This window comes from Cydia strobilella, chromosome Z (assembly GCF_947568885.1).
Source record: "Cydia strobilella chromosome Z, ilCydStro3.1, whole genome shotgun sequence".
Lineage (NCBI taxonomy): Eukaryota > Metazoa > Arthropoda > Insecta > Lepidoptera > Tortricidae > Cydia > Cydia strobilella.
In genome coordinates this window covers 19,799,919-19,860,275 of record NC_086068.1, presented here as the reverse complement: position 1 = coordinate 19,860,275, position 60,357 = coordinate 19,799,919, and the positions used below count along the sequence as shown (strand labels likewise).

At 37.3% G+C, this 60,357-nt stretch overlaps 3 protein-coding genes across 3 annotated transcripts; 2 read left to right on the top strand and 1 right to left on the bottom strand.

Moving 5' to 3' along the window:
- Positions 1–5,935: 5,935 nt before the first annotated feature.
- LOC134755135 (uncharacterized) lies at positions 5,936–7,140 on the top strand. Its single transcript, XM_063691613.1, has 2 exons — positions 5,936–5,971; positions 6,316–7,140. The coding sequence occupies exons 1-2, from the start codon at positions 5,936–5,938 to the stop codon at positions 7,138–7,140; spliced, it is 861 nt and encodes a 286-aa protein (XP_063547683.1).
- Positions 7,141–16,159: 9,019 nt separating this feature from the next.
- Positions 16,160–43,876, bottom strand: LOC134754221 (autophagy-related protein 9A). The gene is made up of 15 exons (XM_063690392.1): positions 43,375–43,876; positions 42,992–43,262; positions 42,460–42,580; positions 42,253–42,377; positions 41,849–41,976; positions 41,114–41,298; positions 39,338–39,516; positions 38,107–38,238; positions 37,122–37,296; positions 34,492–34,638; positions 29,318–29,384; positions 27,883–28,046; positions 23,157–23,264; positions 22,623–22,844; positions 16,160–21,842 (listed from the first exon to the last, which is right to left on the bottom strand). The coding sequence occupies exons 1-15, from the start codon at positions 43,544–43,546 to the stop codon at positions 21,744–21,746; spliced, it is 2,295 nt and encodes a 764-aa protein (XP_063546462.1). The 5' UTR covers positions 43,547–43,876; the 3' UTR covers positions 16,160–21,743.
- Positions 43,877–44,327: 451 nt separating this feature from the next.
- Positions 44,328–46,422, top strand: LOC134754086 (dephospho-CoA kinase domain-containing protein). The gene is made up of 4 exons (XM_063690160.1): positions 44,328–44,494; positions 44,567–44,858; positions 45,617–45,820; positions 46,263–46,422. The coding sequence occupies exons 1-4, from the start codon at positions 44,383–44,385 to the stop codon at positions 46,348–46,350; spliced, it is 696 nt and encodes a 231-aa protein (XP_063546230.1). The 5' UTR covers positions 44,328–44,382; the 3' UTR covers positions 46,351–46,422.
- The last annotated feature ends 13,935 nt before the right edge of the window (positions 46,423–60,357 follow it).

Here is a 60,357-nt window from a genome sequence, read left to right as displayed (position 1 = left end):
GTTATACCTGGCCACTACAGCAAAACCGGCATAGAACTTCATTACCTAGCTATATTTATGTTAGCATAGCATTAATGGATGGATCCATTTATATATATTTGGTCAAGCAAATTCTGTCAGTAGAAAAAGCAAATCCTGTCAGTTAAAAAATGTAGACGTGAAGGGATATCGTCCCATTGAAAATGTAGGCGCGAAGGGATATCGTCCCATTGAAAATTTGAATTTCGCGCCTTTTTCTACTGACTAGATTTGCTTGACCAACTATACATATATACATTTTTTCTCAAAAATGGACGGCAAAGTCGCCGTTGCCGGTTAAAAAGTAGGTCGAGAAGTGCGTAGTTTATGGTCAGTCAAAAAATTAAAAAGTTAAAAACATTGCAGTCTCGATTTCGGGACTGCAATGTTGCATACAAATTCCATTATTATAATGAGACTGATGATCAGTACTTATTATTATAATGAGATGGAGATTATGGACGATAATGGCTGTTTCAACGGGTGATAGGTACCTAAATTTATTGCCGAATATTAGTTTCGCCTGACAATTAGGGGCAATTAGAATTTTAAAAGACAATGCCTTAAATAAATGCGGGATACGGATAACAGCGGCTTTACAGAATTCAAAGTAATATTGCACAAAAAATAACAATGAACCGGGAAAAAATAACAATTAAACGGGAACCGATTCCAATACGTTAAAAAAATATTCAAGCTCCGTAGACGATGACAATTTGTTCGGCCAACCGAAGCTGTACCATGACCTATCGAACCGCGCTGTATGCGGGCTCGTGTCCTACGTGGGTCTGCTAGTTCCTTTCCGAAGCAAACGTTCGGCCAACCGACGCTATCGAACCACGCAGTATGCGGGCTCGTCTCCTCCGTGGGTCTGATACCTGACCGCTGCACGTCGGCGGCTGCGCCCTGTCGTTGATACGGCCACCACGCACCACCCGAGCACTGCTCCACGGTGGCCTTAAAAAAGTTCCTGTTGCAGGCAACTGCGGCCAACAAGGCCGCGGAACGACGGGAAGTAAAGCGCACTCGAAGTTGTTATTAGCAACCTCAGAAGATAACGTTCCTCTTCAAGCTTAAAGGGTTAACTTTGACGAAAAAAAACAGGAAAAAATCTAATATATAACAAACAGATCTTTACACGTCAATCCCAAAATCCATCTGAAGTATCACGAAGAAAACAAATTTCTCTTTCCGAATCAGAATTGAAATTCAAAATTCAACGCAATTGTAACCTGCCAATCTCGAAAATATCATCGTCCAAAAAAGGTTCTATGTGTTTCTGTAAACCGCCATCTAACTGTAATTGCGTGAATCAATTCACACTATATGACACGACTAAACAAACAAGCAAACTAGACATGACTGACAAGCAAGTAGTTTCCAAAACAGAACGTCAGATGTAGCGTCACGCTACAGCATCTCCCTACCAAACAAAGAAACAAACAAACAATAAAACAAGCAACAACAACAACACCAACAAGAGAACCCTAAACGAATTCCAAAATAATAAAAAAACAAAACCAACCAATCATTATTAACATTACCCCTAAAGACTAACCTAATAGATTACAAGATGACACGAGGCCTACCAACGCGTCACGCGGTCCAAGACGTGACGGCTGGGATAGGACAGAAACTGCAACTAGCCCCAGGCCTTGATCCCTCACATCGAGTCATCAAAATACATAGCCAGGCTAACATAGACCGGGAAAGATAAACGAGGTCTTAAACACCAACGATAAAAAAAGGTCAAATCTGGACAAAAAGAAGCAAGGAAATGCTCAAACGAAAACAGAAAATAAAAGATAATAAACGAATCAAGTAAGGATTACCGATAAGGGAAGGGCGGACTAAAGCACATTTTAGAATTTTGAGAAAAGCTGAACGGGCCGAAAGAAGAAATTATTTCAAAATATCTTTAATATGATAGGTACCGATGTGCTCGGAATCGGTATGGAGACACCCGACCCGTCTAACCACACGCCACCGAATGAAACGTGGAGCGAATTTACCGCCCCGCAAAGGGTCAGCGGAACCACGCTGGAAATTCCTGCGCCAAACGATCTGGTCACCAACGATTCTAGGCGCAGAATGGTTCGTGTTGAACTTGGCAGCGTTGCGATGAAAGGCCAAAGTCATCGAATCAGAAACTTTATCGTAAACCTCACGAAGCGTCTGAAGATTCGAAGCGCGTTATATCCGGCTGAGTCCCACATCTTGGTCCACAACCTGATTCTCAACACGCTCACGAATCATTGACAACTCGCGGTCGTACATTAAAAAATTCGGTGTGTAAGCAGTAGCCAAATTTATACAAGAATTCAAATAAAGAGCGACCCGACGCAAATGACATGACCAACTGCGTTGGTCATTTTCAACTAAAATGCTCAAAGTAGTAATCACAACCTGGTTATATCTCTCTACAACATTCGCTTGTGGCGAATAATATGGGGTATAACACGGTCCCGGAATATTATAGGTCGTAAGGAAATCCAGAAATTGACGACTATGAAAAACTGTAGCGTTGTCACAAAGAATGTTAGAAGGAACACCGTACCGCAAAATAACCTCCGATTCTAACGCCATCGATATTGATCTCGCATTCACCAACTTTAACGGAGCCAACCAAACGAATTTGGTAAAAACGTCAACCATAGTCAAAATATAACAAAAACCACTACGGCTACAGGTAATGGACCAATTAAGTCAATAGAAAGAAGATCCATTGGAGCAGCAACAGGACGAGGGAACAAACGAAGACCACGAGGTTGTGAATTTACAATTTTAAAAGACTTGCAAATCTGACAATCGGAAAGGAACCTGGTAACATCACGGTACATATTTGGCCAATAATATAGATCACGAGCTTTTCAATATGTCTTCATAACACCAGGATGAACATTAGGAAACCCATTATGAATTTCCGCAATCGCCTCTCTAGTCCTTGAAGCAGGAAGAACTATACGCCACGGATTAGGTGCTAAAGGGTTTTCAATAGATACCCTGCGCATTAAGACACCATCCCGAAGAGCAAATGCCGTAAACATTTGAAGATTGTCTAAAACCCCCTGGTAAATACGTTCATACCAAGGATCACCAGAAGGATCCACGCCACGCGCGAATGAGATAAGCGCAACTTGAGCGCGGGACAAGGCGTCAGGAACAACATTAAGAACACCCTTCTTATGCTCAACTTTAAAGTTATATTGGGAAATCAAAGTTGCCCAACGAGCCAAACGTCCAGTAGGATTATCAAGGGTGATCAACCATTTAAGAGCAATGTGATCAGTAACGATCTTAAACTTCATTCCATCGAGATATCCACGGAAATGCTTGATGGAATCAATAACGGCGAGAAGCTCATGTTCGGTTGTACCATACCCACGGTCAGCCTTAGTAAATAAACGGGAATAATAAGCAATTGGGTGCTCAACGCCATCAATCTCTTGAGCTAAGACCGAGCCTAAGCCCGCACCCCGCTCACTGCGATCGTACGTGAATTTCGTCCGCTGCACCAGAACGAGGTTCAAAGAATACTCGTAAGCTAAAGCCCAGAGGCGCGCAGTTGGCGCCTATACTCGTATTTGTGTATCTTTTGCAGATATTTTGCCGTTTGAGTATGAGTAGATCATGCGTTTAGTGGAGGTCGTAAATTATAATAAAAATATATTCCCTTATGCATTATACTTTACAAGCCTCAATTAACAAAACTTCCGTGAGACACAGACATATTAAATATATTAATATCCACCAGATTGTCCGAGCACATACGTAGTATGAAGAACAGGGATAGCCGGGGTTCTGCGGTGACGGAACACGTATTGGATTCGGATTCGACTCACTATATACGTTTCGATAAGGTAACCGTGCTGGCGGAAGAAAAGTTTGTGATTCAGCGAAAAGTACGGGAGGCTATCGAAATTGGTCGTCATCCGAATTTTAACCCTTTACCTACGGGTGTCAACCAGAGTTGCCAGTAAGGCAACACCGCTGCAGTACGGGTGTCAACTATAGTTGATCGAAGATAGGTTCATGTTCAATATTTATTTTAATCGAAACGAGACCTTGTGTCTTGGTAATAGCGGTCACATTATGCATTGGGATTAATATAGGTGCAAAGAAAAAAATATCATAATATTTCGGTAGATGGCTTTGACATAAACATATTTTAAAATTACCGCTTTTTTGCTGTCAACTGGGGTTGACACCCGTACTGCAGAAGCGCAAATAATTGAACTCAATATGGCGGACCTAGTGTTGTTTTATATTTCATCGACTTGTTGTAGGAATGAGACGTATGGGTGATTTGAATGTTATGTTATAGTTTTTACACTTTTCTTTGTCCAAATAGTTACAAAATTGGAATGTCATATTTTTTTTATTAAAAACATAACTTGCTAAGCTTATATCCCGTACTTACACAAATATCGTCAATTGTGTCGATATGCGCACATCACTAATGTTCATCAGTAGCAGAAATCTGTTTCTGTGCAACATTTTAAGTGATTGATTTTTTGCAATATTTCAATAATCATCATCATTTAAGTGTTTAGTTGTGTTACATATATAATAAACTAATACTTTAAACCTTAATCTTGAGAAATTCGCTAACAGTAACTTAAAATTCTTCAATTTCTTAGTGATTAATATTAAGCGTGTAATAAGAATTATTAGTGAATATAAATACACCAAGTGATTAGTTATTAATAAAACATATTATACTTAATGTGTGTATGAAATTTCAAGAACGTAGCTGTAGTACTTCAAAAGTTACAAGTAAGTGAAGTTATGTCAAACCGCTGACTCGCCAATACATGCCCGTATTGAGCGGTGACTGGGTTTTCAAAGTCCCCGTAGGTAAAGGGTTAACCGTGATTGTGGTTGGTCAGTGCCTCCGAGCTGGAAAACTGTTTTGGGTACTACGTCGGTGGACAGTGTGGACGAACCATTAGCGAATGACGTAGTGAGTGTTGTGTGCAACCCATCATTTGACAATAATGCCGTAAACGAGGGTAGTTTCTCGCCCCCCCTGCCGCCACCGGCGCCCGCGCCGAGTCATCGGGCGCGGAGGGCTGCGGCCCGCAGTCTGCGCCGGTCCGTCACCGTCGACGCAAGCTCCTGATGACGGTTTTCGGTACGGAGTGAAACATGTCGAGCGTTTTCGACTTAAAACACGTGAGTGACCCGTTATTAATATATTTAATATGTCTGTGTCTCGCGGAAGTTTTGTTAATTGAGGCTTGTAAAGTATAATGCATAAGGGAATATATTTTTATTATAATCTACGACCTGGACTAAACGCATGATCTACTCATACTCAAACGGCAAAATATCTGCAAAAGATACACAAATACGAGTATAGGCGCCAACTGCGCGCCTCTGGGCTTTAGCTTACGAGTATTCTTTAAACCTCGTTCTGGTGCAGCGGACGAAATTCACGTACGATCGCTGAGATGCTCAAGGACACATCAGCGACTATCATCTTAACAACTTAGAAAACAATCAAGTTACAAAACAATCTCACATACACTCGTGGACAAATTTCGATGATCACAAAAAAAAGTTTATTACTAATTTTAGATGCTGTAATCCAGTAATTAAACCTTTTTGTTGCGTTCCTCTAAATTCGTCCATGAGTACATTTAAAACTTGTTATTTTAAGATTGTGTCATGCCGTGTGGTTGCCGGCTTAAGAATAGTCCACTCCGTGCTTATCCATGGATGTCGTAAAAGGCGACTAAAGGAGTAAAAGGACAGTCACCTAAGTCAACTAGGGATTCCCAAGGAGGGTTGATGTCAGGCAGGCGGCCGATCGTAAAAAGATATGCCAAATCGTATACAACATGAGTGCGACAGATAATGTAATATGCGATAGTGCTAGGCGACGCACAGGCGCAGCACCCGGCGGCTGTGAGAAATGGACGAGGGTTGCTGCACCAGGGACGGGGGCAGCGTAAGAAGCTAGTCCGGGGAATAAGACTGAGGATTGCAAGTTGGAATATAGGTACGATGACTGGAAGAGGAAGAGAGTTAGCGGATGTTTTGGAAAGGAGACGAATAAACGTGGCATGTCTGCAGGAGACGAAGTGAAAGGGACGGAAAGCAAGAGAAATTGAGGCGGGTTATAAGTTTTACTATTGCGGCAGTGATGGGAAAAGAAATGGGGTGGGGGTAGTGTTAGATAAGGAGCTTAAGAACAAGGTGATGGATGTAAAGAGAGTGAATGATAGAGTAATTATCGTGAAATTGTTGATAGAAAACTTGATTTTAAATGTAATTAGTGTATATGCACCGCAGACTGGATGTGATGATAGTTTGAAAGAGAAATTCTGGGAGGATTTGGATGTGGAAATTATGGGAATACCAGAATGTGAGGCGATATACATTGGAGAAGATTTTAATGGACATGTGGGAAGAATGAATGACGGATATGAAGGAGTGCATGGGGGCCGTGGTTACGGAGTCAGAAATCAAGAGGGTGAAGCTCTACTGGAAGCAGCCTTTGACTTAGCCATAGTGAACACCTACTATCAAAAGAAAGAACAACACCTTATCACATACCGTAGTGGTCAATACTCTACCCAAATTGATTACTTTTTCCTAAGAAGGAGTAAAATACATTTGGCTAAGGACTGCAAAATAGTAACCAGTGAGAGCCTAGTTTCCCAGCATAGGTTACTGATTCTAGACTTAAATCTTAAAGTACAACGTTTGCAAAAGAACTCGAAGCCCCCACCTAGAACGAAATGGTATAGATTGAGTGACAGGGAGTTAGCTGAAGAATTTAGAAAAAGAATAGTCGATAAGATGGTAGGAATGGGTGATATGGCAGAGATGAGAGTGAATGATTGCTGGAATAAAATGGCAGTATGTGTAAGAAGTGTGGCGAGGGATGTTTTTGGGGAAACAACAGGGAAAGGCAAGATTGATAGGGATACATGGTGGTGGAATGAAGATGTGCGAATGATTCTGAAAGAAAGGAAGAATGCTTTTAAAGAATGGAAAAGTGTGGAAGAGGGTAACGATAGAGAGAAAGAAATCAAGAGGTCAGCTGATCTAACAAGTAAGAAGGCTAAAAAAACAGTTGCAATAGCAAGGGCCAAGGTACAAGATAAATTGTAAGATTTCCTTGAGAGCCCACAAGGCCAAAAAGACCTTTACAGAATAGCAAGAGAGAGAGAGAGAGGAATGCAAGAGATATAAATCATATGAAATGTATGAGAGACGAAGCAGGAAAGATTTTGACGGATAACAAGAGCATACAAGAACGCTGGAAGAACTACTTTAGTAAACTTATGAACGAAGAGAATGATTGGAGTAGAGTGCTAGAAAAAACATTGGTATGGTGAAAGAGATCACTATAGAAGAAGTGAAAATGGCAGTGCAAGGTATGAAGAATGGGAAAGCGGTTGGGCCAGATGGTATACCTGTGGAAGTATGGAAGTTTCTGAAAGCGGATGGATGGAAGTGGCTGACTTTATTCTTTAATAAGTTGTTGCAAGATAATTTTTAAGAAAAAAAAAACCGACTTCAATGGGGGATGCCGCTGAAAGTTTACTTATTGTTGATGGTGCACTCTTAGATTCCAGACAATGAAATGAAATAGACAGCATATTTTGCGTAATTATCCTAATCCATCTTTTGACTAATTTTGCCTAATTGCCTAATTATTATAATATTACCTAATAATGTAGAAAAGGAGGTAAAACCACCCACTTTTCTAGTAGCATTTCGTTTTGGTAAGGGTCGCAGTTCTAACCTACTTTTCTGATAGCATTTCGTTTCTGTAAGGGTCACAGTTCTAACCTAACCTAACCCACTTTTCTAGTAGCATTTCCGGGTCCGGGTCTGGGTCCGGATCCGAGTCCGGGTCCGTGTCCGGCTGTCCGGGTCCAAGTTTGGGTCAGAGTTCGGTCCGGGTCCGGATCCGAGTTAGGGTCCATGTCCAGACCCGGGTCCGAGTCCGAGTCCGGGTCCAAGTTTGGGTCTGGGTCCATAAGGAAGAAAACAAATCGCCAAACGTGAACTATGAACATTGAAGAGTACCATTCTGATCATCATCAACAGTTCCACTTAATCAAATGTTACTTTTTTTAATGTAAATGCTGGATTTGTTGATGAAAATACAAAAATCACAATATGTATGCATTTCACATTTGAGGAGTTCCCTCGGTTCCTCCTGGGTCTCATCATCAGAACTCGAGCTTGACAAAAATATGCCTTAAAAACTTAAGTTGCTTAACAAACATAAAGAAGAGGACAAATCGCCAAACGTAAACTATGCGTCATTAAAGAGTTCCATTCTGATCATCATCAGCAGTTCCACTTCATCAAATGTCACTTTTTAAAATGGAAATGCTGGATTTGTTGATAAAAATACAAAAATCACTATATGTATGCCTTTCACATTTGAGGAGTTCCCTCGATTCCTCATGGATCCCATCATCAGAACTCGAGCTTGACAAAAGTGTTTCTTGAAAACCTAACTTGCTTAACAAACATAACGAAGAGGACAAATCGCCAAACGTGAACTATGCTTCATTGAAGAGTTCCGTTCTGATCATCATCAGCAGTTCCACTTCATCAAATGTCACTTTTTTAAATGTAAGTGCTTGATTTGTTGATGAAAATACTAAAATCACTATATGTAAGCCTTTAACATTTGAGGAGTTCCCTCGATTCCTCATGGATCCCATCATCAGAACTGCGTTTTGACAAAAACGGGACCAATCTGTATGTATATACTTACAATCAAAAAAAGAATTTTCAAAATCGGTCCAGAAATGACGGAGTTATGGAGTAACAAACATTAAAAAAAAAAAACAACCGAATTGATAACCTCCTCCTTTTGAAATCTTGAAGTCGGTTAAAAAGGCAATCCCTGATGAATGGTGCAACAGTTCACTGGTGCCCGTTTTTAAGAATAAGGGTGATGTACAGGATTGCAACAACTATCGAGGAATAAAGCTCATGTCACATAGTATGAAGATATGGGAAAAAGTGGTAGCGAGACGAATGAGAGAAAAAAGTGAGGTAACACAGAACCAATTTGGGCTTATGCCGGGCCGGGGAGCTACGGACGCCATATTTGCACTTCGCCAACTGTGCGAAAAATACAGACTTGCGCAAAAGAACTTGCACATGGTGTTAGTGGACATGGAAAAGGCATACGATAGAGTCCCCGTAAGGTTCTGTGGTGGTCTATGAGAGAGAAAGGAAAAAGGAATGCCAGAGAAGTATGTGCGGCTTGTTCAGGCGATGTATGATAGAGCCAGTACTCACGTCAGGTCTGAAGCTGAAGTAACCGACAAGTTCAATGTGGCGGTAGGTTTACACCAGGGATCGGCTTTAAGTCCATATTTGTTCCTCCTGGTTATGGATGCTCTGACATCGAACATACAGGAGGAGGCACCCTGGTGTATGCTGTTTGCCGATGACATTGTTCTTGTCGGAGATAATGCACTTGAGGTCCAGAGCAGGCTGGTAAAATTGCAAGAAAAGCTGGAAAGTGTGGGACTGAAAATAAGCAGAACCAAAACGGAGCAAATGTTCTGCGATTTCGGTGGTCTATAAGAATGAGTATATTAGTTTGAAAGTAGCACCAGTAAACAGTGGTGTCACGCGCACGAATTCTTAGATATTATGTCAATATGATGTCAATGGTCAAAAGTGATATTTCTTCAACCAAAAACGTCCCTATGTAAGTATTGACAGTTTTTAGTTTCCATGGGGCATTTGCCCTTAAAATGCAAATATAATAAATACACATGAGAACAAAAAAAAAACGACTCACGGTGAACAAGTGACATCTGATGGGAACATGTGAGAACTGCAGTGGGCAGCCGGAGAACCAAGTTTGTTTGCGTGAGTTGTGTGTATAACAATATGTAGGTTATGATAATGATGACTTAATGACTAATAGTCCAATATCAAGGGTTGTAACTCCAAAAAAGAACATATTCCTTTAAAAAGATTTTATTTACAATACATATAATATTCATCGTAGCAAAGATATCGTAGGTAAGTTTAGTAGGTATCATAAATAATGTAACTACGAGTAGACAACTTAGTTACATTTTAGATTAGGATGATCACAATTACAATTCGATTCATGATAAATTAATGAACATAGCAAAAATGCTAGTGAAACGTAATTATTATTATTCAATATTATTAACCAGAAATGTGACCTAAATATAGCAGATGGAGTTAACACTTTGTTGTGGAGTGTTTTGTGCGCAGCTCAATGCATCGAAAGAATACAATAGAGGTGAGGACAAAGCAGGGCCATGAGCTGATACGATTGTAATATAATGCAAGTTCATAGTTGTAAACTTGAGAAAGGTAAGCCATAAACACTAAACACTAGCCAAATATTACATTACAATTTTATTTTCTACAGTGCCAGTCGATGCATATAATGAGGATATAATAAGATAGAGCGGTACTGTCATAGTAAATTTTGTAACCACTTTAAATTCACTGCCATCTATCGACACTTTAAAACTAAAAATGCGTTAAAATGTATTTAAATATGGATAAATATTTTTTTTATTTGCATTAATTATTTTTATATGATTTTGACCCATGTTCTTTCACCGGTATGCGTTAAAATTATAAATAACAACCGAAACAGTCAACGCCCTCTATACGAGAGTAGGCCAAAACTAGTGGTGCCATCTGATCGAGAATCAAATTTTCATGATTTTCGAGGCACGTTTTTTCCTTAGACTGTATCCATCTATTACGGAGTTATATCTATCTTTGATAGTACAGATAGTAGTGATAGTGACATTAATAGAGCTCAGGAGCGGTATTCGACATGCGTTAAGTGACGTTACGTGTTGAACTTCAGTTGAATGGAAGAAATCGTGTGTTGTCGAATAGGTAAATTTGACATTAGCAATCCACAGTTAGGTGACAACGAAACCAAACCGAACCACGACGAGTTCAGAGCCATTTTAAACCGTATAGTAGTAAGAAAACAAAGTTGATTTTTGTTGAATAATTTTTTCAATGAATGAGTTTTGGTTGTACCAAATGATACTTTCCACGGTTGATGAACAAATGATTCATTCCACTGTTGAACTGATGTTGAAGCCGAAACTGACAGTTGTGCATCTCGAATAGGGCCCCAGGGGTCTAGCCGCGATGATAATCGTTTACAGAATAACATAAGAAAAGAAACGCTAAGATAAAGGTATTATAAATAATGTATGGAAATGATAGCGTTTCCTTTCGTTTTCTGCAAATGTTTGTCATCTTGGCTAGGCCACCTATCCCATCAGCTTACCAATTTGGAGATACTTGAGCACCTCGTGTCTACGGTAAAGACAGACCAAATTAATTAACCGGCTTGCAAAGCGGTTATGCATAACGTTTCGCCATTGATAGTTTTTTTCCATTTATCAGCACTTCTAAAACAAAGAATTTGTTCGGGAAAACTGCGATATGTACGACAAATACACAGAACAGGTACAGTCGTTCACAAAGACAATTCCAGTACGAACGCTGTGCTGAACACTGCCAAAAAGAGGAGGCAACCACATTTAGTAAATGACAATTCCAAGAGTTTAGATTTGAAGAACATTGACATCTAATAATATTATTATCGACTTGAAGTAGGTAATAGTGTAGTTATTTAAGGCATTTACAAATATTTTTTGTATTATCTCACATTTTAAGTCATCTTAACGTCATTCAAAAGTCAGAATAAGAAAATAGGATGATGTGTATAATGAATCCCCCCGCCCCCCTGTTTCTGAAAGTTTAAGACACGTAAATCTTTTAGATTCTGAAATAAGAATTATTGAACCGTGGATATCCCATCTGAAGCCTTCAGGTACCCATTTTCCTAACTGAAGCGACCACGCGACGATACGGCACGACACACGCAACTTTCACTACATAGACATGGCTAAATAAGAATTGATCTTTTATGTGGTCACTGGTCACTTAAGCCGTCGAGTCCTAGCTTTTGTCGTAACTGGCCGCGTAGCCAACTAAGCCAACATGCCAATCCCTTACGCTCCGTAACGAACGAAACGCAACTCTCACCGTCGCACTAATATGGAAGAGTGATAGAGAGACACAAAGCGTTTCGTTGTCCTAGCGCAAGCGATTGTCACCAGTTAGGCCGCCTGATAGGATATTTCAAGAACTTTTTTTATTGAAGAGAAAGTTGAGACGATCAGCAAAAGTGTTTAATATATCCTTACGGTAGTTAAATAAAAATGACAAGATGAAGACATTTCAAAATAATTAAATCACAATTTTATTATTCTTATTAAAATAAATCACTAAATAATAAATTGAACTAAATATACACAATTCAAAACAACCAGTAGCGAGTGGGCGGTGTGCAACAATGGATGCCGGCTGCTTACTTTATACCTCCAATGTCTGAACATTCGACATGTGGTATTTATAGGTAGCTACATATTAACAATATAAGATATTTATACAGACAAAGTAAAAAATAGTATTTTCTGTTCCTGAAAGTTAATGACACTAAAGCCTAGATTTCAGCTGAAAGATATGTCGGCAAAACCTCCTCTTTCGAACTGATCTAAAATTGTAAGCGTTTATTTCGTCAATATCCTTAACTATTGGGAACAGAAAAGGCAAATTAGAAGCTCTGTATGAACCATGTGCCTTGAGCATCTGATGTGGAGACGCAATGCCACGTAAAGTGCAGTGATCCAAATCGACCTCTTTACTATATGGCTAGCTTCCGCCAACGGTGTCATCCGCGTAGTACCTAGTCGTAAAAACTTTTCATCACCATCACCCCGTTAGGAGTTGCATAATAAAATCCTTCTATAAGTAGCGGTTTTTTTTTCAAATGTCAAGGTGCCTTGACGGTTTTGTACGCTGCGCCGTCTATCAATACCTACAAAACTAGTTTATATACAATTGTCAACACGAATGGAGTTTGATGTTTTATTTACGAAGATACACGAATGCATGGTACATGTTTAAGTTTGCTACTTCTACATATAATGACACCTACGAACACTGTCAGAAAAGCGTTGTTTTGGAGTGTTTTTAGGGTTCCGTACCCATAGGGTAAAAACGGGACCCTATTACTAAGACTCCGCTGTCCGTCTGTCACCAGGCTGTATCTCAACAACCGTGATAGCTAAAAAGTTGAAAATTTCACAGATGATGTATTTCTGTTGCCGCTATAACAACAAATACTAAAAAGTAAGGAACCCTCGGTGCGCGAGTCCGACTCGCACTTGGCCGGTTTTTTTTTAATATTTTAGTACCACCGTTCGGCGGCAGGGTAGGCTTTGCACATTATAAAAAAACAGCATACCCGAAAAGCTCAATGAAAATGATCTGTCTATGACACAATTAAATATTATGGGGACAATCATACACAGAACAGCCTAGCCCCAAAATAAGCAAAGCTTGTATACTTGCGTAGCATTCCAATAAACAATATTTGGAATTTAGACGTTGACTGTCTCAGGGCCAAATAGAATCTTTTCAGGCTTTATCTGGTTTGTCAGTCATTAAACTAAATTAAAATATCATGCATATCTAATAACTAGTATTAGGTATTCATGAATGGCGCTAGTAGTAATTTTGCGCAAGCTTACATTATTCTCTACACTAAAGATTCAGATATCAGAACGGTATGAAGATTAAAATGTAAATTTAATCACATATGTAATATATATGACTAGTGATGACAATCCTTTTTCTCTAGTTGTCAATCTACGAAAATGACAATAATTTGATGTTAAAGAATAAAATTAATACACATACTTAGCTAAATATTTTAAGAAGACCCCTCCTTGTATGTAGTAGATACAAAGTAATGCGACTGTATACAAGTTCGATTTTTGACACAAGATTCAGGACAGCTCTACCTATAGAGACATCTAATAGAATTGTCCATTCTTAAGTACCTATTATTTTACTTTGTCGACAATACAAATCAGATGATTAACACAAATAAAAATAAACAATAATAAACCATGGAAATTGGACCAGTATAGACGTGGCGAAGACACATCATCGATGACAAATCTATATTCTAAGATCACAAAATGTATCCGATAATTAGTAATTTCATTATCTAAAATATATACAGTAAATTTGATAAGCGTCTAACCTAATTCACAGACAGATACCTAATTGAATACACTTGACTGAACACATGTTGGGATGGGACTAGGGGTGATATCATCCCCCGTGGGTTGCTCACCTTGTCGTGGTGGAGGGGCTTAGTAACCGTGGCTTGGTCACCCACGGTGAAGCGAAAAGGCAACCAGGGCCGGCCTGTTTGGAGCGCGGGCTGGCCCGAGGAGGACGCTCCAAGTAGACTGGTTTAGCACGCTTGTGATGCGCCGAAGGTTGACCGTCGAGGAAGAGGAGTGTCGGTATTGCGGTAACCCGTTCTCCCTAATCCTGGGCGGCCGAGGTGGGATCGCAGGGGAAGAGGAGTGATGGTATTTCGATGTGCCACTCTCCCTATCCCCTGCGAACTTCGCGGGGAAGTTCCGCTGTAGCGGCGTTGGTGGGGCTGCAGAGGAAGAGGAGTGTCGGTGTTACGATGTGCCGTTCTCTCTGTCCTCTGCAGCCGAGTTGTGGTTTTGCGGCAGAACCATAGACCTGATCTGTCGCCGGGCTCCGGGGAAATTTCTGGCGCCCGTGTTGTGGCGGGCTCGGGGGGGTCCGCTACAACGCAGAACGGAAGCCGAGGAGGAAGGCGCGTCGTACCACCTGGCGCGCCTAGCGTGAAGAGCCTTCGGGCATTCATGAAGGAGCCGCTCGTGGATGGCTGCCGCCGGTGGGGTCGCGGACGAGTACGCAAGCGTTCCTGTAACCCCACCAACAGGGCGGCGAGGCGGCATATGGGGGGTTTTTAGTGGGTACACCGTGGGCCTCATTAGCCTAGACGGGAGTCCCACATAACCACTCGGGTGGTATGCGGAATGCATTTTTCCCTCCTAAACAAAAAAGGGGGGTTCTATCATAAAGATACTGACTGGGAGGACATAAGCAACTAATAGGAAAACAGGTGCCCATTTCTCGAACGGTATTAGTCTAATATTATTTGTGGGTTGTCATGGCAACCCATACAATTTGACAATTCGTAGACTAATATTTTAGAATTGTCCAAATTAAAATGTTATTAAGTAATACTAACTCATTTTAGTTGTAGTATCTTAGTTTTTTAGTATTTAGTATTAATAATTTTAGTTTTAATTTTCAGTTAAGAACTTACTAACAATGCTATGGACCTATGAGTTGTCTGAAAATAAACGAATTTTATTATTATTATTTATTTTATTAGTCTATTACCGTTCGAGAAATGGGCCCCAGGTTTTATGACCGATTCCTAATCAATTAAGTACCTTTATGAGAACACTGCACTCCAGCATACGAAGGTAAATAATCGTTACATTTGTAACGTCACAATCGATTACGATCCTCGATCGATTTAATCCTCAGAGGGCAATTATAGAAATATAAAACAATTAACAAGTTATTAAAAATTACTAAAAACACAATTACATAATTTGGGTAGTCGCATTTCGTGACCAGGATTTGTATAGTCGCCTTCAGATTTATCTAAACGGTCAAGTGTTCAAAAATATGTGAACCTTAGATTAAGTCTTTGTGAGCACCGTGGCCGATCCGATAAATCTGATGGTGATGACGACTGTCCAAGTGTCCATACGCACGTACAGTCGGACAAACGTTCTGTTCTATTCTTACACGGTTTCTAAAGGCGAACACAATCGAACAACAACTGTAGCTATGACGGTAAAATCCTTAACAGATCGCACCTGACAAGATAAAGGGTACTTCAGGGCCTGAGGGCCTACCGCGAACCACGTTCGACGTGTTGCCTCCCTGTCACACTTACGTATGAATTTACAAGTGCGACAGAGAGGCAACACATCGAACGTGGATCGCGGTACGCCTGCTATACCTTTTCTTTTTCCGCATTTCGGAACCGTCTTAGTTTTGGTTTTGATAACACCAGAAAAACTTATCCTGCAGGATATAATTTTTGACCCGAGCGTCATACAGTCATATAATTTTACTCCGTTATCTTAAAACAATTACTATATGTTGAATGTGTATTTTAAACGGTGAATATTTTAAATACATTCATATTTTAGAGGATCGAAATAAAGTCATGATAGTCATTATTTATTCGTATAAATTACAAGGTGCCCTTTCAAATGGAGTACTGGTCTAATGAAGAAAACTAAGGTTAATGTGTTTTAAATACAAAGCGATGCTCTCACTCATAACACGGTGCCACAGTAAATCGATTTGAAAAGTTCGCCGAAAGAGCGGCATGGGATGAATCACTCAACAATGAGAATGTCAGAGATAACGATCGCTCTTGAGGGTGGCCATGACATTCCGCCGTTTAGGAAAATGGAAACATTCATACTACACGAACACTATCATTGCATAAAATTGATTGCATAGATTAATTATTGCACTGCTACGTATATGCTACAAATGCTAAATGTAAACATATAATGTTATGAAGTTCCCCGCAAATGCCGTTGCCCGGTTACACAAACACAAACTATGATTTAGTTATAGTATGAATTATCTCAGATGATTTTTACGTCTAAAACTCTAATCTGTTAAACAAAAGCCATTGTTTCTTTTATGCGAGCTGTCGGCCATTGTGTCTGAGCGCGTAACACTATGACTTTACTATACTCGCCCTCAACCAAAATGACGACTAGGGCAATAAAACCCTTGAGCTCGCGTTATCAGTTTCCCATTGTATTGCACGGAGCGAGCGGAGATGTCGATATTGGCGATAAGTTGAGTGAGTGAATAGGTACATTTCTTGTGCATGAATTCAATATTATTATAATAAAAGTGGAAATACGGTGTAACATTATACTTAATTAAATACATGTGCATAATATTTCAAATAAATAATTTATACAATTTCTTTATTTAAGGTATAGAAGTGTAAAACTGAGGTATAAAAAGGTTAACTACGCTACTATTTACTAACTTATAATATTTACACAGGCAAAAATCATTAAATAATTGGACAATTACAGTGAAACTAAAATAAAATAGAATGACATCGACGTTTAAAACACTTCGTAATCGACACATTGCCATCGCTACGACCGCCGAGCTTAATTAACCCTGCCTCGAGTTTTATGGCCTCAGTCATCATTTTGGTTAAGGGCGAGTTTAGTAAACTAGTATCCAGATAAGTTTGTTGCCGTCTCAATAGTAATAGATGGCATGAGGCATTGGCTACGCTAAACGTCTATTTAATCGTATGTACTAAATCTATGATTGATATATTATTAAAATTAATGAATTGAGTATTCTAATAAAGTGATAATGAGTGAAAAATGTAGATGGATATCAATTCCTTTAAATATAATTGCATTGCAGCAACCATTTGGTTATTGGCATACTTCGTTAACAATTTGAAGTGTGAAATAGATCGACAAAAGAACTTGGTATGTTTAAGTACCTACTAGGTATAAACTATCAGCATCCATCCTGAAAAACTAAGTAAGAGTGAAGGTCTGCTCCAGGTTGCAAAAAATGTTCTTATTTCCCCTATTATGTGAACATACTGAATATGTTATTAAGAATAGGGTAGTTGACAAATTTTTTTAATGGTATCAGTCAATCAGGTTTCTTTTGAGGACAAAGTCACAAATGATGGTCAGTCTGGCACTTTACTGAGCAAATGCTCTAACACAAATGGCAACACATCGTGACGTCACTGTGTCACTTTGCTTAGAAGCCGCTTTGTTTAGAAGCCGTTCCAATGTATGGAAAACAAGGAAAATGCGATTTTGTCGGTGAAATGTTGCGTTTATGTATATTGTTGCTATACAATATTTTTTAAATAAAATGTAAGGAATCGAATGGTACCGTTATTTTTTTTTTCTTATTTGTTACAAAAAAAATTTTTTTTTTTTCGAAATTTTGAGGTATTTTTTTTATTATTCCCGGAACAGACACCACATTATACATAATAAATGCCCGATACGGAAATTTGGCGGAGAGGCCGGGTGAAGAATTCAGATGTCGTATTGTAATTAATAATTAGCGACTCTGTATACGCCATACGAATAAATAAATAAATTATTCCCATATATTTTTTAAGTTTCCAATTTATTGTGATAAATTGCTCATTTTCTATCTATTTAACTAGATTTAGTTACAAAATTCAACATGTGTCAACTACCCTATTGGTTGCACCAAACCATTTGTCACTGTTAAAACGTTCGGTGAAATGAGTTCTGCCCTCCTAATGATAAGTGCAGTAACTCGTTCAAACCAGTTTTCGAGAAAAAGCGGTTTGAAAATTAATTTCTTTTTTTACCTGTATCTCATAGACTATTTTAGTGACAGGCATCAATCATATATCAAAATATTTGTTACTGTTTACAGACTTCGTATATATTACTGAAAATATAAAAACGCATTCAAATGGGACAAAAATTACGAAAACGCATTAATTATTAATTATACCGTAGGATTTGACAAAACTATTTCTAACCATAACTGCAGTAAGTAACACTTTTGCTGCACTTTTATTACAAAAAGTACTTAATGCAGTTATCGCTTCAGAATAAGTTAATAAAGTATTAGGTTTGCTTAAGTATAAACGTAGTAACTAATTATTTAATTTAAGTCACTCCGATGTTGGGAAAATCATTTTTCACAATTAAAAGTGCAGTAAGTATAGTTACTGCCCTTATAAATAGCGTGCTCAATAAAGTCAAAAATAGATTCTTCCACTGTTAAGCGCAGTAACTATAGCTACTGCACTTTTAACAAAAAAAAACTAACAGTTTAACAAATATATTCCAAAAACTTGCGCAGTATCTAAACTTATTGCACTTATGCTTGGTAAACTATATACATATAAAATTCTAAGTTACTGCAGTTATCGTTAATGGAAAGTAAAGTTCCTGCCATATTTTATATTGCACGTCAAAGACGAAGTTGTAGAGCTCGTCTTGCTGATTCCGAATATGTATGTAACTCTATTTTGACAAAAACACGAGTTACTGCACTCTTTATTCGGAGGGCAGAGTTATAGGTATGGGAAGTCTCATACTGATCACCGCTGATTGAAGTTGATCAGTCCGCCAATCGTGCGGTTGGTGCAACTGGCCCGAAACCAATCAAATCTTGCAAATATTGTAGACAATGCTAGCTATGACGTATCTGATGCCAACACTATTCAACCGACCATACTAATGGCTAATGTAAATTATATTGTTATGTCGAAAGCAATATTATTGTTACAGCTAAGTGTAAATCAGTGGGGTAATATCGAATGAAAATTTCCATTGTAATTTCCTCCGGCGGCGACCTTGTGTCGATGGCACAGACTTCACAGGCAATAGTAAGTTTCTATCTACATTTGCCTGTCTTGTTCTTCTTTGTTGAAAAACCCTGAATGACGACTCACATTCATAGTGGTTCATTTATAATAATTCACCTTTGTTTCTATTATCAAATATATAAGTAAGTTCAAGATTGGTAAAACATTCCAGTAACTTTAAAAACTCAGTCAAGATTTTTATTTTATAAAAAATTGTATACTTTTTTATATCGTCGTTAAATGTCTCCCACTAAAGTGTATGTTGTAAATCAAAACAGCCAAGTGAATTTATTAATGGTTTCTAAATAGGACAGTATTGCGTTGAGAGTCCGTCCACGCTCCGTCTAAGTTTGCTCCGACTTTACTTGGCAGAGACAATGTATGGGACCATCACAATGAATACTTAGCGTTACGTGGACTCTGGCCCTGCCTACATAACTCACTTGTAATTAATAATCATAAATAATATAATATAACTATAACTAGTATCGTGATTGAAAGTTTTCCTTGCCTTTCGATTAATGTAAAGTATATATTATATTGTAAATAAAATTTGAATTTATTGTATTTACCCGTACGAAGCGGCTATGTCAGTGTATAAAATGATATTATTATCACATTTCAATTTAAAAAACGTTAGTTAACTTAGTTAATTTTGTGGTAGGTATGTCGCAGACTCCACAAACGATTACTTAATGTCAAACATGTATTAGTTATCTGTATTTGAAATCATCATTAAAAGTATTATGAACTACAGCTAAGTTACTTGTAAACCCCCTAAACTAAAGGTATGATTACAAGCGGGACTGTTTACATGACAGCCCCGATTCCTAATATAATATTATTACAATAATAAAGCCTCAAATGTAGTTCCATGGAGCTATTCCCATAAAAAGAAGCCAATATACAACTATCGCAACCTCTGTCACCCTTAAGAATGGACTGAAAAAGCAATAATCACAGTTGTGTACTGAAACATTAAATTAAATGGTTAAACAAGTAGGTAAGTTATATTACTCTAAGTTTTTGTATTTTATCAATATCGATGAATTGTTTGACAAAACACTTGGATGTGTTTCGGAACACATTATATTTACCAAAATAAAATAATTGTACATATTACAATTATACCATCTTCCATTGTTATTGATTTGGTTCCTCTGGTACGTGTGTTACAACTGTCTAAAGGTCATTCGATAAATAATTACATTTTGTACCATATTTAACTGACATTTATAATTTTATTTTGGTACCTATTATAATAACAATTGTCGAATATTTCATGTCCGTATACTATATGACAACCAAAAAATATTGCTACAAACCAAAATTTGATACGTCGGTCGTAGAGCAGTTTTTCATAAATTCTATAATCAAGAAACAGTGTATGTAACGTAAAACGTTACTAAAATTATTTTCTTGCATTTAAATTGCAAGGTGTTTATATTTTTATACAATTATATAATATACCTAATTAAATGTATATATTTACACGGTTTCTAAAGTCCTGAATAGTTAACGACGGTAGACATTCACATCCGAGTCTTACGGAAGGGTGCTCACTAACGGCGCGGCACAATTATATATTTTTTCTCAAAAATGGACGGCAAAGTCAACGTTGCCGGTTAAAAAGTAGGTCGCGAAGTGCGTAGTTTATGGTCAGTCAAAAAATTAAAAACATTGCACTCTCGATTTCGGGACTGCAATGTTGCATACAAATTCCATTATTTGTCGAGTCCCAAACTTTTTAATAGTTGAAGTGGCCATATCAAATGAAGGCATAGGTCCATTAAACAGCCAAACAGATGATCAGTACTTATTATTACAATGTTGGTACCGCGACTATTTTGGTGTCTCAAATAGGTTGGCGTATTTTCAGCAGAAAAATACACTTCTATTTTTAATTAAAAAAATAAAAAGGCGGCAAAGCAAATCTTTTTACTTTTTTCTGTGAAAATATATACATAATAACGTTGCTTCTGTAAAATATTTCTATTATATTTGTGTTTATTGCGCCATTTTTGAGAAAAGCACTATATATGACTCGGCTGGAAGGCTACTTGCTGGCTTCGGATTCAATTAAACGGTCTCCCAAGGTCGTCCGTTTAAAACGAATCCTCAGCCAGCAAGTAGCTACTTCCGAGCCTCGACAATAATGTACTATTATTGGTGATGATTAACAATGAAACAATCGTCAATGCGTTTTGCATCGTCAATGAAATATGATTTCAAGTTTGATTATAATTGATTCGCTAGGTAGTGAGCGGTGCGGCGGTCCCTCGTCGAAGTATCGTGTCGACGGGAATCGTGTCTATACCCAGACCGGGGCGGGGCGGGGCAGCGGCGGCGACCGGCGTTATGGGTGGTGCAGCAGCGGCGTGTGCTCGCCCTGCTCCCAGCGGCCCTGCCGGTCCGAGCAGTTGTTCACGCAACACGCGCCCACCGACGGCGATGCCTGCAACACACACACACACACCACATACTAAAAACACATGCATACCTCATTTACATTACATCAATGAGTAATGTAACAATGAGCGGCTACTTATTTCGCTGCTCAAATTGGCACTTTTTAAGCCGATTCAAAAGATAGGTAACAAAAGTGCAAGACAAAAAGAGTGGCTAGAGCAGTAAGTAAGCACAACCTATGCTTGATCCTCCAGGAACATATTCTAGCAACGAGAACAACACACAGTGACAAATAAATATCGCACCTGCTAGTAAAATGTAATGGAAGTTATTTTTGGATTACATAAATAGCATAAGGATATGCGATGACTTGACGAATACATGCGCCCTAACAAGAGAGCAAGAGTAAGAGTGCTAGAGAGTAAGAGCGCTATTAATTAGAAACTTACTAACCTAACCTAAACCGGATTCTAATCACTATTAATAATATTACAGATGTAGTGCCTAATTGATTGCCATCGTATTTTTTACGGAAACGTTCATATTTGTCATGCTACTTCAGTCAACAAAGTAGTACTTTTTGTATTGAGCCTGACTTAAATAGCATAACACATTTTGTGCGTTTCCGTGAAAATACGACGGCAAACAATTATGCACTATCCTACATCTGTAACTAGGTAATAGAGTAAAAAAATCAGTCTTCAGAATTAAGCCCGCTGTTGGTAAGTTCGGCTGAGCACGAAATGACGCTCCCGACTTTGAGAATTAACTCCAGGCCATCCTTTTCATGTCAACATGTTACCGTAACGACAGTGTTTGTACTCACGTGCGAGATGTGCAGATCGTAAAGGTGCAGCGTGCTGACGGACATGTCGCGCGTCTCGTCGGCGGGCGCGTCGGCGGGCGCGTCGGCGGGCACCAGGCCGAGCGCGCTGGCGCCGAGGCCGCTGCTGGCGCCCGCGAGGCGGAACGAGCGCGAGCTTACGCGCGCGCTGCTCACCGCCGACCCCGGCCCGTCCTCCTCCTCGTCGCTGGTCTCGTCCATATCCTTGTACAAAAAATACGTCGATTAAAAACACAGATCTCTGTATAAACAAGCGTGTATTATAAGGCAATTTCTTTCTGTATCTAATTTGGTATCCATCATCATCATCATCATCAAAAAGAGAACAGCTTCATCGTTCCATAATTTTGCATTGTCAGCTCAGAAACTGAAGAAGTTCGTCAAAATTTACTTGCAATTAAAAATAATAATTTGCAAAAAGTTATTTTTTATTCTATTTGGGCCTTTTGATTCCAAGATTTTTCTATTCCTCGTAAAAAATGAGGACCCTATTGATGTATTTAATGTGATACTTACAGGTAATCTATATGGCTGCCGCTGTTGGTAGTAGGAGAGCACAGCAGGCAAGGGAGTGTTGGTGCCAAATATGCTTTGCTGTATATACGACCCGAGCATCGTTTTGTTCTGAAATATACAGCACCAGTATAGTGTCTTTCTAAACTGTAGTATAATACCGATTAGAAAATAAGTTTAAATAAATATTATATGACATTATAGGACATTCTTACACAGATTGACCAAGTCCTCAGTAAGCTCAAGAAGGCTCGTGTTGTGGGTACTCAGACAACGATATATAATGTATAATATACAAATGCATAAATACAACTCAGGAACAAATATCTGTGCTCATCACACAAATAAATGCCCTTACCGGGATTCGAACCCAGAACCAACGGCTTCACAATTTCGCTTCGTCTTGCCTTCCTGGAGGAAAAATACGACAAATAACCAGAGGCAATATTTAACTATAAATCATTCATCCCGTAGCATAGATGTGCAACAACGGAGATGCCATCAATCGACTTACGCCAATGCGTAGCATAGATGTGCAACAACGGAGATGCCATCAATCGACTTACGCCAATGCGTAGCATAGATGTGCAACAACGGAGATGCCATCAATCGACTTACGCCAATGCGTAGCATAGATGTGCAACAACGGAGATGCCATCAATCGACTTACGCCAATGCGTAGCATAGATGTGCAACAACGGAGATGCCATCAATCGACTTACGCCAATGCGTAGCATAGATGTGCAACAACGGAGATGCCATCAATCGACTTACGCCAATGCGTAGCATAGATGTGCAACAACGGAGATGCCATCAATCGACTTACGCCAATGCGTAGCATAGATGTGCAACAACGGAGATGCCATCAATCGACTTACGCCAATGCGTAGCATAGATGTGCAACAACGGAGATGCCATCAATCGACTTACGCCAATGCTATCCATGGGCATACGATTTCCAAAAAAATTTTGGCTGGTTCGTTTTCTATGGGAGGGTAATTTTTTTTCGCGATTTCGTGATTGGTCCCATAGTAAAACTTGCTCAATATTCCCAAAACCTCCCTGACAACGGGAATGCACTTATTTTTTAGCCACCCTGTAGATACGAGAAAAATCGTAAATTCATTACCTCATCTAATATTGGAATGATTTAAAGACGTAATTTTATTTACTTATTTTTACATAAATACAATCATCTTCCTCGCGTTGTCCCAGCATTTTGCCAGGGCTCATGGAAGACTGGGATCCGCTTGGAGACTAATCCCAAGAATACGACACACACAGTTTCACATAAATACAATACGCCCTAATAAAAACTTACATCCGTGATTTTTGGTTGAAAAGCTGGTATTGTACTTCACTTCAGGTATTCATAACATTTGGTGCATTAATTTACAAAAAGTTAAAAACGATCTAAATATGTAATTTATTATATTATATACATCTAGCCAATTGCCAAAATTGCAGAATAATAGTGTCTACAGGCCGTGACTCCTTGGTTTCTCAATCTCACTGAGTTTTTGTTAAGTTATTAATGAATTACCTAATTGAATACCAATTTGTTGACACTATAATGGAATAATTGAGTAAACTGACAATATAACATTCTAATTTTCTATAATTATAAAACTATTTCTTGACGATAATTCACCAATTTAATGTTATATTTACTACGAATTGATTATTATTATATTTCCACTGAAAGTACCAATTTAAACATATCTTGTTTTGTATAAATTAACTTTTTAGTTTTAACTAGTTTTTAAGACATTGCTACGCCCTTGCAGGGTGACCATGTACCAAATCTCTATGTAACACCTTTTATAACCATGGTTTTTGCATTAAATAAATGAAAATGAAAAGTTTTGTTCGAGTGAGACTTAAAGGACTAGTATAGTCCAGGAATACTCTGTGGTAGAACAATGCAACTTTATTGTGTTTAGGTTCGTTAGAATTGTCTCGATGTTAGCTGAATGTTGAAAAAAAAAGTGCAGTCAATGACAAAAGTTGTATTTTTTTTGACAGAAACCTTTTTTATCAATGATGGCAAACAATATAAAAAACCGGCCAAGTGCGAATCGGACTCGCGCACCGAGGGTTCCGTACATATTACCCTTATTATGTGCAAATAAATGATTATGATTATTTAAAAAAACTATTTACTAGATCTCGTTCAAACCAATTTTCGGTGGAAGTTTGTATGGTAATGTACATCATATATTTTTTTTTGTTTTATCATTCTCTTATTTTAGAAGTTACAGGGGGAGGGGGAGGGCATTTTACCACTTTGGAAGTGTCTCTCGCGCAAACTATTCAGTTTAGAAAAAAAAGGATATTAAAAACAACAATATCATTTTACGTATGGGTTTGTGAAAAATAAATTTTGAGTTTCAGTTCTAAGTATGGGGAACCCCCAAAATTTAATGTTTTTTTTTTCTATTTTTGTGTGAAAATCTTAATGCAGTTCACAAAATACGTCTACTTACCAAGTTTCAACAGTATAATTCTTATAGTTTCGGAAAAAAGTGGCTGTGACATACGAACGGACAGACGGACAGACAGACATGACGAATCCATAAGGGTTCCGTTTTTTGCCATTTGGCTACGGAACCCTAAAAAGCATATATTAGAAAAAGGTTGGCGAAACTGAAATGACAGTGACATAAGTGACATTCACAGTTTTGACAGTGACGTATCTGTAATACTACTGATGCCAAATGGAAATTGTCATATACTTGGAAATTTCGACCCATGCCACCGAGCCCGGGTGGCCGAGCGGTTGAGGCATCTGTCGCGTAAACGGAGGACGCTGGTTCGATTCCAGCCGCGGGCAATGGCGGCCTCGTCGGCGGCGACGTCAAAGGACAAGAACACTCGAAAGCTCTAATCAAAGGGTTCAACGGCAAAACTGCTAAGGAGCTTCTAAGGCTCAAAAGATATAAAACCTGCGCAGTGACTAGAATATTGACTGGACACTGTAAGTTGAACAAACACATGTTCCGAATTGGGAAGAAACAGGATGCGACATGCAGGTTCTGCCAGGAGTCAGAGGAGACTGCAATGCACATTCTCTGTTCCTGTGGACCACTAATGTCAAAAAGAAGTATCCACTTAGGGCGGCACATACTGCAACCCTATGAGGTACAGAACATTACGGCCCAAATAATCTGGAATTTTCTGGACTCAACGGGCATTAGTAACGAACTTTAAAGGGCCGTCACAATAGATCACTGCTTGGTCGACGTGACACTCACAGGCCCACAACACCCCAACAATAATAATAAATGGCGGCCTTGGTCATTTTTGCCTTTACAATGCATGTGCCCGAAAAGTGCGTTTCCTACGGAGCCATATCATCCGGAAAGTACTACTTTTTCGCACTAGTGCTATTTGTTATCATTTTTTTTTACAGTACATATGGTGCTACTTTCTCGCACTAGTGCGGGAAAGAGCACTTTTCGTGCATATGTCGAAAGTTTAAAGGGCCATATGTACTGTAAAACGTTGTACGATACACGTGCGAATAGGTAATTCGCAACTGGTGTCGATTTAAAACACTCTTTTTAATAATTAAACTTATTTGCCATGATATGTTTTTTTATTTACTCGCACAATGCATAGTAAAACATTGTATGATACACGTGCGTAAAGATGATTTCCGCACTTGTTGCATAAATAGCTATTGTACAGTCGCCATCAGATATATCGGAGCGGCCGAGGTGCTCAAAAATGTCTGAACACGCACGACTGTATATGATATTTATTTCGTTTACAGTTTAAATAGTAGTATGACTACTTGTAAAAAACACAAATTAAAATATTTTCATAATAAAGTAATTTAATTTGTTCTTAGAGAATGCAGTTTTGTTTATTTTCAAAAATAAAAGAATGTTTCCTTTAAGCAAAATGAGCTAAGGTTTTGAGGTACTTTCCCTCCAGGGCCTATTCATTCTTTCCACAATGTATAAAACCATTTGTTGCACAAACTTCTTCAGTGGAATTTTTCTAAGATCACATTATATCTTAACTATTATATCTATTTATTTTCATTATATCTAGCTTATTTATTATATTCTATCTATTATAATGAATTGTTAATTTAAATTTTATTTACATTACCAGTATAATAGTGTACATGTATGAGCCAAATAGCTTGAAATAAATTAATTTTAATTTAATTTGTATTTGACAGTAATGAGTGGACCTTTATATATATGAAACTAAAACCTACCGTTTAACTGGAAGCCTTCAGGTAACATACAGGGTGTCCCAGAAGTACCACGTCAGAGTAACACCGGAGGTAGGTCAACTCAAGAGGAATCTAACCAGCCTAACATGACCCCAGTAAAAGTTGCACGGTTTTCGAGTTATTACCGAAATAATAAAAAATAATTGAGAATTTTCCCCTTTGTTTTAACCTTTTTAGTACCTACCAGCACCGATAACTCGAAAACCATGCAACTTTTAGTGGGGTCATGTTCGGCTGGTCGGAATGCCTAACTGCATTACACACCCCGGAAATAAAAACAAACAAAACAAATCAAAAAGGTTAAGTTCATGTTCAGTTGACCTACTTCCGGTGTCACTGTGACGTGGTTGTTCTGGGACACGCTGTATATAAATAAGGGTAAAATGATAATTGTCAAACATGTGATGTTAGGTTGCGCCTACAATAGTTCGGTCATGTAAAGTAAAGTATAGTATAGTATAGTATAGTATGTGCACTGACCAGCGCGTTGGCGGCGGGCACGGCGTGGTGCATGCTCTGGCGCAGCGAGCGCAGGAACTGGCGCTGCGCGGGCTCGGCGGGCTGCCAGCCGGGGTGCCGGCACGAAAACGCCACCAGCGACAGCTCCGTCTTGCCGCCCTCGCCTTGGTTGTACTGCGTGTTGCCTGGGACACGATCAATACATACTATCCATACTAATATTATTCATGCGAGTGTCTGTCTGTCTGTCTTACGGTCTGTTACCTCTTGACGCTTAAACAGCTGAACCAATTTAGTTTAAATTTGTTATAGAGATAGTGAGTCCCCGGGAAGGACATGGTAGTTTTTATCCCAGAAATCATCCTTTAAGGGGGTGAAAAGGGGGGTGGAAGTTTGTGTGGGAAATCGATAAAAAGCATATTGGATAAAAAATAAGCTACCCAAATTTAACACCATGCAGACGAAGTCGCGGGAAAAAACTAGTAATATTATAATGCGAAAGTGTGTCTGCCTATCTGTCTGTTACCTCTTCACGCTTAAACCGCTGAACCGATTTAGTTGAAATTTGGTATAGAGATAGTTTGACTCCCGGGGAAGGACATAGGGTAGTTTTTATCCCAAAAATCATCCTTTTAGGGGGTGGAAGTTTTCATGGGGAATCGATAAAAAACAGATTGGATAAAAAATAAGCTACCCAAATTACCAACTCCACGCAGAGAGAACATAATAATATTAATAATTCAACCTATGTACAGGTGATTTTTTTTATGGAGCACAGAGTGAAGTTACCAATTCCTGTGCTGCTATGCCAAAACAGTCTTAGAAGACCATTTCTAACTTTTAATTAACAATATAGACATATACAGATTTTGAAAAAAAAAATACAGTCAGCGACAAAATCGACAATAAGTGTCAAAAAGCATGTGAAAAAAATCAACTTTTTTCATACTAAATGCATAGAAAACATCTTCCCTCGTTTGCGATTTTTCTATTGCCCTAACCTAACCGGGAAACTTTTGATCCTGGATAGAAATGGAATCCTGGATGAAAAATCTTTCTCAAAATAGAATATTTACTCTGACTGTACATGTTTTCCAAAATCTGAAAAAGTCAAAAATTGTTAATGTAATAATTAAGAATGGTCTATTAAGATTATTTTGGCGTAGCAGCACGGGATGTGATAACTGTCCTGACCTGACCCTGTATGTCTCACTGACGGGTACAATATACACGGCTTGTTCTCACACGAGAGACATATTTGTACCCAAGCTGGTCCAAAGCGGGTTGGGACTTTTACAAACACCTTTTAGAGCGTGTGAACAACAAGAAACAGCAGCATATTCATTATTATTCATAAAACTGATTTACCTACTCGTATTATTTCCTATTAGCATTGACTGCGAAACTCGAGAAATATGTGTGAGAATAGATCCTTGTTTGCCAGCATTGTGATTACCTTTCGCTTTTTCAGCATGTTTGCCAGGGGCCTGCCAATCCGGGTGTCCATGGCGCCGGATGTCCAACTGAAGAAAATAACACGAAAAATAATAATCATTTTCTGCTTGAACCTGATGCAGAAGCCAATTAGTGCGACTCGTAAGCTAAAAGTACGGTCACAAATGAAAGAAAGCATGAAACTTGGCAAGCATGAAGCTTGTCGGTAAGAAAAAAAAGAGAAGGGGAAGCAACTTAACAAGTGGATGCTTCCCCCTTTCCACTTTTGTGTCCCATTTTGCAGTTTTTAATTGTTAGTAGAAAAACGGTTTAAGTCGGCAAATGGCCAATACACTATAATATAACATACCTACATAAGCTACATGCATGCCACGTCTTCTTTCAGATGGGAATTTACTTTTGAAATTAGGGAAACGAGCTGGACTAAATAAAAAGTTTGCGGTCAGAAGTGTCTAAAAAAATATCGCCCAGTATGGGCTTGTCAGGAATGTTTATTATATTACAGACCACCCCCTATAGAGCGAGCTTATAGGGCGACTCGCGGTCACCGCCCGTATGGTGTATAGGTCTTATATAAGATTGCTCGCGCGCCGCTCCGATCAGTTGCGCCAATTGCGCCCAAGAATACGACCTATTAGCAGTGTGCACGTCTGTACGAAAATAAATCGTAAATAAATGAATTCGTTCGCTAATACTTTATATTGCAGCGTAAAATGGTGTGGCAAGTCATCTAAGACTTCCAAAAATACAAAACAGATGAAATAACATTCCAGTTAATTGTGAAATTCATTATTTGGTTAGAAATTGTTTCTTATCCGCGGGGTTCATTTTACACTGGTCAATACGGTTGTACTGAGCAGCAACGAAGTATGCCCATCCCTTTTCGTCAACATGAAACTGCAATGTGCTATCCCTTTCACGTTAACGACTAGTGATGTGACGGTGATGCTTTCGTCAGTTGCGGAAACTTCGTGCTTTCGTTCGTACCGTATTGTACCATTTTAAACAATATAAAAGAAAACTGGGATTCTTTTTTATTGATAATAATTAATTATGTAGAATCTGTAGTTTTATTTAGTTGGTAGTTTATCTTAGTAGGTAGATACCTACGTAGTTTAGTTTTTAGGGTTCCTTACCCAAAGGGTAAAAACGGGACCCTATTACTAAGACCCTACCACTGTCTGTCGGTCTGTCACCAGGCTGTATGTCATGAACCGTGATAGTAAAACAGTTAAAATTTTCACAGATGATGTATTTCTGTTGCCGCTATAACAACAAATACTAAAAAGTACGGAAGTTGGAGTTACTCAGAAGCACCTTATTTTTTTAATACCCTTTTACGAAGTACATATACTATGTAAATCTCATGAATGTAAATTTCACCACAAAATGTATGCAACACCGAGTATTAAATTTCATACATATTTTCTGGGACCCTTATTAGGTACTTTACGTTTAGAATCTTATATCATTAATATGCTAAGTATTTTTTTAGATATATTTATAAAGTACCTACCTAATGAATTATTATATTGTTTTAATATTATTAAGTATTGTTTCTGTAGACTTTATTGATAACAATTTTACCACAATAAATTACGGTACAACTAGTACGTACCACTGCCTGTAATGAACATGTCCCATCCCTACGGTTACACGTGTCGTTTGGAACGACCAATCACAACACCGTGAGCACCCGCCCCGCACCTCAGAGGTTGGTGATTTCCGTCGCGAACAAAATGGCCAATATTAGGCTTCTATAGGCGGTTTTCTGTGGTTTATATATATTGATTAGCGACCCGCCCCGGTTTCGCACGGGTTACACAAAACCTTATCAAATTACATCTATAATCACTCTATTGATAGGTGAAAACCGCAAAAAATCCGTTTAGCAGTTTTTGAGTTTATCGCGAACATACATACTCGTACACACAGACAGACGCGGCAGGGGACTATGTTTTATAAGGTGTAGTGATTAATAAATATAATAAAGCTAGATGTTAAAATTACAAACTAACGTGCAGGAAACTGGTAACAGACTAGTTTCCGTGAACAATCGTGGGTTTTACACAATTACTCTATTACCGATCACTATCTAAGCATGGCTATCTACAGTCGCCATCAGATATATGCTCCAAAATATTTTACGTCTTGCACTTTACTTTACATATCTGATGGCGACTGTACATAGATTAGAGATCACACCAATTCTGGCAACTCTAGGTGGAAATTTTAAGGTGTGACCGGTGGACATATGTTCACAGGACTACCTACACCTGCGTACGCGAGGCGGACGGACATACCCACAGATCTACAATGTACAGTCGCCATCAGATATATCGGAGCGGCCGAGGTGCACAAAAATATCTGAACACACACTCAAACACCTTGACAATAGAGGCGTGTTCAGATAGTTGAGAGCATCTTGGCCGCTCCGATATATCTGATGGCGACTGTACAAGATTGAAATGAAATGAAAATTGTAATGAAAATATCAACGAATGACGAAACCAATGTTCAACGAATTTGGAAAATATTTGAAAAAAAAAAAACCGGTAAAGTGAGAGTCAGACTCGCGCACCAAGCAAAAAACGGCAATAAAATCACGTTTGTTGTATGGGAGCCCCCCTTAAATATTTATTTTATTCTGTTTTTAGTATTTGTTGTTATAGCGGCAACAGAAATACATCATTTGTGAAAATTTCAACTTTCTAGCTATCACGGTTCATGAGATACACAGCCCAGTGACAGACGGACAGACAGACAGACAGCGGAGTCTTAGTAATAGCAAAGATAGATATAACTCCGTAATAGATGGATACAGTCTAAGGAAAAAACGTGCCTCGAAAATCAAGAAAATTTGATTCTCGTTCAGAGGGCGCTACTAGTTTTGGCCTACAGTCGTATAGATGGCGTTGACGGTTTCGTTTGTTATTTAACAATTTTAACGCATATCAGTGAAAGAACATTGGTCAAAATCATATAAATATAATTAATGCAAATAAAAGAAATCATTTATCCATATATAAATACATTTTACCGTATTTTTATAAATCTTCATTTTTAGTTCTAAAGTGTGTCGACAGATGGCAGTGAATTTACTGGGGTTACAAAATTTACTATGACAGTACCGCTCTAGTATAAGTTACTCTATGGTAATAGGGTCCCGTTTTTATTACCCTTTAGGTACGGAACCCTAAAAAAAGTAACGTCATTAATAATATTTTCATTTTGCCCTTGAGTTTAATCATAATTATGTTTTGCGCAAACATTACATGGCTGACTACTTGCAGACATGCTGTGGACTAGGTGCTTGTTTATCTTATACATAATTATTGCAATAGACGTCACTTTGTTGTTTGTTATTAATTAAGATTTCCGAAGGTAATTTGAAAAACCGGCACAGAAGGAACGTATTAATATACAGTACAATCTCACTAATCCGGCACTAATGCTGACACAAGACAGCCGGATTACTGGAAAATTTGGATTAATGGAATGTAGAGCAAATCCGCATATTATTGATGTCTGTCGTAGAAATACATTTTTTAATACAGTTGCTCAAAAAGTGGTACTTTTTGTGGCTGCGTAGCGTGCGAGAAGCTCAATTTCTCGAACTAGTGCTTTTTACTTTTTAGTTCCAAACTATACTTTCGAAACGCAGTTAAAATTGAATTTAGCGCGGAGCAGGTACCAGGGCCTCATGAGTTATGAGGAGGTGTCGTTGACCAACCCGCGTATGAAGGTATCGCGGGCTGCGGCAGCTCGCGTATCTTAGCTGTATAGGTACTTTTGGTTTTGGTTTGGTTTGGTGGTATGATTCTACTAATGATATATTAATTTATTATTTTTTCGCAATTGTATTAAAAAACGTCGTTTACAACACGTGTGAAATGTCTTTTTACCACTCGTACCGAGTCTTGCCACTTGCTTTCAGCTCGTGGCAAGATACCTCGGTACTAGTGGTAAAAAGACATTCCTTTCACACTAGTTGTAAAATGTACTATTACTAAAATTCTGAATTCATAGAAAATTCAACTCTTATCTGGAACAGCCATTTATAAAGAGATTGAAGGGCGAACATTATAAGCGTACATAGTAAATTAGGACATAGAATGATCATTTGTATACCAATTTTAGTGCCAGATTACTGGGTATACCTGACCATCGAAGTGCCAGACTATCTCTAGATTTCACTGTATATATATTTTTCAACTTTTATAAGTGGCCAGTGTTTATTATGAACATGCACGTTTTTCTAAAGAGTTTTTAATCGATTAGTTTGAACGGGCGGGTATAGAAAATGTGTGGTGATGTATTTAATTTAAAATGAACACCTTGTTCTACCACTGATAAAATTAATTAAATACATTCATTTCGTAGCTTTTGTAGCTTTGGTGAAAAACTTGGAGGAGTCGCTGACGCGGCTGACGTGAAAGTACTTAAAAAACAACATTTTTGGACAGCAATATATCTTGTAATTGATGTCATATAATTGTCTTTAATATATGCACAATATACGTGACGCACGTCAAAATCGGCTGGCTAGAATAATAAATCAGGAAAATCATATTTCTTTTTTTTAAACAAAAAACTATAGTTTGGCTGAAATTTAGCATACTTGTTACCAAAGAGGATATAATAAGAGGATGTCACAGTAAATTTTGTAACCACTGTAAATTCACTGCCATCTATCGACATACTTTAAAACTAAAAATGAAGATTTATAAAAATAGGTTAAAATGTATTTAAATATAGAAAAATATTTTTTTTATTTGTATTAATTATATTTATATGATTTTGACCTATGTTCTTTCACTGATATGCGTTAAAATTATAAATAACAAACGAAATCGTCAACGCCCTCTATACGAGAGTAGGCCAAAACTAGTAGCGCCATCTGATCGAGAATCAAATTTTCGTGATTTTCGAGGCACGTTTTTTCCTTAGACTGTATCCATCTATTACGGAGTTATATCTATCTTTGGTCACAGCATTAAAAAAAATTACAAGCCAAACCTCGTTGGTTGCAGATTCACTTAAAAGCTTATCCTGGCATGGCCTTTATGGCAGACGTAATATTGTGATACAAAAAAGCGCTGTCTTTTTTTTAAATCATTTTTGTGAACCTACTGTACCTTAAGCGTAAGCGTCATTCCAGATTTGTGGACATACCTGCGCGAAGGAGCACACGTCGCCGATACCCAGCACGCTGACGGTGAAGTTGCGGTAGAAGTCGACGATGTCGAGCGCGCGCGAGCGCAGCCGGTACAGCACGAGCGGGCTGAGCAGCGGGCTCAGCACCTCAAACAGGATGTACACCTGTATTATGAAATAGTACATTATGATACAAGTGTGCTAAGTTAGTCATTATACACGAGGTGAAATTGTGCGCAATAAGAGAGCCGATGTGTGTAATGACCAATGCACACGCGTTTCATACGACGTTTTTCAACACACTTGCGAGAAAAAAAAGAAACTCATATTAATCAAATTTTAATAGTTAAAACAGTTAGTATTGTGTGTTGCATCTGTCATACTGCCGGCCGCCCCTCGCCCCGGCCGCGGGCGGCGCGGCGGGCGGGCCGGCCGGGCCGCGCACTGCGCAGCCGGTCGGGCGCGCCCGTGCCCGCCAGTACGACCAATTAAAGAAGGCTCCCTTTCCATGCATATTATTAGCAATCAGTTACCTTCTTAACTCAGTCGGATAATATAATGAAAAAGCACGAGTGGAATAATACACTGAAAGAGCACGCATGTTTAATATCTAGGATTATGAGCCAAAAATTGGTGGAATAAAAACGTCGTTTTGAGCCAGTGTGTTAAAATATTACCTTGTGATACAAGTGTGATAAGTTGGTCATTACACACGAGGCGATATTGTGCCTAATAAGAAAGCCGATGTGTGTAATGACCAATGCACACGGGTTTCATACGACGGATTTCAACACTCTTGCGAGCAAAAAAAGAAATTTTCATATTAATCAAATTTTAATTGTTAAAACAGTTAGTAAAAGTCTAAAATCTGTCATACTGCCGGCGGCCCCTCGCCCCGGCCGCGTGCGGGCGGGCCGCGGCAGGCGGTCGGTCGCGCCGGTGCCCGCCAGTCCGACCAATTAAAGAAGGCTCCATTTCCATACATATTATTAGCATAAATCTTAACTCAGTCGGATAATATAATGAAAAAGCACGAGTGTTATAATATACTGAAAAAGCACGCGTGTTTAATAATATCTAGGATTATGAGCCAAAAATCGGTGGAATAAAAACGTCGTTTTGAGCAAGTTGCGAATTACCTATTCGCACGTGTATCGTACAACGTTTTACAGTACATATGGCCCTTTAAACTTTCGACATATGCACAAAAAGTGCTCTTTACGCACTAGTACGAGAAAGTAGCACCATATGTACTGTAATAGTACATTACGATACAAGTACGAAAAATAGGAAATTCGTAACGAGTGGCGATAAATTAAAACACGACCGAAGGGAGTGTTTTAAATCGACACGAGTTGCGAATTACCTATTCGCACATGTATCGTACAACGTTTTACATATGGCCCTATACATTTTTGACATAGTTGCGTAATGTGCTAATTATCGCACTAGTGCGGTAAAGTGCACCATATGTACTGTAAAAATATTTTCAACAGACTTGCTCAAAACGACGTTTTTATTCCACCGATTTTTGGCTCAAAATCCTAGATATTAAACACGCGTGCTCTTTCAGTGTATTATTCCACTCGTGCTTTTTCATTATATTATCCGACTGAGTTAAGAAGGTAACTGATTGTTAATAATATGCATGGAAAGGGAGCCTTCTTTAATTGGTCGTACTGGCGGGCACGGGCGCGCCCGACCGGCTGCGCAGTGCGCGGCCCGGCCGGCCCGCCCGCCGCGCCGCCCGCGGCCGGGGCGAGGGGCGGCCGGCAGTATGACAGATGCAACACACAATACTAACTGTTTTAACTATAAAAATTTGATAATATGAGTATCTTATTTTTCTCCCAAGTGTGTCGAAAAACGTCGTATGAAACGCGTGTGCATTGGTCATTACACACATCGGCTTTCTTATTGCGCGCTCGCTTACAGCTCGCGCGCACAATATCGCCTCGTGTGTACTAACCAACTTAGCACACTCGTATCATAATGTACTATTACAGTACATATGGTGCTACTTTCTCGCACTAGTGCCCCTATCTCCCTGCGGTCGTGTTTTAATTTATCGCCACTCGTTTCGAATTTTCTTCTTTTCCGCACTTGTATAGTAAATAACTATTAATAAATAAATAAATATTAGGGGACATCTTACACAGATCAACCAAGCCCCAAACTAAGCAAAGCTTGTACCAACTTGTACTATGGCTGCTAGACGACGATATACATACTTATATAAATAAATACATATGTACATAGAAAACATCCATGACTCAGGAACAAATATCTGTGCTCATCACACAAATAAATGCCCTTACCGGGATTCGAACCCAGGACCATCGGCTTTACGAGCAGGGTCACTACCCACTGGGCCAAACCGGTCGTCGACTTTTTAATCAGTCAGAGGACTTAATTTTTAACTCATTTACTGCCAGCGCGAGGTACACGCTACGAGTGTAGCCGATAACACGTTTTTTTCCGTTTGTAGCGAAGAGCGCCTACGAACAGAGAGCCCGCCTAGCGGGTCGCTGGCAGTGAATGTGTAAAGAGCCACCGGTTTGGCCCCTACGTATGTTCAGCGTAAATGAAGTTTTGTATGTATAAGTTTTGGTTTTAGTAAGTGGTTGGTGTGTGGTGGGCAGACTGACCGCGCGGAACTGGAACAGCTGCTGGAAGTGCGCGGCCACGTCCTTGGTGTGCGCGCGGCCGCGCCACGCCGCGGGCAGGTAGTGCACGTGCCCCAGCACCTGCACGAACAGCTCCTCGCCGCGCGCCGGGCCCGCGCAGCCGCCGGACAACCGCTCCTCCTCCCCGATCAACGCCCTCAACATTACATTTACAATACATACGGTTATCACACTGTTGCCGAATCAAACATCATTGAAGAAATGTGTTTTTAGTGCCTTTTTATTAGTTAAACCAAAGATAGATATAACTCCGTAATAGATGGATACAGTCTAAGGAAAAAACGTGCCTCGAAAATCAAGAAAATTTGACTCTCGTTCAGAGGGCGCTACTAGTTTTGGCCTACAGTCGTATAGATGGCGTTGACGGTTTCGTTCGTTATTTAACAATTTTAACGCATATCAGTGAAAGAACATGGGTCAAAATCATAAAAATAATTAATGCAAATAAAAAAAATCATTTATCTATTCTATCGTATTTTTACATTTACATTCTATCGTATTTTTATAAATCTTTATTTTTAGTTTTAAAGTGTGTCGACAGATGGCAGTGAATTTACTGGGGTTACAAAATTTACTATGACAGTACCGCTCTAGTATAAGTTACTCTATGGTTAAACATTACATTTTTAAATAAATTTTGTTAGTGTGCTAAAAAAAAACATTTTGCGTGACAGTTACTCCATATAAAAAATGAACTGTCATATCGTCAGGTGACAAGCAAAACACACAAATTACTGAAAAATATTTAACATAAATCAACCTTATTCGGGTAATAATACGGTTCACTATGGCTATGAACTTGTGGTGGTACTTACTGACTTTTGCTTGTCACCCGACGATATGGACCATCATGGGTATAATCAGAGTATCTTATATGGTTTTTTTTTTTTCAATTATATGTAATGTTAATTAAATAATTATCATCATGACACGTAATGTTAATTACCTGGCGCCGGCCAGCACGCAGCCCAGGATGGTGATGATGGTCAGCACGTGCTCCACCGTCAGCACGTCCTCGTCGTACACCGACAACATCACCAGCACGCCCAGCACGCTCGCCGAGAAGAACATCACATTCCTGCGACACGGCAAATTCTTATTGACCGACTGAGCCCGAAGCGTCTCCATTTCAGCTTGGGCAAAAATGTTTTGGTATGTCCAGCTGTTCTCCTCCACGGACCGTACTTGCACTTGCACTTGGTGCAGCTCACAAAGACACTACTTTTAGGGGCTTCTTGTTGACCCGGGTATAGGTATAGCAGGAGACATGAGGTGAAAGACAAGTATAGATACGAAAAAAGAATACTATTTTCAAAATCCCTCTGTCATTACCGTCACATTTTGCTGATACAATAGGTATTACACCTAAAACATTGTGAAGATTTACAGATGGCGTGTAGCGATCTACTATTATCTCATGCAAGTAACGTTATGTGTTTGTCGCTTCTCACTCATTGTCATTGCCGCACAGTAAGTCAGACAGTAAGCAAAGGCATGGGATGGTAAGAAAAACATACAAAGACCAAGGTGCATTTCATAAACCTGTTTTATATAAATTGTTACTTTCGCAGTAAGACGCGTAATGAGGTCAATTGAAACAACATTGAAAAGTACAATTTCCTCATCAATTCGTATGTCACTGCGATTGCTTTAGTAGGTATAGTATAGTATAGGTATACCTATTATAAACAAGTCGTAAGTTCTGTTCCGTATTTATGGTAGTTTGTCTCCATCCAAAGACGCCAGCTTCTTCGTTGTTGTTGTTGTATGAACACTAACTGAATTCATTGCTTAGTATCTTGCTGTATTAAATGTACGAGTACTCGCGAGCCGCATGCGGCTATTTGAAGGTACAATTGCGGCTCATAAAACCACACAAACCACACAAAAAATATCACTTGAGAGTTCTTACGACTACTGAAAACAACACTTGTGGCTCTTTGAGGTTTCGCTCTTTTCCTAAAAAGTTGCCGACCTCTGCACTAGTAGGGTGGCTGCTATAGTTACTGGTCACTACATATTAGTAGTTGGCCACTCCTAACAAATCAGAAAGAAACAAGCCATTAGAAGTCTTATTGTTAGGAGTGGCTAATTACTATGTAGTGGCCAATAACTATAACAGTTACCCTAGATATGATGCTTAGGTACGTAGTAAACAGGAAAGCGTGCTTGCTTACTTGGCGATAACCGTGGTGATGGGCGAGGAGAAGCTGGCCAGGTACTTGGTGGCGGGCTTGTGCGCGCGGTTGAGCCGGTCGCGCAGCTCGTGCTCCAGCTCGTTGAAGTGCCGCAGCGTCACGCGCGCGTACAGCGACCACGTGCGCAGACCCAGCGAGCCCGGCGACCGCTTTATTAGCTGTGAACGAACACTCGCGCGCGCTGTAGCGTAGCCAAACAAACTTCATACGATTCCTAATGTTCGACTGACATCAGATTGCTGCAGTCTGCCTGCTAGCTATCGCGAGCATTGCAGCTGCTATTTCAATATGCAATGTAAATATTGTACAAAAGATTCAAATTCCTTTGATTCTAGTAAGATTTCCTGACTCAGTGAAGTGGGTGATGGGTGATATTCTGAGTACATTTATGGCCGCAACGCGGGCAGGACGCTTATCAAGTTTACATACACATTGCATGTATAAACGTACGCTTACGTTATCTTAGACGCATTGAACTAGCATTTAACGCCTATCATATAAAACGCTTAGACTCTTCTGATCGTAACGTCAATTATCATAATCTATATATATAAATGCAGGTTTCCTGACTGACTGACTGACTGACTATCAACGCAGAGGCGAAACTACTAAAGCTAGAAATTTGAAATTTACACACCAAGTTACATTTCTAATGTGTACTAGAAATAAGAAGCGATTTTAAGAAATTCAACCCCTAAGGGGGTTAAAAAGGGGATGAAAGTTTGTATAGGGTTCAAGTTTTATTTTAAGCTAGGAACTTAAACTTTGTTAAAAGGTTTTATCAAAATAGAAGGAAACTAATTTCAGCGTTATTAAAAATTCATCCCCTAAAAGGGTTAAAAAGGGGTTGAAAGTTTGAATCCATTACAAATGCTTTAAAACTGAAAGGCATAATATAAGATTACAAAAAAAGTTATTTCAAATGTGGTCCAATTTTTTTAAAGCTAGGATCTTGAAATTTGATTAAATGGGCATTATATTACAATAGGCGAAAACTGATATCACCGTTTTTGAAAATTCATTCCCTAAGTTGGTGAAAAAAGGGTGGAACGAAATTTTTTGTAAATAGTGAACTTGGAATGTCGTAATAGGACACAATAATACAAAACAAGAAAGTGATTTCAGCGTTTTTAGAAATTTATTCCCTAAGGGCCATTTGCACCATTCTCTAATCCAGGGTCACCAGTACAATTTGACACTGGGTTAACGGTTTAACCCCGGGTTAGTGGGATGGTGCAAGTGGCACTATGGGAGTTAAAATGGGTTGAAAGTTTGTATTAATCCCCTAAGTTGGTGAAATAAGGGCTGAAAGTTTTCATCAAGAGTGAACATTTCTTTTAAAATAGCAGACTTAAAAATCTTCTAAGGGGATTGAGAGGGATTATATCGAGAACCTTGAAACTTCGTAGGTTGTGACAGACAAATCTCTAGCCTTGTATAATAATTAACAAATTATTAACTGTCCCTACTGCTATCTTTTGCTGTATAATGTTCTATGCTCATGTAGAATATACAACCACCAACATACAAATCCACGTATACAAAGTCGCGGGCAACAGCTAATGTATCATAACTCTTTCTGACAAATCATACTGACAGACAATGCACACAATAAATACATGAAATTTTAAATATATATTCCACAAACGATGTACAACTCTACATTACAAGGATATTTTTTAATTCTAATTCTAAAGATAGAATTTCATAAAATTCCAAAAGGGTGAAACTGGAGTTCAAATATCATTTACAAACCTCTGCATAGTTGAAGAAGAAATATAGAATCTGCCAAGCCTGTATAAGCGGTGTCAGTAGTAGATTAATAAGTGCTAGGAACAAGATTTGCCTCTCCAGCTGACGAGCCAGTAACATCCGTTTCGAATGGTCTTTGTAGCACTCCCGCAGCTGCCAGCAGTTCTCCCAGGGACTCCACGGACTAGCTGTTCACAAACACAACATGTATAAATGTTCTGCAATAGTTATTTATGATACAAGTGCGGAAAGAAATCATTCTTAAATATGGTGACATTTCAAACATTCATCCGCCATATTTTCATGTTTTGACAGGTTAGGTATCGAAGGCACAGACCTATCTGGCATTCAGCCACAATTGAAAATTGTGTAAAAATATTTTAAAAGGCTATTTAATTAATCATATTAAATATTTTTAAATTTCTTAAACAAACAAAAATACTAGATTATAAATGTTAGTATTTTAAAAGTAAGCCTCATTTTTACCTAGTTAATTCGTATGAAATAGTAACATAATTTCAAAAAAAAATCCTTTTTTTTTTCACAATACATAACTCCCGCGGGATTCGCGGGAACAATATAGGCCTTTGTCCTTCAGTACACCTGCATGACATAAGATCTTTTTCGAGCAAGTGTGATGTAAAATTTATTATTTTGGTTAAATACCTACTGAAAATACATTATCTAAAAGGTTAACGGATTATGCTAATTAAGTGGACCTTGTAAAATAGTACTTACAAAATAAAAGAAATTCCAAATTCCACTTTAAGCCTTTAGACAAGTAGTGGAAATCACCCACAAAAGGCACATGTATCTGTAGCGGCAGTAAACTTTTGTTAACCATGGCTACCATGTAGTTGTTAAACCTAAAATAATACATAATTATTACTAGATTCCTCATAAGCATTAATTGTGAGCGATTGTCCACCCTTAGACAAGAAGGAATACAAAAATTCATTCCTAATTGCAAATGTTACATATCAGTGAATATAATGTTGCTTGAAATAAAGTATTAATAATAATACATATAAGCTGCAGTGTGTTTAATAATGTATTTGTATATGCCACCTTTAAAGTAATACCTCTTAAAGAGAATAACAATTGTAAGGTGAAATCTACATTTAGGGATAATATTTTGTTACCTCAGAATTCGATGATAGATATCCAACTCATTAATTTCCTGTTTGTGGACACACATGTGATGTTCGGGTTGAGCTTCCCGGACTCTGTCCTGAACTGTTGACCAGCTTACCCATACTAGGTCACTCTATAACAAAACAAACTCTTTAATCATCACATTTCATATTAAAAGTCATGATAAAATTATAAAACTTGTTTATTCTACTTACATCTTTTATTTTAAGTGCATTATTATAAAATAATTTTGTATCATATGCATAATATAAATGATATATTGATAAGACTAGTCTCATTATCCAAATAATAGAACATAACATGATGAGGCACCACCTAAAAATAACATGATGTGTTTAAAATAGTAATCATTACATCAGAAAACATTGTTATAATAATAAAATTGAGCTTGAAATTAAAATAAAAACACTAGCATTAAATGGCTTTATTCTGTCTAGTATCCAGCATTAGGTGCATTAAGGTTAACAATAATAGCTGTAGGTTTACATATAATGTTAACAGTGATATTATTATGTATAAACATTTGCTAAGCAGTTATTTTACATAAGCATTGCATTAAAACTATTATAAGGACATGCACAATATGAACTTTAAAATGTCATATATTTTCACAAGAGAGTTGATATTTAATGAGGGTCAGAGTAAAAAAGGAAAAACATAACATACATGAAAATTTAGTAAATACCTTTACAACAATTGGCATTGAATAGAGGTTAGAATGCTTACCAGTGCCAAGAAATAAATCCAACACATACTGAACTTGAATATATAACATCATTTAAAGTAAGTTTTTCACTCCTGTTTGCATTTGGGTCATTTCTGAATAGAACAGGGTATTTGACACAGTACACCAAAAATGTTGAAAACCATACAATGAAAACAAATTGTAATAAGTAAAAACAATCTGACATAATCATTGGGTAAAATCCTCCTCTTATGTAGTAATGGTACATTCTTGTGAAGAAAGAGTCTAGATCTTCTATATGAGTCCATCCTCCTAAAAGCAGAACACAAACAAAATATATTTAAGGTATCTAAGGTACCTTCGCATAAAATTATCCCAGGAACAGAAGTTACAAGAACCAGCTCTATCAATCTGTGTACTGTACCTTTGTTTTTTGGTACTTTATGGATGATAACATTAGTAGCGTCTTCATGTTCATGGTCCAGGGTTAGCATCATAGGTGCAGCATTTGTAGAATCTGCCAAATAAGCCAAAGGCGGAGACGTTTCATTGTCCAGGGCGCTGTACGTAGTATCGCGACGACTAAAGTGAGCCATTTTAAACTTGTTATCACTTTTACATTTACTGCGATTGATTTCGAGTTGGGAAATTGTATACTACGCTTAATTTATTATCATCTACATATTCTCGACTTTGCTGCAAACGCGTAAAAATAACTTTTACAAGAACAAAGCGCGAAATTTATACAAAGGATTTTCATCGATCGAAAACGTTTTATCGTAAATTAAAAACTAACACGTTTTTTTTGCATTTGGATTTGAAACCAATCTATTAAGTTCAAGGATACAAAGAATTTCGTAAGTCTTCAACTGTATATTTTATACACTTCACAAAACGAATGAAATGACGAAAATAAAGCAAATCAATTGACAGCACTATATGTTTTTCTTTCGATTCAATCCATTGTACGCAAGTTTTTTTATATTATACGACTAATATTTTTCTATTTGGTATCTAGTAATAAACAAAATAGTTATAGTTTGTCAAGGGACTGTCTCATTTCAAACATAGTGTTTTTTGTTCCTATTTACTGACAAAATTTGCTTGACCAACTTTATTATAATAACTTTATATTTATATCACATATCAAACCAGTATCAAACAAGTTCTCTCAGCATGGCAACATAAAATTAAATGTCACTGATAGTCATTTGTCAACCCAAAGCTGAAGCAAAGGTCTTTTACAATTTACAATTACAATACGAATAATACGATGTGATACATTATTTAATAATATATGAATAACGGCAGTAATTTGTTTTCTTATTCCAGTTGAAGACAAGTTATGTTCTTAAAAATCTGAATTTATTTATCTCAAAAACATTTCTGTTATCATTATAACTGAGTGAGGTCATTACAATTTATTTTAAAGATGTTTATTGTGGGTCTAACTGGAGGGCTTGCAACAGGGAAAAGTACAGTACTGTCAATATTTCGTGAAAATGGTATAGCAGTAATAGATGCCGATGACATTGCCAGAAAAGGTATAATTTTATAATATCCACAAAATATAAAATTTAACTGTAGATGTTATAACTTTGACGTGTGTTTTGTAGTTCTGGAACCAGGAACGAAAGCTTGGAAGGAATTAAAGGAATATTTTGGCGAGGAAGTGTTACTAGCTGATGGAAAAGTGGACAGAGTAAAATTAGGAGAGCTTGTATTTGATGACATTGAAAAGAGACGTAAACTAAATGCCATCACACACCCAAGGATCCAAAGTGAAATGATGAAAATGGCAGTATCATACTTCTTCTCAGGACACAATTACATTGTAATGGAAGTTCCATTGCTGTTTGAAACTGGAAAAATGTTAACTTTCATGCACAAAATCATTACTGTTGTATGGTAAGAGTAATTTATATTGTGCCAATGCTGTCTATTCCATGATATTATACAGCTATCATGTGCCTTTTCACATCTTACAAACTTGGTACTGAGCACCTACATTTTTCCTTTTTTGTATGTAATGAATAAAATAATAAAATGAAACTGACCTACATGTTTTATATTTGAAGGGTACATGGAAAGAACATGTCTAGTCACTTTTTTTCGAAAATGAGATTTTAGTCTCAAAATGTAGATACCTCAGTGAACGATTAGTTATTATAAATATAATTCCTATTTTTCTCACTTTAAAAACACTTATACATTAAAATAATATGTTAATTACCTACATTGTTCCTTTTAAACCGTGATAACTCAAAATGTTGTCACTGTGACTAGACATGTTCTTTCCGTGTACCCTTCATTTATACTGAACATGTTTTTTGCAACATGGGGTAGTTTACCCATATACAAGTATTCTTAATTATAGATTAAACTGAAAAGTGATTATTGCAGCAATATTAAGCCATTGGCCAAACAACGGAGTCACATGACATTATTGCTTATTATACTTTGTACTTTGTATGAACTGTAGCAAACAGGCATGTATTTTAGATCATGTACAACTTAATACATGATCTAAAATACATGCCTGTTTGCTACAGTTCATACAAAGTACAAGGAGATATTAGAGAGTAATAATACATTTACAATGTGCCTGTACTGTGCACTCTCTCTTTACTTATGATTGCAATTCACTTTCTCATTTTTCTTTTCAGTGAAGACCATCAGCAAGTAAAGCGGTTGTGCAAACGAAATGACTTCTCTTTAGTTGTAGCCAAGAAACGAATAGACTGCCAAATGCCATTGGAACACAAAGTGGCTAATTCACATTTTGTCGTTGACAATTCTGGTGAAATTTCTAACACAAAACACCAAACGGAATGCATCATAAGAACATTAAGAAGATCAAAGTTTACTTGGTAAGTCAAAACAAAACAATAAGAACTTTGACATCTAAGAGTCAACAGTAGGTAATTATCATCCATACAAGATATGCAAACATCCATAAATGTTTAACATTATTATTATCCTTTATTTCAGACACTAAAGTAAATTTCAATTTTTTTAACAGTTCTTGCATATTTTATTGCTGTCTGTGTGCCACTTACTGGCAAAAGGCCTCCAACCTTCTCCATTCCTCTCTATCCTTTGCAACTCTCGTCCATGTGCTTCCTGCTATGGCTTTCATGTTGTCCACCCATCTTCTAAATGGTCTACCTCTTTTTCTTTTCTTTCTTTTCTAACCCTCCAACTTTAAATGTTTAACATAGTTTATTACATTTTTAAACTGTAGAATGTATAATAGAATATCACATAATACTTTGCTACAATCTATTCTGTACTGGCCTCTTTTGTTTCCAGGTACTTTAGATCAATAATATTAATAACATTAATTTCATTGATTTTTGGAGTCACACATCTCATGGGTGTTATCAGTAACTCTAACTAGCAATAGTTTGTTGACACAGGAAACAGTAAGTATAATATTTTGTTTCTGTTGCAATTATGACACTACATTTTTATTATATGATTTTCAAATATGGCTAATCTTTTAAGAACTAGAGTTAGACCAAGGTAAGTCTGCCACGATTTTGATAGCATATGCAGTGCAAGCAACTATTATATAATCTGTGGTGCAAGTGTTATTTATACGTCATAATTTCATAGAAGTTTGATCTTTAAAATAAACACTTGCACTGCGTGTGCTATCAAAATCGTTGCAGACTTACTCGGTCTGACTCTATCTATCTGTGTGACAATATGAATAAATGTAAATATATATGATAACAAATATTCAAAGATAACAAATGACATGTACAGTGCCAGATTGAACTCTTGGCCGCCCGAGGCTGCAGGCCGTGTAGCAAGTCTAGCCTCCCGTTTTTCAGCACCCATCATATTGTAGCACATCAACTCGGGTTTAGGTCGAATCTGCATCTTTCTCACTCTAATATTGCATGAGCAATAAAGAGGCACGTAGCGTAATGTCTAATTTACCCACTCACCTCTCTACCCACTCACCTCTCTACCAAGCTCTGAAGCTTATTAACGTCATATTGACCCAGAACGATACATTGGACTTGTTCTCGACTCCTGAACCGAGATTTTTAGCCACAGCCGGGCCCTACCTCAAGGCTATAGTTGCCCCGAGCACCATAATTAGATAATAATAATTTAATTTAAGTTCAGACTTAACTGTTGTTGTTGTTAATTTATGATAGTTATGTATAATTCAATTCGTATATTCCTGTGTCATGTTCGGTGTATACTGTAAGTGACATTATAATAATAATAAAAAAAATAAAAAAAAATATGTTCGTGGTAGGCCCTCTGTTCTCAGATAGATGACTGCATTTTTAGTTACAAAATGTGGTTGTTTACTATAGTAAAGCTAGCTATTTAAGTGCCATAAGTTCAATAATAGGCTGGTTTCTTCACAAATCAAGTCAGCAGTTATAGTAGTAATGTCTAATTGATTTGTTTCTATATGCAGTTAAGACGAAAGCGGAGGGGAGGACTCGCGGGAAATTATCTTTTCATACAAACATATTCCTCATTTTCCTCTCTGGATATTAACGTTATTGAAAATATTTTGACACAATTTGTTGTACATATCAACCACAGCTATATGTTTGATTTTTTTCGAATTGTTAATTATTAATAAGAGTCAGGACCATTTAAAAATTTGTATGAAATCTGTTTTTCGCTCCTAATTTTTACTATACACAAAAATCGAAAAAAGCTATAGTTAATATACATCAAATTATGTAGAAATATTTTGCATGATGTTAATATCCACAAAGGATAATGGGAACTACGTTTGTATGGAGAAACGGCCGTCCCCTTTCCTCTTAATATCTAAATATAAGGGTGACGTCACAATGAAAACTTAATGCTCGTTTTAAAACCATGAAAAGCGCGTAAAACTCAAAACTTATAACGGATAGTGTCCACAAAAAAAAATGATCCAAAGAGAAATCAAACTATTGACATCTCGATTTGATTACTTTGATTAGGTATTATCTAAATGTATTAACAACGTATTTTTACAGTAACTCTTGTAAGCTACACAGTTCTTTCAATAGATGCCCTCTGTCAGACCGCTGTCTCTAACCTCCCATACTCGCGTACCTACCTAACTTGCACAGTAAAATGGTCCAATTTTGATTGGCCAAAAAATAATAGTACTAACTGTCGCTTTAGGTTGGTACAGGCATTTCTGCTTCCGTGGCAAAACATAAATAACATACTATAGGTAGCTAGTACCTTTACCTTGGTTTTTCAGCGTGTGAATTTGATTGTTAAACTGCTGTCAAACGTTTAATTTCTTATTGAAAACTGTGTGGCTACCACCAGTTTGGCACTGACATAAACGCTATGGAGAACATAACTCGCATATTAGTGCGAGCGAAATGTATAGAAAGTAAATTACGTACTGTTAGGGACTCATAATACGGTACTGGCCTATTATTTAACTATACAAACGAAACAACAATGTTATACATACATACCTCGTTTAAACATTCTTAACGTGTCTTTATTGAAAAACACTTTTGAAAAATAAGTTACAGGAAATATGTAACAATAACAGTTTTGAATGATTCACGGTTAGTTTCACTAGATTTATATTGACCGGGATATAGACCGTGATTACCTTTTGTATTGTTTTTGAGCTACCGAAATATCGAAAAATCGAAAATCGAAATATCGGGAGCTCAAAAACAATACAAAAGGTGGGCTATATTTTATATCCCGGTCAATATAAGTCTAATATGTAACAATTTTAAAGCAACGATATATTTACATTCTTTTGGTTTCATAAGTAATAGTTACTATTTTGTAAAGCGTTTTTTTTTAATTAAAAGAAATGTCGAGATTGTTTACCAATGTTAAAAAACGAGGTATAAGCCCTGAAGTAAAATTTGTCTATTTCATTTTTTAGATCTATATGACATGACATACTAACCAAATTGGTAATGGTAGGTACAGTTTTGTAAATTTAGACATTTATTAGATGATTTTAGACGACTAAAAAAATTATCCGGTAATCAGATTAAAACGACGTGCCCAAATATTAAGTATCGTCGTTCGTTAGTAAATAGTTATATTTTTTATGTTTATTCGCTAATGGTATTGAATGTAATATAATCATTATGGTTAGGTATGTCTGATTATCTGATATTGCTGTGAGTAGCTGTAGACTCTGAGAGAAACAATTTAACCATCCTTCTCTCTTTCTTTAACTAGCTGCGAATTGAATGAATAACATTAAAATTGATGTCAGTCTGAGTGTCAACTTGTAGTGTGCCACTATGGTGCCACTTGTAAATATTTAGTCTTATAATGTCATATTCATACTTAGCGCACATTAATTGGTAAACGGTTAAGTAGGTATACAATACATATGTTGTTACATATAATAGAAGAAACTGATTTTTTTTATTGCATTGGCGAATTAAGAATTTTCGTAAGCAATATTTTAAAGACTGAGTCAATTGAACACTCTGCAAGATGAGCCACGGCACGGGTCTTATTGCAGTTATGCAACGCAGATAACAGCTATCTGCAAGACTGAGCTGCTAATACATATTTATATTACTTTCTAACAGCCTTCCGTGGGCCTAGCTAACGCAGGCTATCGTTCTTAGAAAATGCCAATCGAAATATAATCCTTTTCCAGGCCGCAGGCCGCACCAATCTCCATTGAAGACGCTGTTCAAATAGTGTTAGGAGTGATGTAATATAAAAGGCGAAAACTTGAATTCGCCCTTTTATTTTAAATACGATTGTATTTAATTTTACAGAATAGTATCTACAGATTACTTTGTAAAATGCACTTCTTAAAAATTATCACAATATATAATGAAAAATCCACATAATGTGCTGCCTTCTTTTCCGGACCTCTTTATGCCTGGAAAAGGTTTAAATAATGTAGGTACGGAAGCAGTCACGTGACTTTTCGTAGCAACTCTGTCACCCCGATATATTTTTTCTTTTCGTTTGTCGATGTACAGTTGTCACCTTGGCTAGGCCCCCTAAGTATAAGCTGCTCTTGCAGCAGACGGAACCGTGCGTGGCTGTGTACAGTCAACATCGAATAGATAGTAGCTCTCTAGTAACATTCCATCAATTTGATTCTTTGCCTTCTTTTATTGTATTTTTTTACTATATTTAGGAGTAGGAGGTTACATAATAAATAGTTACCAAAATGTAATTGATTGGTGTTTACACTGTTTTATGTTAAATGGGTAAGGTTATCCATTTGTATTATTGTATTATTTCTCTGTTGGTGATCGTTTTAATAACTTAATTATTATTCATATAATATACCCGTTAAGGTGCAGTAAGGTCAATTTGGCAAAGAGCGGCATACCTATAATATTTATTGCAGGGAAGACCGTCATAGCGCAAAAACTATTATCATCGTATAGTATACGTACGTCGCTCAGACACAGTCAGAAAGGAAACTCTACTGACCTTCTGTAAGTGGATTATGTGTTCAAAAACAAGAGTTAAAGGCAACGAAAGAGCTTGTAGACAGTCTTCCCTTACAGACGGTCTTCGCCATATTGATATTATCTCTTGTATCGCTAGCACCGGCAATAGGGTATTTGACAACATTAAAAATATATAACGAATTGCTGTCATCCTGAAAGATAATAAAGTAATAAAGTATATTTCACTATATTTGAATGTAAATTATGTTTAGTTTTTGGAAAATAAACGAAAGAAAATTTAATATTTTTTGAAATTTCATCAGGGATGTGAACGCTCTGTGATTGGTCAACGCTCGGATGACGTCACACGCGGGTAAACATTCTTGATTGTCTTGAGTGTTTTAACTGTTTTATTTGTATTTAGTTAATTTTAGTTATTGTTCCACAGTTTTCTGATATATTCCGATTTATCCGTATATCTAGTGGCACAATATTCATAAGAATCTCAAAATGGAGCTGAAATATTATGTGAAAGCTGATAGCGGCAACCTACCAGACACAGACGCATTAATGGTTGCACTTTTCTTTAAAGATAATCCGGATTACTATGCTGCGGAACTTAGAAATGTAAAAACAGTTGTGTGAGTATACGTAGAAATTGTTTATTTACGAATATTTCGATTTCGATGATACGAATACGACGACGATATGTATATATAGAATACGATGACGAGAATAGTATCTCCATACTGCACTTTAGTTTGAAAGAAAAAGTATGCTACTAACTACCTACTAATGCTGAAAGAGCTATGTTATGAGGTTATGTAGTAATACATTAAATACCTAGATCTTGTTTCGTTAAATAACAAAATCCGCTGCTTTAATTACCATATTTATTTACAGTTTAATATTACTTACATCGAAGTGGTCTTCACACATAAAACATTTGTTTGCGCTAAAATGCTCTTTGGGTCTCTTCGCACTAGTTTTAAACACATTTTTCTTTTTTTGGGATTCGTTAGAATGGAAACAAACGATTTGTCTGGATTTTTTATAGTCGTACTTGAACATTGCGGCACTACACCATTTATATACATTTTACAGTGAAATAATGAGTTCAATGCACATAAACCATAATATTAACTAAGGTCATTGACTGAGTTTACTTGCGCGTGACGTCACACGTGTCACGTGATTAGCCCCTTTGCAAAAACAGCGTTTAAGGCGCGTTCAAAATAAATAAACTTTAACATTGTTTTTTTTTTTTAATATTTAATACAGGAAATTACACGGAAATATCAATGTAGTGTAATTATTAAGTCATAAACAATAAATTAAAACCATTTTCAAAAATTAGTCAAATAGCCTATTAGATCAAATTGTATTGAAACGTTCATGTGCTGGTCAGATTGCAAAGGATTCACAGAGAACGTAGTGCTAGTTAAAATACTATTCTGGTACGGTCGTTAGATATTACTGACATTAGTGTTAATTAGAAGTGTCGCTAGTCCAGGTACTCGAATTCTTGTCAGTGTCAGACTATCAGACGCCTTTTATTCCGAATTTATAATAACACCAGATTTATGAAAATGGATTATTCGAACCCTTTTACAGCGTTCGTGATTAACGGGCGACCAATGACCACGAACGCTGTAAAGGGTTCGAAACGTCTGGATGTATTATAAATTTAATATACGCGATATAATCCGTTTTCATACTTTTATTTCATGAGTAACTATCGCGGTAACCGAAGACAATACCAGATTGGTTACTTAGGAATGTTAACAAGTATAACGGAATTATAGTAGAAAGGTACGAAGTTTTTGGTGACTGAGTAAAATTCATATTTGAACAATTTTGCACATGTAGGTATTGCTAGTAAGAGCGTTATCATATCCACGGCCCTGATTTTCACTCAATTGCCCAACAGGGTATACCTACCGTATCACTTGTTAAAATAATAATCTAAAATAGCGGAGTTTGACGCTAAAACCCCATTTATATTGTCGAAGAACTTGCATGCATATATTCAATAGGTACATTGCTATCTCTAGAATACAATTAGCCTCATGCATGAAGTTTATATTTGAACGAAATATGTTTTATTCGGATGTTTGTTACCGTTATATCATTTATTACCGTTTATCACCGTTTTTAAATTACCATTTAATTACTTAAAATTATAAATAAAAAGTACAAAAATTTGCCCGCGAAAAGCTAGTGAGCGAAACGCTCGAAACGCAACATTTTAAATATTTTTTAATAAAATAATGTTAAGGTTTACAAAAGTATTTTTATCATTTCCGGTGTTACAACGATATAAATTATGAATCCAAAAATAAAAATTAATTCATGCATGGAGCTAATTAATTCAGTCGATCGACCAAATACCGCAAGCAGACTAAATGGGGCCTCAAGCCTGTCATTTTTAGGGTTCCGTACTTCAAAAGGAAAAAAAGCGGACCCTTATAGGATCACTCGTGCGTCTGTCTGTCTTTCTGTCTGTCCGTCTGTCACAGCCTATTTTCTCTGAAACTACTGGTTCAATGAAGTTGAAATTTGGTATACATATGTAAGTTTGTAACCCAAAGATGGGCATGTAACATAAACAAATGAAATAAAACTGAAAACGGATTATATCGCGTATTTTTTAATACATCCCGACGTTTCAAACCCTTTACAGCGTTCGTGGTCAACATATTTCAAGCCAATGAAAAAGATGTCACAATTCCTGAGGCCTGTAAAATGCAATACCCCTCTACAGATTGCAGGAGTGTACAGGCTGGACTGTGAGTGTGGCCTATCATATGTCGGGCAGACGAAACGGAGCATTTCCACTCGGGTGAAGGAACACATAGCTGATGTCAAGCACCGCCGACCTAGGTCTGCAGTCTGTGAGCATGTCATGGATAAAGCCAATCACTCAATCAAGTTGGATAAGCCTCTGGTTCTTTCCAAGGAGAAGCTTTACATACCCAGAATGCTGCGCGAGGCCATTGAGATTAAGAAATATCCAAACTTTAATAGGGAAGATGGCTTTTCTCTACCACCAGCTTGGGATCCTGTAGTCCATCTGATAAAGGAGCAAGCGAGACATAGACTGTGAGACCTTAGTGTTGGATGATGTTGGACATTCTGAGTATAATATGTTTTGAAAAGATGTGTCCCGCCGAGTTTGTTGCCGGTCCCATATTGGGATACCCTCCTACAATTTAGGAGGGAATTAAATCTTCTCAGGTCCGTGGCGTAGGGTTGGAGCCGGCGTAGTTTTTATCGCGTATATATATATATATATCTTTACTTGAAAATAATTGTAGTGTATAACTAGCCTTATGAACCAATTTTGCATGTACAACCAGCCTTAAAGTTTATAGTCTATGATTGTTCATTATTTTAGTATGTGGGTATTTTTGCACTTTGTAATTTTCCTCAGTCACCCGTTGACCACGAACGCTGTAAAGGGTTCGAAACGTCGGGATGTATTATAAATTCAATATACACGATATAATCCGTTTTCATAGTTTTATTTCATGAGTAACTATCGCGGTAACCGAAGACAATATTATAAACAAATGAATTTTAAACATGGGGGCACTTAAGGGATAAATGAGAAATATATATTGTTACATATCAAATGAAAGAGCTTATTGCGAGAATCTCAAATTTTTTTTTTATAATTTTCAGATAAATAGTTTAGAAGTTATTCAAGAAAATGGGCAAAAAATTACCATTCCCCCCCCCCTTTATCTCCAAAACTACTGGGTTTACAATTTTGAAAAAATACACAAAATAGTTCTTTACCTATAGATTACAGGAAACCTAATAGAAATGTGCAGTCAAGAGTGAGTCGGACTTAATTACTTAGTTTTTGATCCGACCCACATAAAAAATACGTTGTTTAAATTGTATAATGTACGGAACCCTTGGAACCCGAGTCCGACTCGCATTTGGCCGGTTGTTTTAATTATATGTTTAAAAGAACGAAATTGTCGCCGACACCTATTGAGTAGAATAGGTTAATTATGATAGTTACGATGGTAGCTACTACCAATAGCCGTAACTAAAACTGGAATGGCATTGTTCATAACGCGCTGTAAACCTGAATTAGCTAATACTCGTTTGTTTTAATATGTCTGTCTGTCTGTGTGTTTTGCCTATTCAAAAGCAGGAGTTATAAGCGACCAAAAAGCTTGTAGACGGTCTTCCCTTACAGACGGTCTTCTCCACATTGATCTTCTTTGTGGTCTGGCGAAAAATGTTTCACTCAGTAGTAAAATTTGTTTAACCCTCGTGCCTTAAACCTCTCGCAAAGCTCAAGATCCCACTTTGGGAACCAGTCGCTGCGCTCGTGGTTCAATTTAAAGTCAACTCTGAATTGTGAAATTTTTGAGCGTTTTCTAATAATTTGTTAGACCAAGTAGTGAAAATGTTAGACTATGTTATATATTTGTAATGTACTCACAATGCCCTTTCATTTGGTACCCCACGTGGTATGTTTAAAAGAAAAAAGTTAAAAACTTTGTACTGCCGATTTTGTGACGTCACAGTTATCCCCCCCACACTCTTAGAAAGTGACAAGTTCTTATTTCGTACTCAGTAGTCTACCGAACACAACGATACTACTTGTCGGTAGTATACTGTACAGTCACATCGAATAATCGAGTAATAAATAGGATGGAATAGGATTTTGATTATAAAATATATTAAAATTGGCAGTTCGTTTAGTACGACGTCCGGTTATTACGACGTAATATATCAGCGGTCCCTTGGACGTCGTTATAACCGGACTCTACATAGGGTCCCGTCCCGTCCCAAGTGACGGAACCCTAAAAATGGTTTGTGACTATCCTACAATGATATTACTTCGTAAAGACCGGCCTTTCGAGCACTAGGAATGGGGCGTCACCATTGGTGTAAACAAAGTATAAGCGTATGCATACAATTCCGACCGAACACCGACGCCTTTCCATTTCCACTGCGCAATTCGCCACACGACTGAGCGCGCTGGTGTCACTAAATGCGATTTTGACTCCAATGTATCGGCCCCATACGTAGTGCTCGTAAGGTCGGTCTTTAGGTCTTTACGAAGTAAATATTATTATATGTCAGAGACATAATAATTATAGGCGTTCTTTACATTGGCTTCGGATCACTATACACGTGTGTAGTGCTGCCTCCCTCACACTCAAGGGTATCGTGTGGATCCGCGTCCATATGGTAAGTTGGTAACCCCGTAATATTGTAAGGTATTAAAGGTGTACCTGGGATTCCCAGGTACACGGGATTAGTTATTACCAAAGATAGATATAACTCCGTAATAGATGGATACAGTCTAAGGAAAAAACGTGCCTCGAAAATCAAGAAAATTTGATTCTCGTTCAGAGGGCGCTACTAGCTTTGGCCTACTGTCGTATAGATGGCGTTGACAGTTTCGTTTGTTATTTAACAATTTTAACGCATATCAGTGAAAGAACATGGGTCAAAATCATAAAAATAATTAATGCAAATAAAAAAAATCATTTATCCATATTTAAATAAATTTTATGGTATTTTTAAAAATCTTCATTTTTAGTTTTAAAGTGTGTCGATAGATGGCAGTGAATTTACTGGGGTTACAAAATTTACTATGACAGTACCGCTCTAGTATAAGTTACTCTATGGTTATAACTAATCCCAGACGTTACGACGTTTTTTTTGTTATAACTTATAACAAAAAAAGTAAAATAAAGCAATAGTTTATATAAACGGAGTTTTTCTTGAAAAGTTGAAGATTTCAGTCATTAAGCCTATACACAAGAGAGATAGTAAATGCGATATGAAAAACTATAGGCCAATAGCACTTATACCAGTTATGTCTAAAATTCTCGAAAAAGTCATTTACAACAACTTGTACAAATATTTTGAAACTAACAATCTATTCGCCAATGAGCAGAAAGGTTTTCGAAAAAACAAGAACATTAATATGGCTATTTACGAACTGATAATGAAGGTACTTGCTAACATGGACAAAAGGCTACCAGTGTCAGCCATCTATATGGACATGACAAAAGCCTTCGACTTTGTCAGACACGAAATACTTTTGGATAAACTCTACAAATATGGAATCAGAGGCAACGTACTTGAATTAATAAGATCTTACCTTAGTAACAGAAAACAAAAGACAAAAATAACTCATATTGACCTAAAATCGAAGGTAGAAACCATTTATGCATCTTGTCTTAGAGACATTAAGTACGGCGTCCCTCAAGGGAGTATATTAGGTCCCCTCCTGTTTATTATCTACATCAATGACCTCCCACGAGTAACAAAGCACCCAACAGTTCTATTTGCAGATGACAGTACAATTATCTTCTCTGACACTCAACCGGAGACTATGGAGTCTGAAATAAATACAACTTTAAAGGCAACCATTGAGTGGCTTGACGGGAATAACCTTCATGTTAACTTATCAAAAACATATATTATGAATTTTAAACAGAGATGTAACAATCAATTGATCCCAGTAGCAAAATTTAACAACTACACAATTTCAGAAACTAATAATACAAGATTCCTTGGTTTAATATTAGATAAGAATCTTTCCTGGAAACTTCAAACTGAGAATATTTGCAAAAAACTAAGCCAATATTCATACACATTGTTTATGCTGCGAAAAATAATGGGCCAATCAACAGCTTTGACTGCTTATCACGCATATGTTTCCTCAACGCTCAGGTATGGAGTTATTTTCTGGGGCAACTCCACTAATCGTGAACTAGTATTTCGAGCACAGAAAAGGTGTTTACGATCCATGTGCGGGCTGCAATATCTGGAATCATGTAAACCCTACTTTATCGAGTTGAAAATTCTCACGCTTCCTAGTTTATATATACTCGAAATAGCCTTATTTGTCAAGAGTAATCCTGGCCAATTTAAATACTTCTCTAATGAGAGACGATGTGATAAACTGATTGGTATCCCATCAAAGACAAAATTAGTCTCAAAAAGTGTCCTAGGAATGGCACCAAAAATTTATAATAAATTGCCAAATGTAATTCGGGGTAAGGAGGGCTTTAAAGAATTTAAACAAGCCTTAAAAATGTATTTAATAGAAAAAGCCTATTACTCGATCAATGAATTTATTAATGAATGTGTTGAATGATGTATAAATTTTTACTATATTTTTTTCTTTTGTTAACTGTTTGACAATTTTGACATGCTTCTTTTTAAAAAAAACACCTCTGACATCTGTTTTGTTTTAATTTTTTTTTTTTTTTGCATGTGAGGTTGGCCTTATATTTTAAGTGTTTGTTATTATTTTAAGAATATTTTAGCGTGCACTCTTAGGTATTTTAGTATTACTTATATTTTTATATCGTACGCCGAAAGGCACACCATGGCTCATGGACCTAATATATTACCGAAATGACACCTTATGTAACCCATGATGACGAAATAAATGAATCTCTAAATGAATCTTTGAATAGTGGATTTGTAATCTTATTTCCCTGGTATGGTTCCTGGTACCCCCGTCCTAAAACAAACGGCCCTGTTTGAATAAATAATTAAATAAATAACAAAATCTTACAACAACGGGAACAACTCAAATTATTTTTTTATCAAATATTTAGATTTTTTTAAAGTGGGAGTTGGTCGGAGTCGGTGTGAGAGTGGGAGTCGGTCGGAGTCGGAGTGGGAGTTTCTAGGGAAACTAAATCTTAGTTACAATAATACGATACGACGAAACTTAACTACATTTACAAATCGTTTAGCACCGAAACGCCAAAGTTTCGTCGCAAATTCATCGAGGTTGGCCATCGCCAGCACTAGTAATACTAGCCCAAAACTAAATGGAGAGCCTAACTACAAACAAACTAATATTTAAGCCCAAAATCTAAAATAAATGAAGTACCTATCACTAATAAAATTAATCGTAAAAAAAACGTAAAACCGACTTCAAACGGGAATAAATAAAATATTATCTCGTTTTATTTGCGCTAGCAAACTTATACGTTTGAAGTCGGTTCTTTTGTTCTTATCAAACTAAACCAGGGCGAGAACAAAAGAACCAGTATTGTAATTATTTAGCTTGGCACCGACTTCAAACGTATCAGTTTGCTAGCGCATACCTATAAAACGAGATAATATTTTATTTATTCCCGTTTAAAGTCGGTTTTACTTTTTTTTAAAGATTAATATTATTTTTCCATTTGTTTCTTCATCTGTCTGGCCAAACTGTCACTAAACATTTTTGCACTTTGGGTAAGTTTCACAAGGTCTGGATCTAAGCTATCAAGATTTGAGGAGTTGGACCTCATGGAACCCATCATCAGAACTAGACCTTAACACAAATGTTCCTTCAGAACTTACAAATATAACGAAGTGCGAATATGCGTTGTTAAAGAGTCCCGTTCTGGTCATCATCAGTAGTTCCACTTCATCAAATAGTACTGTTTTGGATGAAAATGCTTGGTTTGTTGATGAAAATACTAAAACCGGTATATGTATGCCTATAAGATTTGAAGAGTACCCTGGATTCCTAATGGGTCCCTTCATCTAAACTGGGTTTTTACAAAAACGGGACCAACTAGGGCTATATACATTCAAACAAAAAAGTAATTTTCCAGATCGGCTCAGAAATGACGGAGATCTGAGGTAACATACATACAAAAAAAAATATAAGGTCGAATTGATAACCTCCTTTTTTTGAAGTCGGTAAAAAGTAAAAAACAAATAATAAAATGAAATAAAAAATAACTGTCACTAAAAAGGAAAAAAAAATTATTAATTAAAAATAATAATAATACAACTATCACTAAAAAGTAAAAAAAGAACAATCAAAATAACTTAATTTCATTTTTTTTAAAAGGGATCCGCCTTCAAAAAACCAACCCATTGAAAAGCACAACATATTGTTAATATACCCCACCCCTCAATAAATTATTCTTATTCTTAATAAGCAAATTAATAACAATAACCATCCGGGTAATTACTTAGTTTTTGAAGGCGGTGCCAAACCACCGAAAACATTCTTTAAATTGCTGCCAAATAGAAAAAATAATACGAGTAGTAGTTAGTAGTGCAAGAACTAAATTAATGAGTAAACTATGTCTTTTGTATGCAAGTAAGTGCAGCGTTCTAGTAGTGCAAGAACTAAATTAATGAGTAAACTATGTCTTGTATGCAAGTAAGTGCAGCGTTCTAGTAGTAGTGCAAGAACTAAATTAATGAGTAAACTATGTCTTTTGTATGCAAGTAAGTGCAGCGTTCTAGTAGTGCAAGAACTAAATTAATGAGTAAACTATGTCTTTTGCATGCAAGTAAGTGCAGCGTTCTTCGTTCTCTAAAATTTTGGTCCTCTAACATTTTGGTTTGGCACCGCCTTCAAAAACTAAGTAATTACCCGCATGGTTATTAATTTGCTTATTAAATATTAGGTATTAATTACTTTTTGGCAGAAATTTGCTTTACGACGGGATAGGGACTGGACAAGGATAGGGATGGGGTGTATAAAAAATATTTTGTGCTTTTCAGTGGGTTGATTTTTTGGAAAAAAATGAAATTAAGTTATTTTGATTTTGTATTTTTTTTTACTACATGTAAGACATCTATTTCAATTCGTAATCATATCTTACTATGGTCAGAAACCACAAGTAAGTGTAAGTTTCTAAAGTTTAGAATTATACAAAAAAATAAGGCATATTACTATTATACTGATTTACTTTGTTAATAAAATGGCCAGTTATTACTACTTATTACCACTGTGATATAGCATTCATATTTCTTCTACGGTTTTTAGGTGTTTCTTCGGTTGTAGTGGGTTTGGGCTCATTAGCACGTTTGGACTCTTCTTCAGCAGCCCTCATCATTACTATATCTGACCTCGCTGTGGCACTGTCACCGCCCGATGATGGGGAGGTTTTCGGCATTACAAAATCTCCGAGCAACGGGTCATACTTGTAGGCGCCGAAAATTGGACTGAAAATGGAAATTCATATATTAACCGACTTAAAAAAACCGGTCAAGTGCGAGTCGGACTC

Bases quoted from the DNA above. Each gene is read 5' to 3' on its own strand.
- LOC134754221 (XM_063690392.1), bottom strand. From the start codon at position 43,546: ATGGCTCACTTTAGTCGTCGCGATACTACGTACAGCGCCCTGGACAAT. The intron at 41,977-42,252 runs GTAACAAAATAT...GTATTATTTTAG, and splicing joins ATCTATCATCGAATTCTGAG to GTTTAACAACTACATGGTAG. The intron at 21,843-22,622 runs GTGAGTACAAAC...TGTGTGTTGCAG, and splicing joins ACGATCTGCACATCTCGCAC to GCATCGCCGTCGGTGGGCGC.
- LOC134755135 (XM_063691613.1), top strand. From the start codon at position 5,936: ATGGACGAGGGTTGCTGCACCAGGGACGGGGGCAGC. The intron at 5,972-6,315 runs GTAAGAAGCTAG...TATGCACCGCAG, and splicing joins GCACCAGGGACGGGGGCAGC to ACTGGATGTGATGATAGTTT.
- LOC134754086 (XM_063690160.1), top strand. From the start codon at position 44,383: ATGTTTATTGTGGGTCTAACTGGAGGGCTTGCAACAGGGAAAAGTACA. The intron at 44,495-44,566 runs GTATAATTTTAT...TGTGTTTTGTAG, and splicing joins CGATGACATTGCCAGAAAAG to TTCTGGAACCAGGAACGAAA. The intron at 45,821-46,262 runs GTAAGTCAAAAC...TTTTGTTTCCAG, and splicing joins AGAAGATCAAAGTTTACTTG to GTACTTTAGATCAATAATAT.